This window comes from Panicum virgatum, chromosome 9N (genome assembly GCF_016808335.1).
Source record: "Panicum virgatum strain AP13 chromosome 9N, P.virgatum_v5, whole genome shotgun sequence".
Lineage (NCBI taxonomy): Eukaryota > Viridiplantae > Streptophyta > Magnoliopsida > Poales > Poaceae > Panicum > Panicum virgatum.
In genome coordinates, this window is record NC_053153.1 from 47,115,226 (window position 1) to 47,176,877 (window position 61,652).

General features: G+C 45.0%; 3 protein-coding genes and 4 long non-coding RNA genes across 8 annotated transcripts; 6 read left to right on the plus strand and 1 right to left on the minus strand.

Moving 5' to 3' along the window:
- The first annotated feature begins 15,396 nt into the window (after positions 1 to 15,396).
- LOC120693185 lies at positions 15,397 to 16,946 on the plus strand. The gene is made up of 3 exons (XR_005682915.1): positions 15,397 to 15,724; positions 15,820 to 15,985; positions 16,716 to 16,946. It is a non-coding gene; the product is annotated as an uncharacterized LOC120693185 (long non-coding RNA).
- Positions 16,947 to 26,612: 9,666 nt separating this feature from the next.
- LOC120689737 (pentatricopeptide repeat-containing protein At4g18520, chloroplastic-like) lies at positions 26,613 to 29,011 on the plus strand. The gene has a single exon (XM_039972135.1). The coding sequence runs from the start codon at positions 26,874 to 26,876 to the stop codon at positions 28,728 to 28,730; it is 1,857 nt and encodes a 618-aa protein (XP_039828069.1). The 5' UTR covers positions 26,613 to 26,873; the 3' UTR covers positions 28,731 to 29,011.
- A 615-nt stretch (positions 29,012 to 29,626) lies between these two features.
- LOC120689738 lies at positions 29,627 to 31,892 on the plus strand. The gene is made up of 3 exons (XR_005681423.1): positions 29,627 to 29,926; positions 30,051 to 30,123; positions 31,511 to 31,892. It is a non-coding gene; the product is annotated as an uncharacterized LOC120689738 (long non-coding RNA).
- Positions 31,893 to 32,241: 349 nt separating this feature from the next.
- Positions 32,242 to 33,216, plus strand: LOC120689739. Its single transcript, XR_005681424.1, has 2 exons — positions 32,242 to 32,494; positions 32,891 to 33,216. It is a non-coding gene; the product is annotated as an uncharacterized LOC120689739 (long non-coding RNA).
- Positions 33,217 to 39,235: 6,019 nt separating this feature from the next.
- On the plus strand, positions 39,236 to 40,440 carry LOC120689054. The gene is made up of 5 exons (XM_039971399.1): positions 39,236 to 39,544; positions 39,647 to 39,719; positions 39,800 to 39,879; positions 40,111 to 40,340; positions 40,416 to 40,440. The coding sequence occupies exons 1-5, from the start codon at positions 39,236 to 39,238 to the stop codon at positions 40,438 to 40,440; spliced, it is 717 nt and encodes a 238-aa protein (XP_039827333.1).
- Positions 40,441 to 43,548: 3,108 nt separating this feature from the next.
- Positions 43,549 to 50,930, minus strand: LOC120688504 (putative disease resistance protein RGA3). 2 transcript variants are annotated; one of them, XM_039970849.1, is made up of 3 exons: positions 50,480 to 50,930; positions 47,446 to 50,258; positions 43,549 to 44,318 (listed from the first exon to the last, which is right to left on the minus strand). In XM_039970849.1, exons 1-2 carry the CDS (start codon positions 50,795 to 50,797, stop codon positions 47,490 to 47,492), a joined length of 3,087 nt encoding a protein of 1,028 aa, XP_039826783.1. In that variant the 5' UTR covers positions 50,798 to 50,930; the 3' UTR covers positions 43,549 to 44,318; positions 47,446 to 47,489. The 2 variants fall into 2 exon arrangements, with proteins under 2 accessions (XP_039826783.1, XP_039826784.1); XM_039970850.1 differs by lacking the exon at positions 43,549 to 44,318 and having other exon boundaries at positions 47,574 to 48,384; positions 48,470 to 50,258; positions 50,480 to 50,919.
- Positions 50,931 to 51,514: 584 nt separating this feature from the next.
- LOC120692104 lies at positions 51,515 to 57,533 on the plus strand. Its single transcript, XR_005682485.1, has 2 exons — positions 51,515 to 54,567; positions 56,748 to 57,533. It is a non-coding gene; the product is annotated as an uncharacterized LOC120692104 (long non-coding RNA).
- Positions 57,534 to 61,652: the final 4,119 nt, after the last annotated feature.

A 61,652-nucleotide genomic window follows, 5' to 3' on the forward strand; every position in this document is an offset into this window, starting at 1 on the left:
GGGTCTGCGAGTGAGAGAGTGGCGCGTTGTCATGCCAAAGCTCAAAAAAGGAGGCCTGCCCTACAGAGTGCCCTGCCTGCTTACCCTGTTGCCCATTCCTTCGGCTTTTCTAGCGAACCTGCTTTTGCTAGCAGCAGTGGACATTCCTGCGAGCCTGACTTGTTTGGTCCATCCAGCCAGCCATATCTGGTGCGCTTAGGCCAGCCTTGTCGCCAGACTCCGGTTCCACCAAGAACAACAAATGAGTTGGTTTCACACACACATGATCCATTGAATTAGCTGCGAGCTTCAACAACGATCCTTTACTAAACAAAAATGATCAGGAAAATGATCCTTGATGGACTGTCCTGCAAACGTCGCTACGCAAAACCGCCGTTACCGAATCAGTAGGATGCGCTATAAGAGATGCTCTGCTAATGATCCTGCTGCCGCTTTGACAATTCCTCCTGATAAGGCCTCTGTGGACAAACTAAAAGGTCTTCCATCTATCCTTTTAGACCATCTTTTTATTCTTTTACCTGCTAACCATATGACCCTGATCCTACCTTCCGCTCATGTAGAGGCTTATCCAGGCAGATTGTACTACGGTGGCCCATCTGATGAGTGTCTGAAATGCGGTGTTGTATTTTGGTTTCAAGAACGAGTGAAGAGTGCGTCAAATATATCGAAAAGAAAAGTTGTGTACAACCTTTGCTGTAGAGCCGGAAAGATTGACCTAAAACCTTTCAAAAAGCCTCCTCCACCTCTAGCTAGCTTGCTCAGATTCGATGGTGATACGCATTCAAGACGGTTCCTTAGGCAGATAAGATCATACAATTCCCTGTTTGCATTCACTTCTTTAGGTGCGCGTGTTGATAAAACGATAAACAATGGTACTGCTCCTTATGTCTTTAAGATAAATGGGGTTGTCCACCACCGTATTGGCTCTTTGGTGCCCTCACGAGGTGCTGAGCCTAAATTTGCCCAGCTGTACGTATATGATGCTCAACATGAGGCACAGAACCGGCTATCCCTTTTCGAAGATGATGGTAGCTCGGCTAACCAGCCCGACCCAGCGATAGCGCTATCCCTTTTACAAATGTTGGACGAGCACAATAGCCTTGTGAAAGCCTTTAGATATGCTAGAGAACGATTAGAGGATGCAGGTGACCAGGCACTAACTCTAAGGTTGCTAGGATGTAATTCTAAACAAGATGTCCAGTACAATCTGCCGACCAGTGGTGAAATAGCAGCTATAATAGTCGGTGACTATTCGGCCCATGAATATACCTATGACATTCTTGTCAATACTAAAAACAATTATTTGAAACGGGTTTCCTGCCTGCACCCATGCTACATGTCCATTCAGTACCCACTTCTGTTTCCCTATGGCGAGCATGGGTTCCCCCTTGGCATTAGATACACAGATGCAGACGAGGAAGGCATTACACGTAAATACGTTACCATGCTCGAGTATGGTAGATTTCATATGCACTACAGGCTGAACGAACCAAATCCATATACCTACTATGGTAGACTGAGCGATCAGCTAATTGTTGACTTTTATTCGACTGTTGAGGGCTCCAGGCTAAAATGGATAGCTGGCCACCAAAAGGAACTGTGCTATGAGTCTGTTCAGGGAATAGCTGATGCGATTGACAAAGGTTTAACTTCCACGGACTCTGTTGGTGGTGTATCGGTTGTTCCTGCAACCTTCACTGGGGGTAGAAGGTACCATGTAATGAACTATCAGGACGCAATGGCCATATGCAGAGTCTTTGGACCTCCAGATCTTTTTGTGACTTTTACATGCAATACAAAATGGAGAGAAATAGTTGATGCCCTTCGTTATGAGCCAGGCCAATTACCATGCGATCGATCTGATTTAGTTGTGCGAGTTTTTCATATGAAAGTTGATGAGTTCATAGAAGATATAAGAGAGGGCAGGACCTTTGGCGCTGTCCGGGCAGGTAGGCGTCCATATGATCTACCACTTATTGCCAAATTTCTATGCTTCTTGTTAGCATGCCTAACCAGCGCTATTAATCCTGCAGTTCTATACACGGTAGAGTTCCAAAAACCTGGCCTTCCCCATATACATTGCCTTGTATGGCTGGCTGATTCAGATTCACACTTTAACGCTTCCACCATTGATAACTTTATCTGTGCAGAGATACCAGACATAGAGCTTGACCCACTTGGTTATGCATTAGTTGATGAATTCATGATACATGGCCCATGTGGCAATGTCAATAAAAAATGCCCGTGCATGAAGGATGATAAGTGCTCGAAAAATTTCCCTAAGGCTTTCCGAGAAGAAACTATAGTAGATGACTTTGGCTTCAGTATCTACCGACGTAGGGAAGACGGTAGACATGTGATCAAGAATGGTGTTAGACTCGATAATAGAAACATTGTACCATACAACATGAACCTTCTTAAGAAATACAATGCCCACATCAATGTTGAATGGTGCAATAAATCGAATATGATTAAGTACTTCTTCAAATATGTCACTAAGGGAAGCGATAGAGCAAAAATTTACTTCGAGGTTACTTCGAAAACAGCTAACGCCTCTCCTGGCCCTGGCTTGGCTCCACGCAATGAGATTCAAGAATACATAGATGCTAGATACCTATCTGTCTGCGAGGCCTTATGGCGTACCTTTGAATACGATATCCACTACAGAGTACCTCCAGTAGAGCGGATGTGTGTTCATCTTCCTGGAATGAACCATGTCCGTTATGAGCCAGGGGCTGATTTGCAAGCTTTGCTTTCTAGCCTAGTAGCAAAAAGCACGATGCTAACTGCGTGGTTTGATGCTAATGCAAAATACAGTGATGCTAGAAACCTGACCTATTGTGATTTCCCCAAAGAATGGACTTGGGTTGCTTCTGACCGTTACTGGCGGAAAAGGGCACCTTATGCCAAAATTGGGCGCATGTATTACGTGCATCCAACCGCTGGAGAGCTCTACTATTTGCGCATTCTCTTGATGATAGTTAAAGGTGTGACAAACTACGCTGATGTGCGAACCTTTGATGGTAGGGTGTACAACACATACCGAGAGGCATGCGAGGCAAGAGGGTTGCTAGAGAGTGACAATGAGTGGATCTTGTTGTTTGATGAGGCTATAGTCTCAGCATCAGCCAATCAGCTTAGGCATTTGTTTGTCACTGTTGTGCTTCACTGCTCTGTCGGCAATGTTCGTTCTTTATTTGATAAGTACTGGCTTTACCTTACCGATGACATACGCAAAGGACTGATAAATGCACTTGGCAACCCTGGATATGTTGTTCCACATGAGCAACTGATGAACATTCTTATACTAAAACTAATAGAAATGTTTGCAAACTGTGGGGGGAACATAGCCACATACGGTTTGCCAAGTTTGACAGTACAAACCTATGGTCTGTATGATAACCGACTAATTAACGATGAGCTCGATACCGAACCTTTGATGCTATCCATGCATGCTTCATCTTTACTGTCGCTGCTAAACTCTTACCAAAAAAACATTTTCGAACGGATCATGAATTGCGTTTTAAACGGGACAGCTGGTTTTTTCTTTGTGTGTGGTCATGGTGGGACTGGAAAAACATTTCTATGGAACGCTGTTATAGCGAAACTCCGGTCTGAAAAAAAAATTGTGCTCGCTGTTGCATCATCTGGCGTGGCTTCCTTGCTGTTACCTAGAGGACGCACTGCACACTCACGATTTAAAATACCATTTGACATAACTGAAACTGCAGTATGTGGCGTCAAAAGGGGTACTATGCTTGCCGAACTTATACAGGTAGCATCACTTGTTAAATGGGACGAGGCCCCAATGACCAACCGGCGCTGTTTCGAGGCATTGGATAGAACAATGAAAGACATCCTGTCCGAGCATAAACCCGACAATGCCATGCTTCCTTTTGGAGGCAAGCCTGTCGTTCTTGGCGGCGATTTTCGCCAAATCTTACCAGTGGTGCGAAAGGGTTCGCGTGCAGCTGTGGTTGGCACATCAATTACGAACTCTAGGCTATGGAAGCATGTGGTTCTTCTTAAACTGCATACCAACATGCGGCTGCGGGACCCTTCATTGCAAGGGGACCAGCGCGATGAGTTGCAGTGCTTTAGTGAATGGATCCTAGCCGTTGGTGACGGTACTGTCCATGCCGAGAGGAGAGGGGATGAACGCGAGCCCTCATGGGTTACTATTCCTGACGATCTACAAACTCACACCGAGGGTGACAAGATTGCTGCTCTTGTATCCGAGGTCTATCCTGATTTGCTAAGACGCTATCGTGATCCTACATATTTAGCTTCCTGAGCCATTGTGTGCCCAAATAACCAAACAGTTGATGAAATCAATACTACATTGTCTCCATGCTACCTGGCGATGCTATAACATATATAAGCTGCGACACCGTATCAATAACTTCCGAGCAGATTCCTGATTTTGACATCTTGTATCCCATTGAGTTTCTAAACTCTATTGAAGCAAATAATTTCCTTACACATAAACTTGTGCTTAAAAGAGGAACCATAGTGATGCTGTTGCGGAACTTAAATCAAAGTATGGGCCTTTGCAATGGGACTAGGCTCCTTGTTACTGAACCTGGTCAGCGCCTTTTACAGTGTGTGATGCTAACAGGGACGCATGTCGGAGATACCGTACTTATACCTAGGACAGCTCTTAACACAACTAATGTAAAATGGCCATTCACTTTGCAGCGCAGGCAGTTCCCTGTACGCGTGTGCTATGCGATGACAATTAATAAAAGCCAGGGCCAAACCCTATCAAGGGTAGGCCTTTATCTAAAAAAACCTGTATTTACGCACGGGCAGTTGTATGTTGCGATTTCAAGAGCCACGTCTAGAAGCGGACTTAGGATTTTGATCGATAATGGTGATGGAACGTGTGGATCGCAGACTTGGAATGTGGTGTATCGAGAGGTTCTTGCTGCCGCTGATGCGACAGCAGCCCAGACCTTCGCACTGCAATGTCTTTTGTTGTACATATATTTTGTGGGCTTATATGCTTCTATTTTGAGATGCCTGCTGTGCAAGAAACCCTTCTACCTTTTGCTGATTTATGCCTAATACCAATAGGCAATGGTTCTTTGCATTTTGCTAAGGTCCTGTTCTTGATTGGATGGTGTCCTTTGTATTTACTGCCCATGCTCTGTTCATGTTGCTTGCCTATGTTCACATACAACGAACTCTTTTCTTGTCTTTTGCAGATGGCAGACCTGCTTCTTCCAAACCATTTGGCTGGGAACTGCAGCGATCGCGTGTGCGTTCGCGTTTCCAGGTCCTGGAACTTCTATGACACTAATAACGAAACAAAGCTCCTTCACGCTGACATGGTTCTCATTGATGAGGAGGTATGCAGCTCTAATCTGCTCCTTAATATACCCTTTCAGTCCCTGTTATCTGTTGTTAACCAGTACTTATGGAACTCTTTTTTTTTCCCAACAGGGTAATAGCATCCAAGCCCAGGTCTACCCTCCAGCTGATGAATTGTTCAGGACCCGCGTCAAGGAAGGAGGTGTCTACACCTTCTCCTACTTTCGGGTCAGAGCCTCCAACATCTACTACAAGCCAGTAGAAAATGACCAGATGCTTGTGTTCACAAAATGGAACAAAGTGGAAGAAGTTCTTGCTGTTCCTCCTGCTTTCCCAATGTATGCCTACTCACTTGCCTCACCAGAACAGCTTCAAGCACGTATTGACACCAGGACGCAGTTCACAGGTAAACAAATCTCTTCCTGGTGTGTGTATTCATCTTACAGTATTGATACCGGTATATTCTTCCATACATGCCCTGTTTAACCGATGGATGTTTCTCCACATAGATGTTATTGGAGTCATAACTGCCATTTCAAATATTGGGACAACACAAACAAAGCTAAGGCAGGGCAACAGCACCAAGAGGACCGTCACTATACAGACACCAAGGTGATTTTATTGCTCAATATATACTTATTCACATTCTGTCATTTCAGCCTAATTTTGCTACTCTATCATAGCCTAGAGATCCTGTCACACCAATAGTTATAGGAACACGTTTAGATGGCTATCCCTAACTAAGCCTTTCATCGATGCTGTAGCAACATCCTCTTAGATGTCGTGCTTTGGTCAGAGCGTGCCATAGCTTTCCCAGCGGATGAAGTCCACAAAGATGGTCAGACTTCTCCACAGGTAGTGCTATTCGTTGGTACTCTTGTCAAAAGCTTTGGAGGTATGTCCCTATCCGGGAGTTCGCCTTGCAAGTGGTACATCAATCCTAACATTCCTGATACAAGGAAGCTTCTAGCAAGGTGCTATGCTCATATAGACAGTCACATTTTTAGATTCCCAGTATTTATTCAACAGCTTCTAATAGCATCTTACCTCCTCTTTCCTGACAGCGCGAAGCCAGGGTATAAGCCAAATTGTTTGGTCTAAGGGCTCAAGTGCTGCTGTCCAAAAAGAACCTGCTCAAGAAAAAAAAATCTCTAAGATTTTGGATCTCAATCCATTTGAGTATCAGGTACAAACTTCAAACCCTTCACGCATTCCATGCTACTTCCATACTATCCTTCTGCTATCAGGGTTTTATTAGAAGCTTTTAGGTGTACTCTCATTCAGGAATTTATTGTAAGCTTCATTCTCTTCTGACTCATGTTGCTATATGCAGAAAACTAAGTTTATAGTCACTGTGAGCGCAAGGAAGATCGGCAGCAACTGGTGGTACAATGCGTGCAAGAAATGCATGAAGACAACAAAGCGCCACGGTGATTCCTACAAGTGCACAGGTCCTAAGTGCAACTACATTGGGATGCCCAATCAAAGGTTAGTTATCTGCATATCAACTTATCATGCTTCTTGACCAGATACTTTCTGTTGCTTATTCTGATCTTATCAACAATAGGTTCAAGCTATCCATACTAGCTGGTGACAACACAGCTAATGTCGAGTTCATTCTGTTTGGGAGGCAAGCTCAGCGACTGACAAGGAAATCAGCTGACACCCTTGTGGCTGAAAACACAGCTGACTTCATTCCAGATGAGCTTACAAAGCTGCTTGAGAAGACGTTCACATGGATAGTAAGCTTTACTGATAGTACAACAGATTCTGGCACCATTACACTTCAGGTCAACACAGTGGTCAGAGAAGTCGGTCAAGAAGGCTCTATCATTCCAGTGATGCCAGCAACATCCCAGACATCTTCACTCATGCTGTCAGAAGGTGCCACCGCCAGCATGCATGGCACTTCTCACCAGGGCGCTTCTCAATAGAGCCAGGCTCTTCCTATGTCACCAATTGCTGCCTGCTCTGATGCTAGCCATGCCTCCAACGCCTCCCCGGTCAGGCCTGCCTTACCTGCCTCTGATGCACCGCAGACTCCACAAAGTGTGAAGAGCATGGCTAATTACAAGATACACGCTACTCAATTTGTTATAAACTACATGTTGCTGCTTACAGAACACACTGCTGACCGCCTTTGCATCTGTTGTCCTAGGACAAGTCTGAAAATCCTGCTATGAAGCCTTCTAAGAGTGCTCTGGTGCCACAGAAGCCCTTCACTAGGAAAAGGTTAGCCATCCTTACAAATTCTCACATAGACACAAGCCTCTCTACAAATGCTTATGATGCTGCTTAGAGGTCCCGTCCAACGAGCAAAGCAAACGTGGCCAAGAAGCTCCTGATTGATGATGAGGCCGAAGAAGACGACGGTGGCAGCAGCGGGGGTGCACCCTCTGCGGATCAGCAAAGGTGCCCTTTCTATGTCTCTCCTTTAAGTCAAAGGCTTAGCCTCTACACCCTGGCAAATATGCTAATGTTCCTTTCAAACCAGTCATGTAGTCAAGTCTTATATATTTGCTCACATACCTTTGCTCATGAACAAACTGAAAGCTGATCTGCGAAGCTTCCATGAGCCTTCCTGATTTATAGACCAAAAGATGGATATAGACATATGCATCCTGCATTTTTTTTCTTGCTGAGTTTATGAAACAGATGGTTTCTCTGCTCCTTCCCTATCAAATTAGCTGCTGCCTAATTTCTTAGAATACTTGGTTGGTATGTGAATGTTCAAGTGAATTAGACATGTCAGGTTAAATGTAAATTTGAAAATTGTAACCTAGGTGGCTGTACTTGCTATACTACTGCAAGACTGTGAGGGTCTTGGGGCTTTCATGGTAATTGTGATAGATGATAAATTGTTTTGGTACATAGCTTGTGTTGTTTATTCAGGATAAAGAGTCATGTTGCTTAGCGATGTGAATAAATATTAGTGATTTGGGCTTTCAGAGTTGTTTTGATGCATTCCCTGAAATCAGGTCCATCACTGCAAATTCTATGTTCCTAGGATACATGTGCTAAGCCTGGAATGAGATAGCTATTCTAGGTAGTCCAGGATATCTCCAGCATATTATAGCAGAATATGGCAAGTATCTTTATTTACACATTAGATGAGAACCCTACACCGTGTTTTGCATGCTTCTTTTACATCACCATGGTAGATACATGTTGGAAATTGAACTTCTGTCATTTTGCAGCCCTAGCAAGGAGGCATGAGCAGACAAGCTCATGCTCATTTTGCCGCTCTGCGTTGCAGTCCACTTTTAAGCGTCTTTCGTCTATGTCGACGCATCATCTTCGTCAGCCTGTGCCTGCAACATGTGTAGCATTTTGATTACGTTTCTCTTCCAATGACGATTCAGGTTAGTATCAAAAGCTATCGGGTAGGCTGCTTGGTAGCTATTGATACTGGTTATGCCATTTATGGTGATCGGATGTGCTGTAATTATGATGTTCTAGATGCCGGACAAACACCAAAAAATCGGTAGGATGGTTAGGTGATCGGATATGCTGTAATTTCATGTTTGAAATTGCCGGACAAACACCTCGGATCTTATGAGTACGGTAGCCAGGGTGGATGGATGTGCTATAATATTCATCATTTAAGTGCCGAACAAACACCTAGGCAAGGTGGATGGATGTGTTGTAATGTTAATCATCTAAATGCCAAACAAACACCTTCGATTATAAGTTGCTCGGATGTGCTGATTGCCTTTTATTTTCGTACACGCTTTTTGATTGTTTGTATGATAGGGCTAGGGCGCGCATCGCGCGCCAAAGGTTCTAGTACACTTAAAACCCATGGGTGAAAACTGAAAACATCTCAGGTGCATATAGGTCTAACAAGACCGAACTGCATTTCTAGTCCCATAACTCGAACAATTATAGTATTGCCCCCCTCCAAAAAAAACTTATATTCTGCTTCTACAAGTTTTCAAACTTGGCAACGGTTTGCTAACGGAAGTTCAGGTGCTTGTAGTTAAAGGTAAGAATGCAGTGCAGTGAGCTAGTTTTTTCTTTTTGAGTATCAGTGCGGAAAGCTAGTGGGCTGGCTGGGTCTGTCGCTTTTGATACCGTTTATTAGCAAAAATAATACTCCCTCCGCCCCAAATTATTAGTCATTTTGGCTTTTCTAGATTCATAAACTTTGTTGCGCATCTACATATATATTATGTCTAGGTACATAACAAAATGTATAAATCTATAAAAGCCAAAAAGACTAATAATTTGGGACGGAAGAAGTAGCAACCAGCTCACCAGTCGAGGACATGTCCCTGTTTCTTAAAAAGTGATCCCCCCTTTTCATTTCCTTTGGAACTCTTTTTTGAAAGAGGTTTCCTTCAAAAAAAATTTATTTATTTAATTTTATTGCGTGGAGTTATATCATCTTTAAGATGGACTTAGGAGAAGGCTGGATTGTTATGCCGAATGAATTATAATTTATACATGGTACAGTGTCAACGCAAAATTCTTGTTGCAGAAACGTTGGATTAAACTGTAAACTAATGCTTACGTGTCTTCATGTTGCAAACATCTGATCATGATAGGTACTATTGATTTGGTCCCAATGGGTGGGGGTGGGGGAAGCGATTTTTCGCAGATATCGCAGAAAGCAATTTCTGAGCAGGCCACACGCGAGTGAACTCATGGGCCTAAACTGGAGGCCCATTATGAGCAAAAGGATTGTGAATGCACTCTGATCGTATACGCATTTCCAATAGACCAACGAGCTTAGGGACAACGAAAATATAAATTCATTTAAAACAATGTTAAATAATTGCACCTAACTATTTAAAAAGGAAAAAGCTAAGGGACGACTCGTCGCGCCCCGCGGCGAGCGCGCGACCGCCCAGCCCAGTAGGCCGCGTCCAAACCGGCCCATCAACTCGCCCCGACATCCCCTTCCCCCCGTTCCAAATCCGGATCCAGGGTGGTTTCCTCATCCCGCAGCGCCCTGCTCCTACGGGCAAACCGCCGCCGCTCCGCGCGCCTCATCGGTCGTCCTGCGTGTGGGGGGTGGCTACGCGGAGGTGCTGCCCGCGGAGGTTGGCAGAGCGGCTGCAGACCGGCGGGAGGACCCGACGGGGGTTTGCAGAGGCCCCTGCTCGGGTAGATCTCGAGCGGGGAGCAGTGGCGGAGATGGCTGCGAGGAGTAGCGGCAGAGGCGGCATGGCAGGAACATCCGCCACATCCGCCAGCGGCGCTAGAGAGGAGGCCCCGCCGGGTGGTGCTGGCCGTGGCGGCACCGGCAGCTTGCATCAAGGGAGGAAGGCGCTCGCGATGCGGGGTCCCAGGCCGACTACCTCCTCCACCTCCGCGGACCCAGGATCCGATAACGACGCAGCGAATGAAGTCGCGGGTCGCCCGCGAACAAGGGCGTCGAGTCGTGGGGGAGGCGCCAACTCCCCGATGAGGGCAGCGCCCGGCACGGCACTACTCCCCCTGCTGGGAAATCACGGTGACTACTCTCTATTCTCCAATTTTTTTCTGCCTAGTTGTTTTGTTTATGGCAATTTTGTATCAAATTGCGTGGCAACTTTGTATCATTTTTGTGTTTTTTTTTTGGTTCAAGGAAAACATATAGCACCATGAGACACCAAGAGGTTGTCGGAGTAGGTTCCAGTAGACAAGCAAACCCGAAATATTTTACTGGAGCCAAAATTGATTGTTTAGTATTCATTAGAGGCCATAGGAGCAGAGTAGCTGGAGGTTGAGGCAGAACAACAACCACAGTTGCAGGGCAGTTAGAAGGGTTCTTGTATGCGGAGCTATAGGTCTGCCCATTTCCTTGAACAGCATAAGATGCAACAATACAATGACTGGGGTGTCTTGGTTGCGGACAGAGGCCCTGGCTGTGTGCCTGCAGCGTTTGTGGCTGCTGCTGCTGGATATTATGATCAGCCTCTGGAAGCAAAATCGTGTTTCCTTGACCATAAAACGAATGGGCGACTTCATGATGCTTCTGCTGCGGCGAAAATTGAAATCATGATTTTACTTGAAATTGATATGATGCTTCATGATGCTAGATTTATGAGGTTGTTTACTATTCATTAGAAACTGAAATCATGTTTTTACTGGAGCCAAAATTGATTGTTTAGTATTCATTAGAAATTGGAAATCCATAAATATCGGCTGTGATTTTCAGTGGATGAGCATTCATTGTGTGATCATTGGAATCATGTTTTTGTTGCATCAGCACCGATTCTAGCAGCAATATTGGATGACACAGACCTAGGCATTTATGTTAAATTAGTAATTAATGTGATGACAAACTAGCTTTTCTGGATTGACCCAATTTTTGCCATAGCCCTACTCTATATGATTCTTGAGAGTAGTCCCAGTTGTGATGCTATCTTGAATAAATTATTTTTGCTTAGTTCTATGATCACATAGCAACTTGATTTTTGTTTTCCAGCAACTTATTCATTCCCTATGCAGCAACTTATTCTGTTTATCATGGGGGGGTTATTATTCAACTGGGGGTTATTATTTTTAGAGGATGATTTCTTGACACTAGGACCCACTGAACTCTTTTTTTTTCTCTGAACCCACGTAGCAACTTGATTTCTTTTTCAGCAACTTATTCATCCCTTTCGCAACAATTTATTCTGTTTATCATGGGGGTTATTATTTTGTCTGACACATCTTCTTTATGCACTTTTTTTATAGCATGGCCCAGCAACGCAATATTGAAGCTACTAATACAACCCTGTCTCCAAAGAGAACAACTAGGGCTACTTCTAGAGCAGACAAGGGTACTTCTAGAGGCAGTGTAGTGAATGATGAAACGACAGAAGTTGATGAAGGAAGAAAGCACATAGAGCAGGTACCATTCAGAGCAGAAAAACTATGCTGCATGAATCTTTTTTTTTCTTATGGCTAACTTGTAGTATGTCCGCTCTAGCAGCTTATACATGAATTATGTGGTAGCTTGTATGAATCCTTTTTTTAAGCAGTTTGAATTCATGAATTGTGTGCAAACTCATTAAATGTTTCATTTCTTTTTTTAGGATATAAGGAAAAAAGGATCAGCGAAAAGACTGAGCAAGATCAATGAAAATCTCAAGGGTAATCAGAAACAGCGAATTGCAAGTGTTGGGTTTGAGGGACTCCTTGAAATCAAGTGCAACATTGTTCCTGAGAAGTTGTCAACTTGGCTAGTTAACAATTTCGACATCAACAAGTCCGAGTTGGTGATCCCATACAGGGGGACAATAAAGGTGGACGATAAAACTGTTAAACAAGTGCTCGGGGTTAGCAATGGGCCCGAACTCTGTCGTTTATGAGAAGAAGAGTTATTCAGATACATTCACTGAGTTCTATCAAGTTTTCGGCCATGAGTATGATCATAAGGCACCATCATTTGTAGAAGTTGAAAAATGGTTGTCTGGTGAGGGAAAGAATTCAATAGATGACAAATGGTTGAAGGTTTGGCTAATGTTTGCAATTAGCACCTTCTAGTGCCCAACATCAAGCCCAAAGTTGTGTGTGAGGGCTTTCCATTCCATTTCAATCACCAAAGAGATTAAAGGATACAACTGGTGCAAACTAGTAGTGGACAGACTCATTAAAGGAATTGCAAAGTTTAAGTCTGAGAAGCGAAAGTTTGTGTCCGGGTGCCTCTTCTTCCTTACCGTATGGATACTAGACTTGTAGCACCTTGTCTTTTCCATTTTTTAGTCTCCCTTTTTCTTTTTTTCTCAAGACCTGACTATCCTTTTCTTTTTTGGTGTTCAATATGCTCTTTTTGTGCATGCAAATATTGTATCTAGATTCACTTGATGTTGGTGATATCGTCAACAACGACTTGGAAGTAAGATCCGCTGCGTGGACGGGACAACTCGTCTCCAAAGTCTGCCTCATGGATAAGCTCTCCAAGACTCAGTTCGGCAAACTACAAGTAAGATTCATGCACGAATACCTTTTTTTCCTCCAACTTTCTGCATGTGTGGGAATTGGCAACCTGTAAATATCTTGTATGTGTAAGTAGCAAGTTATACATATGTTGGATACACATGTACAGAGTCACAGAGTTATACATGCAAAGTTATATGCTGTCTTTGTAAACCAGTAACCCTTTTTTATTCACTCATGCACACATTTTCTCCTTTTTTTGTACAGCTAAAGCCAGAACATTTAAGCACAATGATGATCGCACTAGAAAGGATCCAACAATTCATCGATTCAAACATGCCGGAATCTGTCATTGTTGTATGTTTCTGCCCTCCATCCTTTTTTTCTATCATCACGCATCATTTTTCTCCCGCATTTCTCTTATATAATCCAACCATCTTATGTTTTTCGTTGCTGCCTTATGTTTCTGCAATTTTTTTCTTTTTTGCAGAATCGGGAGGTCCTCAAAAGTGCACTGAGCAAGTTCAGCATTGCAATCAATCAAGCTTTTGTCAACCTAACACAAAAGTTGTGCCAGGGGTACAACAGCAAGAAGCACATGCAGAAGGAGGTCAAGCAGGCCCCAGTACCTCTAAAGGTACCCGGAAGGTTAGGAGTAAAAGAAAGAACGACATTCTGGAAGAATCACTCGGTGAGATTAGGAGTGATGAAGAAGACTCCAGCAGAGGTGATGATTATGCCAACTTTGACTCTTGCGACACAGAGGGGGACGAAGATGATGAGAACAACGATGGATTTGGAGATGATATCAATTCATCACAAATTGACCCAAGAGCTACTGAGAACGAAGGTAATGACTAGCAGCATCGCATATGTTTCTTTTAGTTTGTTTTTCTAACAGAAACATTTCTTTTTCTTTGATAGTGCAAAGCAAGAAGAAGGTTAGATTTGAAGATGTAGATAATGCAAAGAAGACCAACAAAGCCGAACCAGCCAGCAAACAATCAGGTATGCAACTTGTATTGAAGGCCTCCAACAACTTGTATTGGTTCAGTAGCATATTCTCTTTTTGGAGACAGCTGCAACTTATGTTTTATGTTTTTTTTAAAGTATCTGCTGAACCATCATCGCTCCAAGATCAGTCGGGTTATAAATCTAAAGGTGCACCATCCAAGGATGATGATAAAGGTGCAAAGGACGACGATAAAGCATCAAAAGATGACGACAAAGCATCAAAGGATAATGGCAGCATCAGAGATGATGGAAAACAAGGAAAATATACTTTTTTTATCAGTCCAGCAGCAATTTTTGTATTAGCATTTTTCGTTGAACCAGCAACTTGGATTGAATTATTCAGCAACTTATGATTTTGCTTAGCAGCAACTTATGTTTCGATCAGTAGCAACTTATGATTTTGCTTAGCAGCAACTTATGTTTCGATCAGTAGCAACTTACATTTGACCACATCATCTTTTTTTTGATAGATTTTGATGAAGCACCATCACCTAAAGACGAGGCTGGTGACAATTATCAAGGCACACCATGCAGTACGCAATCGGGCACACAATCCAGCTCTAAGTTTAGCGGATTGTCACCGATTACACCAGCAAATCGGTATGGGCTTCCGGGAGGCATGACACTATTGAACTTAATGGCTACATCGCCCAATAGGAAGCCTTTGATCTTTGAACCACCTGAGTTCCTCGATGTGCCGCTCGTGCCCAATGAGAAGGAAGTCTTCAATGATATTGTCACAAAAGAATTTAAAGGGGCGAAAGACACGGTCACAATGTCCGATGAGATGAATTCTGAACCGAAAGAGCAAGCAAAAAAGTTTGAGGACAAGCTTCTGGAAGATTTGTTGCAACCACTGCCTGTGGACAATCTTCCGGAAGAAGTGTCCAAACCCAAGAGAACAAAGAGAAAGGCGGAGCGGTCAGATGTACTGTCAAGAAAAAAGCTTGCTAGCACAAGAGGAAGAGGCTTGCCACCGGTGATGCCCAAATCCAATACTGCAAAGGAGCAAGATGAGGGAAAGGTAGAGCCGCTTCTTGGTGTAGCAGCGACCAAAGTGTATGCGAGGAAGTTTCCAGAAAAATCAGATACCATCCCAAAACAAGCTGAGGTAGCAACTCACGCATGCAAATATGCCCCCCCATCACATTTTTTGCTGCAAACCAGCAACTTGTGCTAATCCATTTTTTTTTCTCTTCATTTACACAGATTGCAACCCAAACACTTGGCGATGGGCGCACGGAAGCTATGCATAAAGCAGCAGTAGAAAAGATAATAGCAACTCATGTTTTCCTTTCTTCTCATTTTTTTCATTCCATTGTACAGCATGCAAGTGTTAATTTTTTTTGCACATGTCTGTGTTCTGATAGCAGCATGTCGACAACTTGAAGGACAGCAAAGGTTTCAAGGATGCACCCGATGCTCCAAGCTTCTCACTGGGATTTACAGATGATGAGGATTCTCAAAGAATGGACAAGGATCAACTTGCAACAGAAGATGAACTGTACAGAATCATATGCAGACACACTAGGCACGAAGATGGGTATGACAATATACCTTGATCTTATCCCCCCATCTTTTTTTTCTGCCCATCAGTCATGGAGAAATTTGTGGATAAAACCTTTTCTTGTTTGGCAGCACAATATTCTTTGAATCCAAAGAGATAACACTTACAGCACAAGAGGTAGCAGCGGGCATGGTTATGGGGAGATCGCTAGGCACCAACGCCTTGCATCTCGGGACTTACGTGCTGTCACAGGACCCTAGAAAGAAGAGGACAAAGATAATGTCCCCATGGGTGTTGGTAATATCATTTTTCCCCCTTTGACCCCTCTGACATTTTTGTGTATCTTATCGTTCTGAAAGTATGTCCCCCATGTGCATATCTGAGCATTTTTTGCCATACACTTTTTTTTGCTACAGATCCAAATGATGACAGGGCCCATGAACAGCAACATTGTCAAGAACGCTTTTGAGTTTCGCGAGTCAAACTATGAAATAGTAAAACCACATTTTTCTTTTTCTTGAAAACTTTGTACTGTCTGCCTAGTAACCTAGTTGCAAACTTGTGTTGTATGATTCTAGCAAATTTCAGCCCACAGAATCCATTGGTGATTGCAATATTATTAAGGAGTAGTTTCCCAATACCTTTGTTTTCTGATTGCAAATATTAAGAGTAATGAGTAGTTTTTGATTTGCAACATTAGAGTTAGGTAGCTTTCTGATAGCAATATTCAAAGTTAGATATTTGTCGAGGTCACAGACTCATAGGATACTGCTTCAATTGCTGAACATTGCATATCACTTCCCATTAACAGCACCATTTTTTTTCCCAATCTATTTTTAACCGAATGCAGAACAAAAATTGAATTGGATTAGTATATTTGCCCAGTTCAGTAGTATTTTTTCTATTTTTATCAGCAACTTGATTTTCTTTTCCAGCAACTTATTCATTCCCTTAGCAGCAACTTATCTCTGTTGTCATGTGAGTTATTCAACAGATTTTATACAAATACTATTTCCCGTGCACCAAGAGAATATAGCGCAGCCGGGCGGCGATGGCCACTGGTTCACATTTGCTGTAAATATGCCAGATAAGAAGTTTCAAATCATAGACTCTCTGAGAAATAGCGACAATGCTGAATTGAGATGGAAAGCAAATCAGGTGCGTGCAAAAGTGATCACCCTATAGAACAAGTACACATCTAAGGTTGCGGGGTGCAAGATCCCTACCATTTACAACTTCGAGACGTAGTTCATTGAGGGGTACAAGCAATTCGGAATGTAAGCACAAGTCATTCTTTTTTTTTATCCTAAACTGAATTCAGAACTGTAGATATTGTAACATTTTGTAAGTTCTACATTATCTAACATTTGCCTCTCATTTTTTTGTACCCTCAAACTCAGTCATGACTACGGTCTGTTCACCCTCAAGGCCATAGAGCACTGGGATGGACACAACCTCCCAAATATGATGGAGTTTGATGAAATAAAGTTGAGGAAGTGAGTTCTTCTTGAGTGGCTTCAAAGCCCTGCCAACAAGCTAGAGAACAAGACTGAACTATTCTCAAAGGGAAAGGGAAAGGGAAAGATGGCAAATCAGTAGGCTAGGAGCGGAGTGGGGAAGGGGAGGAGAGATGTGTGTGTGTTTTTCACATGATGCATATACTCTGTATATAGATGCTCCCATTTTATTTTAATATACTGGCAATTTGCGACCAGTTCAACAGACAACTTGTATGCAATTTGTGGCCAGTCCAACAGCAACTTGCGATTTTTTCATGATGCATGTACTCTGTATATAGATGTTCTCTGTGGTTTTAAACAATGCTCAGATATGCTGATCGTTTTTTTACCCCCCCCCCCCCTTTCCTGTGTGAGAAGCAACTTATGTAATATATGGAGGTATCCTATGTGATCAGCAACTTATGTAATATATGGAGTTATTTACACTGGCAACTTGAGACTAGCCCAACAGGCAACTTGTCTGAAGTCGAAACAGCAAATTGTGCACAAATATTTTTTTCAAATATCAACTTCTGTACATTAGATCTGCACTTTGTGTTTCTGTTAACTTAATTCAACATGCAAGCTGCAATTTTCTAATCTTTCTTTTTCATACGCCACCATACACAAAGCTTTATTAAAAGTATATTTATCCATATATATAGCAAGTTTGAAATATACAAAAGCATCAACTATTTATTATTACATCACCACACACCATGCTTTAATAAAAATCAATTCACTAATTGCAGTTTAATAAATTACAAGGAAGTGGAAAAAATGTTAGATGCACCCCCCTGCAACACATCTTGTTTTTTCACGCAGCAGCAACCTCATTTAGTGATTTATCCGAGAGTTTTTTTGTTTGCTTCCTTGCCAGCTTGGCGGGGCAAGTTGATGTGGTATGTTCTGTTGAACCACAGTAGCCACACGGTGATTTTTTTGGGGGAAGCAACCCTAACCCTGTCTTGTATCTCTTTGACCTTGGACGCCCTTGCTTCTTTGTTATTGGTGGGTTCCCAATCTCAGTACCAGCAACATACGAGCCTGAAAAGTCAAAACAATTTCAAGTTGCTAGGAGTAATACACACAAGTTGCTAGAACAAGGAGTAGAAGTTGCTAGGCTGAATGAGTAGAAGTTGCTAGGGGCAAGGAAGTACAAGTTGCTACGTTCAGTTAAGACAATACGCACCATTAGGCTGTTGTGACAGATGTGACACCCTAGGTGTTTGCACAGTAAAACTGCATTTATTTTAGGCATCATGTGCTTAAATTGCTTGAACAAGGGTCTTATTTTAAAAATATAAGGCTAATTGTGTAAATATGATTTGATGCAAGGTCCTTCCTATAATTTAATTTGAATAGGATGGGCAAATGTTGATTTTGTGGAGGGTTTCTTTGTAAAATTCAGTGTAATCATTACATGGAAGGAAATTTTACTTTTTAGCCTGAAATTAAGGTGAATTTGCTTTGGAAAAGATGAAAGTCCATTAAATTCAAAATCATTTCTATGTTTTCAAAATAACCTTTAAACCTTTGGTCAAATCAATTTTTGCACAACATCAAAGTTGTAGATCTCGAAAAGTTGAACAACTTTCATGTTGGGCACTTTTTCATTTGAGCCCTAGTTTAGGAGTTATTTTTGTTTTACAGTACGAGCCCTAAACTTTTTTGAAATTGCAAATAGGTCCAGCTGTCATCTTCCTCCTCTATCCCTCTTTGCTTCCTCTGCCGCCGGCGCAGAGCGGCGCCGCCGCTCAGGGAGGCTGGGAGGCCACCTCCTGCTGCCCACCGCCACACGCGGCACCCCCGCAACCCCCTGGCCCCACTCCCACCCGCGCTGGAGCCCTCCTTCCCTCGCCACGCTGCACCTCTACACCCCATTCCACCGCCGCAGCACGGCCGCCGGCGAGCTGTCCGAGCCGCCGCCACACCTCGGCATGGGAAACACCCCAGCCCTCACCAAACCCACCAATCGATGCGCCTTGACCTCCTCGTGCTCCCTAGCCACTTCTAGCTCGCCGCCGGTGAGTCCCCTGGCCGGAACACCGGCCGATTCCCCTCCCTGTCCTCTTCTCAGGCGAGCCAGGGGCCACATTGCAAGCTTCTTTTTCTTTCTAGGGACCTATCTGCAAGTTTTCAGTTCCTTTCCTTTTCTTTCTAGGCTGAACTTTGAAAATTCCTAGTAAATGCTAGAAAAATAAAAATCCAAATGTTTTGGAATCCTTGTTACAAAACCTACAAGTTTTGTTACACACACATTTTCAGTTTTGGTATGCATGTTAATCCAAGAAAAAGAATAGAATAAATAGGCTTTAATTGTTCTAGGAGTTGTACTCAGTAACTTCATGTGGTTTTTGGCTAGGATGTGTCTTGTAGTGTTACTAGTACCTGGTAAAAATTTGAACCCTTTTTGACATCTTTAACTAGGTCAAAGTTTCAAGATTCCTAGATCTACTAGTTTTGCTAATGTATTTATGCTGGTAGAAATATTAAAATTCTGTTTTTGAAACTTTTTCCATGCATGTGTGTCCCTAAAACCTTGCTGTTGCGCAAGTTTGAGAAATTTTAGATCTATTTAACTATATCTTTGATTTAATGCTTGTCAAGAAGGCTTTAATTATAATAAATAGTTTCCTTGATTAGAAAAATCTGAGAATATTTGTGGAACTCTATTTTGGTCATATGTTCATGTCTGTAATATTTAGGATCTAGAAACATTATAGAACTTGCTGTACTAATTAGTTTTACCATATGTGGTTTAATTTTGTCAAAATTATTACTTCTGTTTTAAGCCTAGATAAATTCTGAAAATTTTACAGTAGCTGTGTTAGCCCTGTATTGATATCCTGTTAAATTTATAGCCTCTGATTTGCTCTAGTTTAGTCTATAGAATTTAATCTTATTCCAGGTGCTGTCTGAGTAAATGTTTTCTTTTGAATAATTGGCTTATGAAATGGTATGAAATTTACAGGGTAGATTGCTCTCTGTACTTCCTGTTTGAAGTAATTTTACTGAATTTAAATGCTGGTTGTGTACTGAGTTACTCAATTCTTAGCAAACCATGATTTACATGCTATGTGAATTAACTAAAACTTACTTTGGAAAGATAATCAAGTTGTCTTGTGAGGTTAATCATGTTGTTTTGTGTAGTAAGACATGTTAAATAACTACTCTATAAACGATTGCCTATATGCTAAGTTATGTTTGCTAATTGTTAGACTGCCACTTTATCGCAAAGTGTGTATGTTGTAATACCATTTCTTGCATCACATATAGATACGACTGTTCTAGCGGACGGGACGTACGAGCTGATCCCGGAGTCCGAAGGAGGTGATCAAGAAGCCCAAGTGAACGCCGCTTTACTGACTGAAGACCCGGACCAAAGTCCGGAAGAGCCTAAGGCTGATCTAGCTAGTGACTACCGCGAAGGCAAGCCCCGGACATAAACCCAGTATTTCAAATTATGCACTTTATATACTACTTACTTCTGCATTTACAGTTCTTAGGATTTGAATTGAAACCCTAGATGCATGATCCTAGGAACCTATGTACTGAACACTAGACTTGAGTTCGAGTAATTGCTATGCTTATAGGACTAGTAAAAGTCGAGTGATTGGCTGTCACTCGCGAGCTTAATAGGAGTTGCTTGTTTTCTTTTATCTGCAATCACTATAAGGACGTCAGACGGGGTCATGTTCGATATCATGACCTTGGGTGAGACCCCGTCTGTGTTGATGAATTCTGCTAAGGTCGCGGTGTGTGGTAGCGGTGGTTAAGTGTTTGAACGTACTAGCCACATGCCGTAAATATGGTACGCAGTAAGCCTAGTAGCTGATCGGACCGGTGAGTGGATATACCTTTCACTCTCTCTTAGAGATAGGTTTTTATGTTTATGTTGCGCAACACCATGGGTGCAGGGAGGAAGTTGGTGCCCTATAGTCGGGGAGAGTGACCCTATCCATAAGCCGGAATGAAAGGACAACAGTTGTTTGGGAATGACCCGACTGTGTTCCAAACGTGTGTGTTTGGTTTACCTTGTAAGGTTGGAAATCCGATTCGAATCGTCCGTCTCTCGCGGATATTGAGACTATTTGATCCCTTTGCCACAGAGAGTAATAAGAGTAATATTATTATGATCAATCTTCATGTTTGACTAAAGTTCTACCATGATTGATTAGAATTAGTTGCTTACATAGAATGGTTAATCAACTAGAATATTGAAAGCTAAAATTTGAAATTAAGGACCTACTCTTTATTGCTTTTCAGCAAAAGGAAAACCAGAGCCTTACAGAACCCTGCATAGTCTAGCTAAGTGGACTAAGTATATCCGTTGACGGTTAAGTCTTGCTGAGTATTAGTATACTCAGCCTTGCTATTGAATCTTGTTTCAGGTATGAGTTTTGAGGACCAGACCGCTAGTCTAACTTGGCCCTGCTCTTTGCCCTCTGGCTGGTCCATAGAGTGGGATCCGTCTCCGGCCGTTAATGACCCCGACGAGTGATACCTTGCTTGAGCTAGCTTGGTATACTTTTGCGACGTGTTGTAGCCGTCGTGTTTTCTTTCCGCTGCTTAAACTCTGAACTTTAAACCTATGTTTTGTATAACGTTTTACTGAGTTTGGACCTGTAATAATACTTTGAACTTGTTGTAATAACTGCTATGCCTGTGTTGTAAAATATATGGTTGTAATATCTCTGGACTCGCCTTCGTGCGGGGTATGCTTGTTCGATCCGAGATCCGGTGGTTGTATCGGGACGTTACCCGACAGACCAAGAATTGTTCCGTTTGAAGTGCGTTTGAGTCGATGTTGCATTTATGGTGATGGCCAGCGCACTTGAGCCTGGATAATTCAGGTGGTTCTGCCACAACAGATTTGGATCCCCACCCCCTCCGGTTGATGAGCTTGTTTTTTTTTGCGCGATTTGTTCTGCGGCCTTGGCGCAGCGGGTTGTTCAATATCAACTTGTTCACACTCCACCCCCGGAAGAACACTTGACGCTCTCCTTTTTCTCAAAGCAACAAGCTTAGATTGCAGGGCACTCACTTGTTTTGAGAATATGCCATACCCCTCGTCATCAGCCATAAAAGGTCTCACAATCTTATTAAAGTTTGTGCACATCCTGCTGTAACGTATAACATTCTTCCCGTGGTCTGTAATCTGGGCTTCTTGAAGAGGCTCGTTAGCGGCAACTTCCACCCCACTATCAACCACTGGCTCAACTGACCATCGAGGGAGAATGTACCGATCAGGTACCTCGCGGACTACAAGGGCGTCAAAAACCTTCAATATGTGGCAGCAAAGCACTCCATCTCTCTCAAATTTGCAACAAGTGCAGCTATAAAAGCCCTCCACCCTGGACGACGTGACCCTGAATGTCCGTGTCCCATACAACAGATCGGGGCAATGCTTGTACGGAACAACATCTATCAAGTCATCCCCTTCAACACGAACAACATAGTAGCTCAAACTTAGCTGCAGCTCATGTTGAAACACATTGAATAACCTCCTTGTATACATTTTCTTCATCTGATGCTCCATATGGTGCCCCGTCAAGTAGCGTGGGACCTTCGTGGCTATGGCCGCCTCTTGCAAATCTTGCTTGCTGAAAATCCTTTGTTGTATCTTCTTATATTGCTGCACAAAGTTGAGTATCGAGTTCTTTGGGTTGACATAGCACTTCAGGACAGCATTGAAGCCTTCACTCCGTGCTGTTGTTTGGAGGAAGGGGAAGAAACAATGCATAAAATACGCAGGGATCCAACAATGTCTCATGTCATACAAATGTTGGAACCTCTCATCATTGTTGAGCTCATATTTATCCAGCAATACCTGTCACTTCTGCTCAAACTCTGCCGGCGTGAAGCTATTGTCAATACAATTCTTGAAGTCATCCGCCAACTCTTGCTTACCATTTCCCTTGCTATCCAAGAAAGCACCCATGGTCTTCCTAGCATTTTTCATAATGTGCCAACGGCAATTCCTATGAACTGAACTGACAAATACCTCTGTGATAACAGCCTTCATCGCAATATCTTGATCAGTTATTATATTTGCGGGATCCTTGCCGCCCATTGCTTTCTTGAATTCAGTAAACAGCCAGACAAAACCCTCAGTCTTCTCATTCCTCAGAAAGCCGCAACCCAGCTGGATTGTTATGCCATTCCTGTCAATCCCTGTTAACACAATAAAAATTATTAGTATTTTTTTATAGCTGAAGACTATCAACTGGTGCAGAATAAAGATGGCAACTTATGTGCAACTAGTGTGTCAACTTGTGCTTTCTCAAAGTAGCAACTTGTGTGACAACCGATATTTTTTTTCTGGAATCCAAAAAATAACAATCAACGAAAACCATCAATGGGCAAAACTAGTATTTTTTTTGCTGGACATGCATACCTATGAAAGGAGCACATGGCATGTTGTAGGCATTGGTCAAATAAGTAGTGTCAAAGGACAAACAATCACTATACAGCTCATAAGATCTCCTTGCTGCACCATCCACCCAAAACAGATTCTCAACCCTATCAAACTCATCAAGAGTGTAACTATAATAGAATTCCTGATCTTCCTTCTTCAATTTCTCAAAGTACTCAAGCGTCGCCTTCACATCTTTACCTCTATATTCAGCGCGGTACTCAACATGCAAATTTTTAGCATCACCTTCTGTGTATGGACAGTTTTCAATACCTCCATACAACTCAGCCATTATCTGGTAAGCACGAGTTGTCGTGATGCAGCATCCATGGAGCAACTTGATGAACTCTTTCTCTTCAGCTGGTATGTCTCTGTGGGACATCAAGTATTTTATGAGCGAGAATTTTCTTAAACGCTCATGGTTGTGCTCCCTTTCAAAGTTCACAACCTCCTAGTGTCCAGGGGATGTCTTCCTCACAATCATGCGAGCTGGGCAGTGCGTCCTATCTACATAATCCCTGCGCCTTTGCCTCACAATCTTTTTCTCAGTTATTGGCCCATCATTAGCAACCTTCTCTTTTTTGTTGACCCCAGCCTTCTGGCAAACATAGATATACTTTGTCTTTTCATTGGCCTTCTACGACTCACGGGATGTGTCGATCCTTATAGAGAAACCTGTATGATGGGCATAGGAATTGTAATAGTCTTTGGCAGCATCAGAAGTATTGAAAGACATGCCTACAAAAGATTCCTGCAGAGTGGATAAAATCTCAACACCATCCTCAATATCAACTCCATCTGCGGTTGTCTCAGCCGTGGGAACTGTCACACCACCAGATTCAGCCGGGAGCACCTTTGATGCTGAGTTGCTGAGTTGCCAGTTCAGGAGGAGCAGAGTTGCTTGGCAGATGAAGAGCTTCATTGGATATTACAGGGAGAATCAAGTTGCTGCAGGACACATGTGCACCTGCACCACCTGCAACACACATCGGTGGGAAAGCTGCACCAGAAACTTGCTGCAACTCAAGATTTGAAGGGGCTGCAAGGAAATCATGCTCTTGTAGTGGTGCAGAATTTAGATCAAAAACCCCACTACAAGTCATATTGCACCTACAAAAACACAAATATTAAGTATAAGTTGTCATGCAAGGAAACTCATAATGTATATAGGAAGGCACACAATTTGTTATATTAATGAACCTACAAAACAAAACTAATTAGCACAATACAAGTTTCTTTTGGTAGCCACAAAAAATGAACACAAATTGCCATACAAAAAAACTCAAAATGTAGATAAGCTGCAGTCTGAGGAAACACAAGTTGCCACAAAAAAATGAACACAAGTTGCCATCTCAGGACTGCAATCCATAAACCTATATGTTCAGAAGAGTCTTGCAAGGGGGCACCCATCTTGTTGATCTATTAGACGAAATTAAATCCTAATAGTTTATTTACTGATCATTAGTCAAGAGGCACCATCCAAAACTACTAGCAACTTGTGTGAATTGCAACAAATTTGCACTAATATATAGATGGACATGAAAAATTATCTACAATTCGAAGATCATAGGGAAGATTTGCGCAGATTTGGGGGATTAGATCGAGCAGATGAGAAGGAAAGAGCACGAAAAAGAGTTGCAAACCAGCAAGGAAGGAGTTGCAGATCGGGGAGGGAGCGAGGACGCAAGTCGCGAGGGTTCTACTGTGGCCGCGACTGCCCTCCCGTGCGTGTCGGCGAGATGCGGCGATGGGGGCTGGATGGATGGATGCGAGATGCGGCGAGTCGCGGTGGATGGTGCGATGGGGGGATGCGGCGCGCCGCGGCTGCTGCGGGCGCCTCCCTCCTTCCAGCGCGCGGGCCTGGGATTGCGGCGGCGGGACCAGAAAGGGAAAGGAAATGTCTGACCTGGGGGTTGCGCGCTGGTGGAAAGGAGCGGGCGCGGGGGGTCGCGCGGTCCCAAAGCGCGCGACAGGTCGCGCGATAACACACTCCTTTTAAAAATGTTTGGAACCCATTTCTGAAACATTTACAAATATTCTATAATATTTAAAAATTTATGTACCTTTTCAAAATGTTTTAAACATTTATATATGTTCCAAAGTATTAAAAAATAATTTGTACCACTTCAGAATTTCTGAAGAGAAATAAATGTTTGAAATATTTCAAAATGTCTGCAACATATAAATGTTGCAAACTATTTTAAAAATTTTGCTTAATGGGCCGACACAATAGAAAGAGGAAGATGAGGGCAACCAGGTTAGTATGAGCCACCTTGTTTAATGGACCTTGAAAAAGAAACAGACGAAACAGTGGGAGGGCACCAATCGTTTTGTGACAAAATCATATGGCACTGTGCGCGATGAATAGACTCGGCGGCAATAGGTGGCCTTTGTTCTTGACATCTTCATGTGAACTTGACATCTTCGTGTCAATTTTTATATCTGACTTTTGACTTTTGTGAGTTTGAATTCAATTTTGGATAGAAATACAAAACTGAAAGTGCTTAAAGTCTTTTCTAAACTATTTCCATCGTTTTTCATCTTTAAAATATAAGACTTTATTCGTTGATCTGTTCCCTAGGGTATTGGAAGGACTAATTCCTATACTTTGAGTTAATTCCCCCTACCTCCTTCAAAAACCCCCCACAATCCATGATTAACCGCAGGTCCACACAAGGCCTTATGGCGTCCTAAGTCTCGAGAGCCACTCTCAGCGCCTTTTTCGTCCATGATACCAAGTGATGCAAGTGCATGTTGCATCGAGTTATGGTCGGCTAATGTCAATTAAATTGGCTATTTGGTCAATGTCAGCTAGTTACTTGCTTAGCGTCAGCTACATTGGTTATTTAAATAAAAGCTGCCCATTTTGATTTTTTTCAATCCAGTTGTGGGCAAAGTATTACATGTGGGACCACATCCTGAATTTTAGCAAACATAATAAAGGGCGAAAACAATTTAAAATATGGCCTTAAACCCTGAACATGTGAAAGTGTGACCACTCACGGACTCACCCAAAAAAAAAATCCAGACTCTCCCCACAAAATCAAAACCAGCTCGCCCACTCAGCCTCTCGGCCTCTCCCATCCGCACTGCCTCGCCGGCAGCCGCCGCCGCCCACCTCCTCTCCCACCGTTGCCACCAGCACCCGCGCTGCGGCCGCCTCTTCCCCTCGGGTCTCCCCCTTTGCTGCCTCTGCCTCGGTCGCGCCTTCGTTCTGCTCCTGCCTCATCTGAGTCCAGGCGCGCCCCGGAACGGGGAAGGGACCCAGATGCTACTCTGCTGCTCTCCGTTTGCCCATCGAATCCAGACCTGTTCTCCGCCCCCGCCGCTTCTCCCGAGCAGCTTGCCTCTAAGCGTGCTCAGCCCCGGCGAGAAGGGGAGGAGCAAGAAGAGCAAGTTCCACAACGTCCGGGCGCAAGCTTTCAAGTCCAAGAGCCAATCTTTGCCCACCCAATCCCACCGGGCTGATGGCCACGGGGACCCTACGGATGAAGACCCGAGAGGGAATTTGCCAGGGTCTGCCGCGCCCTCGCTGCCGGACGCTGAGGCTGTCGCCTTCTGGCTGCGTTCCTCCCGGAGCGCAGCCGGTGTCCGGAGAGCGCACGCGGTTGCCCTGCGGTCGCTCGACAGCCTTGGGGTGTTCGTGTCCAACAATCTGATCAGTGCTTACTCGAGGTTCGATGAGGTTGCAGATGCGAGGATGGTGTTCGACCAAATGCCCGAGAGGAGCATCGTGTCGTGGACTGCCATGATGAACGGGTATCAGAAGCTTGGCCGCCACGGTGAGGTTGTGCGGCTGTTCTTGGGTATGCTGGCCACAGGAATGCAAGGTAACAGCTTGACTTTTGTTTGCCTGTTGAAATCTTGTGGGGAGAGGGGCGATGCTCAGCTGGGGCGACAGGTGCACTGTTGCGTTGCGAAGGGTGGGTGGAGCAATGTGATAGTGGACAGTGCGGTCGCTCACTTCTATGCTCAATGTGGAGATGTTGCCGCTGCTTCAACTGTGTTTGAGAGGATGGCCTCCCGCGATGTTGTCTCCTGGACAACGATGATCACGGCTTATGTGCAGCATGGGCATGGGGACAAAGCTCTTCAGATGTTCCCAACGATGGTGGCCGAGGGATTTCGCCCCAATGAGTTCACTGTGTGTAGCGTCCTCAAGGCTTGCGCAGAGGAGAAGGCTCTAAGATTTGGGAAGCAGTTGCATGGTGCTGTGGTGAAGAAGCAATACAAATATGATATCCATGTCGGGAGTGCTCTTGTCACTATGTATACCAGATGTGGTGATGTGTTTGATGCCCAAGCAGTGTTTGATAAGATGCCAAGAAGAAACACAATTACATGGACTTCAATGATCTCTGGATATGCGCAAAGTGGCTTTGGTGAAGAAGCTATCTTGTTGTTCCGAAAGATGAAGATGCGCAGAGTATTTGTTAACAACCTCACCATTGTCGGTCTCCTTAGTGCTTGTGGATCTATGAAGTCAATTTATCTTGGAAAGGAACTGCATGCGCAGATAATAAAGAACTGTATGGAAGATAATCTACAAATTGGGAGTACACTTGTTTGGTTCTACTCCAAATGTGGGGAGCACACTTATGCTGCAAGAATTCTAGAAGCAATGCCTGACCGCGATGCTGTCGCATGGACAGCTATGATTTCAGGCTACAACAATCTTGGCCATAATGTTGAAGCACTTAAATCATTAGATGAGATGTTATGGGATGGTGTGACACCAAATACTTACACTTATTCCTCAGCTTTGAAAGCTTGTGCCAGATTGGAGGCTCTCCGAGATGGAAGGAGGATCCATGGCGTTATTAACAAGACTCAAGCTTTCTCAAATGTTTTTGTGGGATGCTCGCTGATCGATATGTATATGCGGTGTGGTAAAGTTGATGAAGCTCAACGAGTCTTTGATGCCATGCCAGAGCACAACTTAGTAACATGGAAAGTGATGATTACAGGATTCACCCAAAATGGGCTCTGCGAAGAGGCTTTAAAATACATGTACCTAATGCAGCAAGAAGGGTATAATGTTGATGACTTTGTGCTTTCGACAGTTTTGACGTCATGTGGAGATCTTCAGTTGAAATCAGATGGCATCTCGTTTCTAGCTCAATAACTAAATTATTTCACTTTCACGAATTCTTAGGCTAGTTAGGGAATATCAGCAAAATGCTGGTGCAGCTGTACAAAGTCAGTTGTTGGTCTCAGGATGCCAAACTAGTTTCTTTGTCAGATTGTGCATTAGAAAACCCGATCAGAAACTGATCGTTCAAGGTGTGGGTATACATACGAATACTTCGCAGGAATCTCTACTAACCATTTCTCTTTTTTTTGCTGGTAACCATTTTCCTTGGCTTTTCTTGTGAAGCTGTGTATACCATAATCTAAGCATTGTTAGCTGGTTGTGACGAAGATTAATTATTACAGTTTAATTTATCCTGGGGTCAATGGGAATGTCCACTTCTGTAGAGGAAAACTTCATCATGACAATTTATTGGATGTCTGGATGGCCGAACATTGTAAAGGGGTGCTAGTGCTAATGGGAATGCCTAATTCTGTAGAGGAAATTTTCGTCATGACAATTTACTATAGCTCCTTCGAACGGGAGTGCTAACAACTTGCGCTAAACTTTAGCTAAGATTAAAAAAATTTAGCATGTGCATGAGTGCTAATATGTGTTAGTTTAGCACTCAACTTTAGCCCCTCCAAATAGACCCTAAATTTTAGTGGGATGCATCACCATAGCAATATCTAGACTACATGGAAGGCTCTTCATGAATACCACCTCTAATAAGGAAATGACACGCGCATGAACAGTAATGTTTCGAAGATCTGCAGGACAGCAGAGACAATTGGATTATTTCCTTTGACAAACAGCATTCGGATATGTTGTATAGATATCCAAACGGGCTTGATGTGCCTAGCTGGTGATATTACGCCATCTGTCACCCATCATTCTGATACTCTTAGGCTTAGTTTGGAAACTCTAAACCCCGCTGGGATCCCGGACTTTTCACCGGGCTGGAGGCCCCCGAGGAATCCCGCCCCGGGCTTAATTTCCGTTGCATTTGGAGACCCATCGAGCGGGGTAGCTCCGCCCGACCCCTGCGATTTCCACCGGGCAGCCCTTCCACTACCCTTGGGTCCGGGTGTCTCTTCCCCGAGGCGATAGAGAGCGCCGCTCTTCTGGTCGCCCAGCTCCTTCTCGCCCCACCGTGGATCTCCCCTTCCATCGTCAACTCGGCCGCAACCTCCTCGGCGCGTCCTCATCGCCTCGCTCAGCTGCGACCGCCTCCACCTGACCTTCCGCAGGTGAGCCCGCCTCCATCCGCACCCCTGCCCCAGCTAGTGTTTCCGCCATCACCTCGGCCGCCACCTCGGCGGCGTGTCCTCGTCGCCTCGCTCGGATGCAACCGCCTCACACAGTTTTTTGTAGTTCTTGGGGAAAAAGAGCTGGGTCAACCAGCAGGAGGAGCGGCCCTCCATTGAAACATCCAGAGCATTTTCGAGTAAGAACAAGCTGAAAGTTCATCCCCATTTGTACTCCACTCTCTGGCCTTCAGTTAGCGCTCATCCTCCTTCCTTATCCGATCTGCATAAATCTTGTTGAGGTGTCCAGTTTGTAGGTGATTAGTGGCTTAGTGCATTGTTGTTTATTGTTGCTCCTTAGGATTTACTGTTGCAGTAGTAGTTAAATTCTCAAATTTGCACAGTGCTGATGGTAGTTAAAGACACAAGCGCTAGCTAGTCTTTTTTAGTTAGAGTAGAGCATTATTATTATTAGTATGGTAGTTAAAGAAATGGAGCAGCATCTGGTCACTTAATTGGACGCACAATAATTGTTACCATTCTAGGGATCTGGCATGCGTTTACTTGACCAAATGCATGCAAATAGCTTGCAAGTTCAGCAAGGTAATAATGTCAGTGATCTGGAAGATGTACAAGGAAAACATTAGCAATCACTAGGAAACAGTTGACATATCAGAATCCCATTTCTTGCTCAATTTTTGTCAGACAAACCCACATGGCATCAAGATCGTCAGCATTGAACAGTGATTGTTTCTGTAATTGGTTTTTAATGACCCCCATAAGGCATAAGGCGAGAAATAAAATGCCAACAAAAATAAATCTTTCAAACAAAGAAATGGCATGTCTCCAAATCAAAAAGAATGGTCGAACATTACCTTCAGAAACCTGTACATGGCCAACATCTGAACTCTAGAGCTAATGGATCCTTTTTTAGGTTTCTGGATAAAAGCAGAACATCAGTTTAGTTTCCACAGCTACTGTGCTAGATTACAGAATCAACTGAGCTCAGAGAACCTGAAAAATAATGTTAGCTTCACTTAGCTCTTTGACACAATTTCAGTTTTGTTTCATTCCCTTGCAGCCGAATATTTAGATTTGCTGTTCAAAGAGTGCATAAACCATATGAAACATTCCTATAATGTGCATTACAAAATTCATACATATGAGACGGCAAATATGATTGGCTGCCTATGTTAACATCTACTATACCCTATTACTGGAATAAAAAAAATACTATACCTTATTACTTACCTCCTGAAGCAAACTTCTATCTTCTATGAAACTAGTCGGATCTTAAATATTCAGTTACCAGTAGGAATTGGTTAGTCATCGCATGCCATAGATTAGCTTGTCCATATTGCTTACTGTTGATCTAACTGCATATCTCAATGTGGCTCTCCGGCTTCATTCACTGCTGTTCTATTTATGCACAGAATGTGGCTCCACACATATGGGAGTCGGTTTTCATTCATTCATTTTTTACAATGCTCCATTATCCATAAAGATTTTGCTTTGCTTACTTGTTCTTTAACATGGTCAGATATGACTTGCAAGCTTTACCTGATCATTTTTCTATACCATTTTCAGCAGTGACTCCATTATTATTGATCTAATTGAAGATGTCTACAAACCAGAGGCTTCTTGAGGGACTCGACTAACTTTGTATCTATGTCTATCATCGTTAGAGTGTATAATATCTTAGCTGCCTTCTAAATTTGTAACGCACAGAAAACTGTCCTTTTTATGTCTCTTGCACCAGCTAAGTGAATGTTGTTCTACCAGTTGTATCGGCTGAAACTTGGTACTTTCTGTTAGATTGATTTGTCTAGATTTCTAAAAAATATCATGTATATATGTGATGGCCTGATGACTTGGTGATAGACTTTTCTAGTTTATCAGCATGTCATCCAGAATGTGCTGCTCACGAATACAGTGATGGCCTGCTTATGTAAAAAAGTGATGCTATTAACTTAGAATTACTAATATATAAAATATATACTTGGTATTTTTTTAAAGAGCATGCATGATGGTGGCACACTTGCCCTCACAGGGCTGCCCCGCGTCAGAACCAAATTAATCCCAGCGTCAGAACCATATAGTTGCCTCCAAATAGCGACGGGAGGGAGGGTAGCGCGGCCCTCCGGTGGAGGGGGATTTCCAAGTCCATATTTAATCCCCGTGGGTCAATTTTTCCCAGGGCTAGTCATCCACGAGCTGCCAAACTAGCCCTTAGGCTCAGTTTGGAAACTCCGAAGCCCGGCGGGATCCCGATATTTTCCCCGGGCTGGAGACCCACGCGGAATTCCTCCACGGGCTGCATTTCCCTTGCGTTTGGAAGCCCATCGAGCGGGGGAGCTCCACCCGACCCCTGCGATTTCCCCGGAGCCGCTCCTCCCCTACCCTTGGGTCCGGGCGTCTCTTCCCCGAGGCGACGCAGAGCGCCGCTCCTCACCTCGCTCGTCTTCTCGCCCCGTCGTTGCGGATCTCCCCTTCCGCCGTCACCTCGGCTACCACCTCCGCGGCGTGTCCTCGTCGCCTCGGCTGCGACGGCCTCCACCCGACTCTCTGCAGGTGAGCCCGCCTCCGTCCGCACCCCTTGCCCCCTCTAGGGTTTCTTGCCTTCCTCAGTGCTCCGCAACTAGCCCGGCTGCGCAGCCGGCCGGGCGTCGTCGCCACCGTTGGAGCCGAAAGCTCACGCCGCCCGTGCTCGTGCTCGTCGCATCAGTACTTAGGTTTCTTTGTTCTAGTATTTTGTGATGGGCGCTACCTGCTAGAGTTAATTTGTAGTTCCTATCAGCAGTAGACGATTTTCTCCTTGGTCCGTGGCTAGCAACTAGTCGAAAGATAGGGAGATATGCATGCAATTCACCAATTCTTCATGATATCAAATGTGTAATAAGCATGCGACATTCACACAGTTTTGCTGCATATTCTTGTAACTCACCATTTCTTTTGTATTTTTTGTAGAGGATTTGGCAGAAGCAACACATGATTAGAGAAAAGTGAAGTGGCCTTCGTCATTAGCATCTGAGAAATGTTCATGATCTTAGCTAGATTTTGTTGCTCTTGTCTGACAATTTTTATATACATGCTCTTACAGTTTGTCCATTTTTTATGCTACTGGCATCTATGTAATATATTGGTGTGTGAGCTGGAGGACTATAATTTAAATATTGGTGCAGATTTTAGCTTTCAGTAGGCAGATTACGTGTTTATTTGGAGGTTCAGAATATTAGTCATGTGCAATTTACAGCTTACAATGAGAAGCTTATAATCAATAGTAATATTAGGTACATCTAGGTACTTACGTCTTGCTTCCAAAACAACGAGGGGGACGGGGACAGGGGTCTTGCTTCCAAACAGCGAGGGGGAAGGGAACGGGGAACGGCTCCCGGGGATATGACCGGCCAATTACCCAGGGCAAATCTGGCCCTGGTTGCCAAACTAGGCCTTATGTTTCTTTAAAAACAGGGTGGAATGCATGGTACACTGCTAGCTACTCATACGACCAGGACGTACAATCCAATCGTACGACCAAAAAAGTCAGCCTCAATCCAATCGTAAGTCCAATGTGTATCATATGCTGGTTTGTATATCGACACATACACTGACCGCGAGTGACTCCTCATAGAACCAGATCATCCAACTGTGAGCAGATGATAAACCATATGATCTCCAGTAAACTTGCCCTGGACTATCAGCAGTGATATAGTAGTTTACGGGACTTCAAAAATTTTGTCGTAGAGACTTTTTTTTTTTTGAGGGCATAGAGACTAATGTTTCAGTAAGTGCAGGACGGCAGTGAATTCCGTTTGCTTTAGAAATAGAACAATATTTCCATATGAGGCATCAATAAACGTGCTTCATGCAGGGTTTCATTTACCGACCGGACCGGCCAAACCGCCGGGGTCCGGTACCGGTATACCGGTCCGGTACCGGTATACCGGTCCGGTTTGGCCAGAAACCGGTCGGTATCGGTGGAATTCAAATTTGAATTCAAAATACGCAGTTCAACCGGTTCGTACCGGTATACCGGCCGGTTTGGCCAGTATACTGGTGATTTGAACAAACATTCCGACTGTTAAAAAATACCGGTATACCGGCCGGTTTGTCCGGTATAACGGTGATTTAAAGAAATTTTCCAACGGTTACAAAATAGATCCTCGGTGTGAAATAAAAGGAAATTTCGGCATGAGCTATGCAAATATTAATATAAATGACCACATCAAAGCAACAATTTATAATTATGCATACAAATACAATAGTAATAAGTGTGCATACAAATACGAAGTCATACACTTATACAAATGAAATAAAAGTTCAACGTAGGAATGGGAAGACCCCCATTTGTGACGCGGTTTGGTATTCGGCGGTGGACATCAAAGCGATACCTCGCACTCTAAGCAGGTCAGTCTTATAGTGTTGCCAAGTTTGGCCCATCCACGCCGATGTTGTCTGCCATTCCTGAACTAACATACTGTAAAAATGGGGGTCTTCCCATTAGTACACCCATCTCGTCGGTGGCTGCATGCTGATGTCAGGAATGGGGTAGTGAAAAGAGTGCCTAGAATCGTTGTAGGAGAAAGAAGAGTACTGTGGAGTGTCGTTGTCCGTCGGTCCACATGTTCTCCTCTGCGATTGCGGTGCTCCATGGTCGGTGTCCTGAGTAGCATGTGTGAACTGAGTCTCCCCTGCAATCAACCATATATCATAATTAGTAATCAATACTCATAATCAGAAATATGTGTACATTTATATATGCAATGTATACCTATAAAACGAACACCACGAGCACCACCACTACCACTAGCAGCACCACTAGCACCAGTACCACTACCACTAGCACCACCACCAGCATCAGCACTGTCACTATCATTATCATCATCGGCCGAGCTGCTATCCTTGAACTCTTGATACGGAGGACTATGCTCACCTTCGCCATCATCAGTCTCGGTGTCGCTGCTCACTGGTTTTACTGTTCCTTTGCCTTTTGGACGCTTCGGGTGACCCTTCGTAGGCCCCTTATGTAACTTCTTTTTCCCTAGGTGAGTGTCACCCACATTTTTACGTGCCCAATCGCTGATGGAATCATCCCCCGTAGCCTCACGTAGATCTGACACGTTTATTTGATCTTTGACAATATGGGACGGGAGAGGGATATCGCCGTCATCATCATCCTCGTCCAGAACTGGAGCCCGGTTGGATCTACCATATTCCATCCATTCCCGCACCGGATTATTCTCATCATAGAAAGAAAGATGGGCCAGCTGGTCAATGAAATCACCTTCTTCACGCATCGGTGGGCCGGAGACCTCCTCAAGTCGGAGACGAAGGTTGTAGTTGACATAGACAAGCTTGTTAAGTTTCTTGTTGGACAACCGATTGCGAACCTTTGTATGCAGCAAGACAAAAATACTCCAATTCCGCTCGCATCCACTGGACGAACAACATTGTAAAACAAGCCTCATGGCAAGATACTGCAGCTTTGGAGTGCTTGATCCGAACATCATCCACCAGGACGCTGCATGTGCAACCGAATATGTAAGCAATATATTTGAATAGAGAAAAAAACAATGTCGTACGGAGTAACTCTTACATGGGGATGTCTTTGGGTCCATCGCCATCCGCATTGCCATTTCACTGCCATACTCGCCAACCTTCTGCCGAAACACGTCAAACTCCTGCAATGCCTGCACGGCGCTCTGGATATCCGTCATGCGCTGAAATGTATCATTGAGTCCACGAAACATTTGTTGAGTTGGATCCATCGTATATGCATACCTCGGATTTAGGATAGCAGCTGCAAAATTTAAATCACTTCAAATAAGCATCAGGTCAATAAAGTTTAAAAATAGATGACTCGTGTGTGCTTACCTGGACCCACATACGTGCCTATGAACACGTCACCTAACCTCTCGTCCACCACCTGAATATACTCCTTCAGTGTGGAAATATTTGTTCCAAAGAAAGTCCGCAGCTCCTGTTTCATAGTCTGGTAGGCCATCACGACTTCGCAAATGTTCGGCTTCTTGTCCTGATCAGTGAAGCGGAGAAACTTGTATATTGGTTGAACCGTGTCGATGATATATTTTAATGCATCCCACCACTCCATACTTGCAAAACTTGCATGAGTAAATCTACCATCTTCGGTATTCGCCCATTTGTTGTGTTGGAACTCAGTAGATGCCATTCACTGCATGAAACGATCACGTTTCCGAAAGATGCTCTCTAGGAACATGTAGTTGGTTCCAAATCGAGTGGCATTCCACTTGATCAACTCACCACCGATTGCGTCTCTCATCATTGTATTCAACTGATCATGATTATGTAACCAATTTGAGCTAACCATTTGTTCCTTTTTGAGCGTGTACTCGTTGCTTCCGCGTGTTGTTTGTTTGTGCTCTGAATGGCTTTGGCATTGCTCCTAGCTCTAGTAGTCCGCTAGTGGCTACATGGAGTTGGCATTCGCCTACTTTGAGGTGCGTTGGGTGTAATCGGGACATAGGCCTTTCGATTTTCGAAATCGGATTTGCGGCTCCTATTCACCTACCTTCTGGTCGCCCTTTCGGTCCTTCAATCGCCACGAATTCGGAGATCACGGCGCGGTACAAGGACCACTTGCCGAGCTCGTCGATGTCCACCAGCGGCGTAGCTCGTTAAACGGAGCTTTGGCTCATGGGCAGGGGCTTCGCTCTTTGTTGAAGGTTGCTCCGCTCAGGATGCTTCAGCACGCAGCTCCAACCTCCTGACGGAGAGCTTCAGGTGTCCAGGCCGCTTGACTGAGCTTCAGCGTAAAGTACAGGATACGAAGCTCCAGCCGCTTGGCGGGGAGCTCCGGCGTAAAGCTCCGCTCCATCGAGACTCGTGAGTTCATTGTGGGCTTCGTTTACAGACGATCGGGGCCCCAGCGAAGGTGCTTACGCGTTTGATTTTGCCACATATTAAATTAATTAATACGCATCCTCAACCCTGCAACGGGAAAAGCTATGAAGCTTCGTAGGCCCCCAAAAGCCATAGTAATTAAAAATCGTTTCACCATCTCATGGCTTCGACCCTCTTTGGCCGTGAGCCGAAGCAAAGCTGGAGCATAGCTCTGCTCTGTAGTCTTTGTTTATTCAGCGAAGCCATCTACAACGACATAACTAGATTCAGTATATTTCAGCCACAACCAGCTTAAAAGAAAAGAAAAAGAAGAAGGAGACAGAGAGCTCCGGACTCCGGTATGTGAAAAGAGACCATCGCTATACAGCGAAACTATTTTCAGCTTTTTAGGTCTCCCTCCATCCGGCCGCTTGGCTTCTCATCGAAGCCCACGTTAAGTCATACCGAAGCTAGAGTAGCACATATGTCGTAGCCACCTACGGTAACCGCAGCGAGGCATTAACGCCAAAGGCTCAAAAGTCAAGACAACTTACGACGGGTTGGCGCGCACGTTAAGAGGAAGGCTAACCAGCTTAATCGGGTAGAGAAACTTCTTGAACTCTGGCCCATGCCTGTGAGGGCCAAGTCTTGCGGCGAGCACAACGAGGGTTTTTTTTTCTCTCAGCAGTCTGAAATTTGCTTCTGATGAGATTCGAACTTAGAACCTGCTGACAGCGCGACCTTTCGCGAGTGGCTGCAACCACAACATGGCAAATCCTAGGCCTACTTTGGCAGCAGGGAAACCCAGAGGGATCCCTGAGTTTTCCCTGGGCCAAAATTCCAAAGGCCAATCTTCCCCGAAAAAATCCCTAACGCACTTTGGAAGCCCATCTCCCCGGCCTGGAAGCCCGCTTCCCCTCCTATTCCACGTGAAACGATTCCACATCTCCGGTGGTCGGGAATGTTTCCCCGACTCGTGCGTCGCGACGCGAAGCTGCCCCTCCGGCCTCCGCCGGGCACCGCGACTCGGCGCCGCCGCCGCCACCTCGCCATCCGGCCGCCGCCGCCCCGGCATCTGGACACCGCCGTCCCTCCATCGCCTTGGCATCCTGGCGCCCGCCAACGGTAAGCACACATCCACCGCCTCAGCATCTCCGGCGCCGTCGCCGCCTCCACCGCCGCCGTCTACCCCGACTGTGCGGCCCTCTCCGCTATGCTCTCGATTGGGACTCTCATACCCACGCGAGTGGCATACGCCCCGGCGAGGACGATGAGCTGCGACATTCTGTGTGCTAGGGTTTCGATTCTCATCTTTTCTCTTTCTTGTAGCTCAACGCTCGACTGGAGGCTGATCCACGCTGCGGCCATCTCGACGCCCGGCTGGAGACTGATCCAGACTGCCTGCGCCTGCCACCTGCCGACCGCCGACCGGACGGCGCGCGGCCCAATCTCCATTGCCCTGTGACTGCCCCGCTTGGCTCCCTTCCTCGTCCCAAGATCCAGTGAGTACTAGATGGGAGCATCTCGCGTGGTTCGTTCATTTCTGATCTGTTGTCTTTTTCTTTTTTCTTTTTTAACAAGTCTGGCGCCTTAGACCACGCACTCAGCCATCCTGACTTCCACATTTAAAGATGCAATCTGATCTAGGGGTGTAAATGGTATGTATATTTTCCGACTGTATTCGAATTTGATCCGGTCTGGAAGGATTTTTATCCGCCCGTATCCGGTTCCGAGTATTCAATATTCGTAGCCGATCCGTATCCGAATACTCAAAAGTTATATTTTTATGATGTCGACATCCATTGCAATCTTATCCGGCAAAAACTAGCACTATCCGTATTCGACTCCGTATTCGAACAAAAATATAAAAACAAATACGATATCAGTAATATCCGTCCGTATCCGATCCGTTTACATCCCTAATCTGATCTGTTGTCTAAGTTAGCGCTCGCCGCGTTGTGATCTTTCTGGTCATGCAAATCTCATGCTTCCCATTCCATATAATTATATTAATCCTATTTTGCTTCATGTTTTGATTAGCTTTCGTTGCTGCTCTATTTGATTAAGTGCTGAGGTTAGTCAGCTTGAATGGTAATTAGCCAAAAAGCAAGTCCTGGTGATGGTAGTATATATGGAATTCACACTACGGAGAAAAATTACTGAATCAAATACAGCTATTCAGCATCGTTAAGCTTTTCGAAAAATTGACATTAGCACCGTACCTTTTTTTCTCATCTTCTTGTTCATTGGCTAGTTCATTTTTGATCGGAGTTATACTTGGCTGGTGTGGATCTTCAGTTGCATACTTGCAATTACTCAGTTAGCCTACACCTGATAAAGATGACATGCGCCTTTAGCTAACCAACTCGCAGCTGCACATGCACGCTAGGTATTTTTCCTGCAGACTGTGTATTTTTCTCTTGAATGAATCTTTAATTATTTCTTGCAGAAATGTCGAGGGCCGCATGGAACTACAACTATGAGAAAGGGCTTGTTCACATTATGAGAGACCATGTGAACATCCCTATGTTCAGGGGTCAGAATGGATGGACTGTTGAGGGTTGGAGAAGTATCTTAGAGAAATTCAACCAGCAGTTTCCTTCAGCACACTTCACAAAGGGGCAACTACAAGAGAAGGAGAAGGAGCTAAAGGGAAGTTGGAAGGCAATACGAGATGCTAGAAAGGAAAGTGGTATTGGTTGGAATGACTTGCTGAGCATGATCATTGCTGAGCCGGAGAAATGGAAAAAACTAGTCAATGTAAGAATTTTCACTGAGCATGACCAATACTTACAAGGCACTTCTATCGCTGAGCATGATTGTTGCAAGAACTGACTATGTTGCTGTCTTTGTGGTTAATAGGATAATGCAAAATTGGCTAGGTTCCAGAAGAAGCCATTTCCTTTATATGATGATTGTACGTCCTTGTATGCAGGTATGTTAACAGTCAAGTATTCCATTGCATAAGGATCACTATTAACTATGTCTTATACTGCTTGCACTATTTTTTCATAGGAAGTGTTGCTACAGGAGAACTAAACTTCACATCAACCGGGCACTTGGCTCCTGCTGCTCAACTTCCTCCTGCTGCTAATGCTCTTGCTGCTGCTCCACAACCTCCTCCTGCTCCACTTCCTCCTGCTGCTGCACTCTCTGAGAGAAGTGCAAGAAGTGCCTCATTTACTTCATTGGATGGACCAGACATCACAAGTGCACATAATGAAGCTCAATCTGCACATTCCAATCAAGATTTTGTGGAAGGAGCAAGTGGAAGGAGGAAGCGCAAGCAAAGTCATATTGGTTCTGCTATTGAGGATTATGTGCAGTATAAGAAGAAGCAGACAGGCAAAACCATCGAAGCTCTCGAAGAAAGGAAGAAAAAAGAAGAAGCATTTTCGGTCCCCAAGTGTCTCGATGAAATGGACGCAATGGATGGACTTACTGATGTGGAGAAGTCATATGGTATGGATATCTTCAAATCTGAGATAGACAGGGAGGTATTCATGAACATGAAAAACAAAAATGTTCGACTTATTTGGCTCAAGCGCCAGATTAGGTAAATCTCTTCCTTGTAATATTACTTTACTTCGGTATGTCTCTACCTACTAATGCTCCTTGTCTTTACCTGCAGTGCTCTTGGTGGAGGCGATGTTTGAATTGAGATGAAAAATACAGGTACAGTCATTGTGGATAAGGTATGTGCAAGAGACAAGGTTTGGTGGTTGCCTTTTTCTGAATTACATTAGTTGTTGTGTAGCAATGATTCTGATAACTCATTCGTTATTTACATCTGTGCTGCTGTTGTGTATGGCCATATCATCTGGACACAACTGATGTACTCCCTCCCAGAAAGAATTCAATTCTATCAGTGTTATGTTTTAGTATTTTCTGCACTAGACCACTAGAAATACTACTATGTTCTTGTGAGTTATCCCAAGCATGCTCTTATATCGATGTCTAGAATGTCTGATTGAATCATGCCTATGGCCAGAGGTGTTAACTTTCAATATGCTCGGGCTATGATAGTTATGACTTAGCTATTGTTAGTTTAGTTAAGTGGTCTGAACTTAGCTGCTAATGTTTTTTCTTTTACTTGCAGGACTCTTGATGGAAGCAATGGTGGATATCTAGATGGAAGCAATGTTTTCCCTTTTTTTCTCGAACACTACCCACGAAAAGGAGTTAAACCATAATTTGTTTTTTGATTAGATGTCTTGGATAGATGAAGATTATTTATGATTTGGTGAAGAATGGATTAACTAAGTTGAATTTGCCACTCGAATTAAAATTTTCATGTATTGTACTATGTCAAATAATTATGGTCTTGTGATTTTCCATGTATCATGTCCATGAAAATGTTGTGGTTGTTGGCATTGATCTGTCCGGATTTTCCATGTATTATTTGTTCAAAAAAAATCAGATTTGTTGTTGGCATTGAAAATGTTGTGGTGGTGGTTTGCAAGACACGCAACAGGCAGCAAGCAGGAGGAACCCTCCCGTCTTGCCTGGCCAAACGGCAACGGGGAAACAACCCCCACGCGTGGTTTCTCCCCCCTAGGTACAGGCAGGAATGGAGGATCAGAAAAAATTCCCGGTGGAGGGTTCCTGGCACTAGGTATGCTTCCCTCCGCTGCCAAAGTAGGCCTTAATTTGGTCGTCCCGTCAGACATCAGACGTCCATGGATGATGCTGGGACGAGCTTCGGCCGCTGCTTTCTGAGGCCTGCAATAAAACTGCACACACGGTGACACGGAGGCTCCAACAGAGGTACCGCACGCGAAGTCGTGAAGGGCCTCGACGTACGTCTCCTCATCCTAAAAAAAAAGAGAGAAAAAAAAACTCTTGCTGGGATGCTCGTTCACGGATATCATGACGTAATGAACTGCCCCGCGATGGCCGATGGGTCTCGGGAAGCCCTTCGCTAGGCTGTCTAAGCGGAATATGCTTCGTATATAAAGGTCACTTGTTTGTTCAGTGAAGTGCAGTTGTCTTATTGACTACCCTTCACATTCAATATGGGCTTCATCGACAAGCCAACGCATGTGTGGATTAATCCCACAAAAAATACATCTCCTATCGACAGTACACTTCGCCTAAAAGAATCGAAGCGGTGATATTTATGTGTTACACGGCTTTATTAAAATAATAATAAATAGAATGACGAAGAAAAATTAGCTTAGCATTAAGCGAAGCGTTACATTTAACATTGCATATGGAGATATAACATGTAAATATCATTTCATTCTCTAGTCCCTTGCTCCGGACGTCTCACTTTGTAAAATGTCATTACTAACCCTTTTATTTCGAAGCTTGCACTAATCATATGCAGGTTTACATCTTTCAAACAAGCAGGCATAAAAAATTATGCCTTGCCTTAAAATATATGTTGCCTTACTATAGTGATGAGCTTCGGCTACAATAACTACAATTGCTTCGACGCTGTCTCGGCCAAGCTTCGACCTGAGGGGCTTGCCGGGCTTTTTCGCCATCTACGCGACGCCAACTTCGTCGACTACCTTTGGCAAGAGGGGCTACGGCAACTACATCACCTACTGCTCCCTCGCAGAACACCTTCGGCTACAGGGGCTGAACTACATCGACACCGTCTGCAACGACTACTTCGACTACATACGAAGCACCTTCGTCAACCTCGCGACGAACACCGACCAAGAGGGGCTGCGTAGGGACCCCAGAGAACTCATTCAGCCCGGGATTCAAGTCTTGCCTGGCGAATGCGAGCGAAGATCCGAAGCTATGAATGCCTTCAGCAAGATAAAGATGAACGGCTACGCCAAGCACGAAGCTGCGAGAAGCGAAGCTACGGAAAATGAAGCTTTAACGAAGCTAAAACGACGAACAAAAAGCGAAGCGAAGACCAAGATGGATAGAGGACATCCTTCGGCTCGCTCGAAATATGTAAGGTCTGCTGCACAGACCAAGTTGGGGGGCCATTCCTCCTGGCCGAAGTCTTAGTCATGGGCTAGGCCACATTCTATATATGGAGCTACTCTACCTTGTTGAACCAGCCAAGCTAGACTAGCTGAGGGGCTGATGTTGGGAATATGGCCCAGCCCATATAAAAGAGGGGGAATGGGGAGATAAAATAGATAGATAGTCTCCCTCTCATAGGCTAAGACAACCTCCCATTCAGCCTATGAGGCCTTTCAGGCCCAAGAGCCTTGATGCATTTTCCATCACCACCAAAGGGACTGGGGGTAAATGTGTTTTCCCACATCTATATAAAGGACTCAAGAGGTCAAGAGAAGGGGAGATCCCCCTCATTCTCTCCCTCATCTTCTCTCTCCTACTCGTGTTGGAGCTATGCCCGAAGCATAGTCCCCAACACATCCGCCACACCAGACACGCATGAAGAGTTTTTTCATCGGGGTGTTTGATGGTATTATATTTGTCTCCGCCTCGTTAAAAACATCACCCCTTCGCATGCGAAGGGTTCCCCGGTGAGGAAAAGAGTGCGGGACTTTTGTGATTGCGCGAATTTAAAATTGCTGAAAAGTAAATCTACAAAGCGACGCTTATAAATATGCGCCACCTCGGTATAGCGTTAGACCGAAGGGAGCTGATGCCTGTTCCCAACAGTACTGCACGGTTGCAGCCAACAAAGCTCCCCTTCTTGTGATTGATACTGTTTCATGAAAACACAACAAGGGAAACTTGGTGCAGCATGGTTAATGTTAGTGCAGCCCTCTAAATGACCATCGTGGTCCAGCACAAAAGGCGATTTAAAGTTTGAAGATATATAAACATGATGAACCAAATAGTCTCCTTTGCTATCAAAATTGTCAATTGCATAGAATGAACAATGATCAAAACATGGCAATCTGGAAATCTGAAACAACTGCTCTAAACAACTCAGATCGTAGAGAACATCAAACTCAATGCAACCCAAAATATTGAAAGATGGTATGAGTTTCAGCTGCTCGTGCTCAGTGCTAATGCAACAAACAAATTGAATTTCATCCTGTGATTCTTCAGAAACAGAATGAACAATATTTCCATTATATTTATGTTGTATCTTAGATATATAAGATGCATTGTCACCCAAATTTTTAGTACCAGTAGTGATTGCAGCACCTCGTGTTTCTCTTGTATCATGCTCGTCTGAAGTTGTCGATGTTGAACAATCGTTCTCCCCAAACACCGTCAATGGGCATAGTTGCACATATAGCTCAATGCTTTCCACAGAATTTTTCCAATCCTCCTGCAAACTGTTCGGCACAGAAAGAGCAACAAAAGAATTTTTGCTCTCTAGTTGTGGCGTTGTGATAAGTGAATCATGATCACAGAACTCTTCTTCATCACAAGGTGGAGCAGGCAAATCACCAAGTGACAAAGTGATAGGACTAGAGTGCCCGATCTTTCGGTGAGAGGGATAACTATCGATTTGCTGGAGTCGACCCTCACGATCTGACTACAAACGAACAAACCGTGTGCGCCTTAGCAATCGCTGAACCAACTCCAAATGGTTATTGACCTCGTTGGACAGCCAGATCAACCTGAACACGAAGTTCAATTCCTGCAAGCAATCGAAGAACAAGCAAAAACAAGATTAAGAGACCAATCTGAAATCACTCGAATGGGGTTCTGCAACGGCTGTCTTGACAGGTGGTCGTTGGACACAACTGAAGATCAGATACAAGTTGCACAATGGCTAAACTTACACAAAACAAAACCCACCTCACATGAGAGACTTTGGCTAGACTAAATAAGGTGAGTGAGAGGGAATTTCGTCCAGCCCCATGAAGGCAGGGAAGAAATCACCTCCAAACCTTCCAAAACAGCCTAGATGGCGTATTTATTACAAGGGCCCAATAATAGGTGGCGCAGCACCATTTATTCATTTCCATCTTCTAGGGCTTCATTCCTTAAAAGATATTAGCGTGGTTGTACCAGTGACAATGATGTCCTCATCAGGGACTGGATTGGGTCCGTCCCTGGCGAAAAATTCAACTTCAAGTCGATTGGCACAAAAGTGGGCCCGAACATGCCACTGGGGCCCTTTTCGCGCCAGTGCTCCGACCGAACCGGACTCGGCCGAAAACCCACTGGCATGAGTTTTGGGTCCTAGGGAGTGGAATGGGTCGGTCCGCGGCGAAAAATTCAACTGCAAGTCGGTCGGCGCAAAAATGGGCCCGAACAGGGCCCCCGGGGCCTGTTTTTCGCGCCGGTGCTCCGACCGAACCGGAATCGGCCGAAAACCCACTGGCATGAGTTTTGGGTCCTAGGGAGTGGATTGGGTCCGTCCGTCGCGAAAAATTCAACTATAAGTCGGTCGGCGCAAAAGTTGGCCCGAACAGGCCCCCGGGACCCCTTTTTCGCGCCAGTGCTCAGACCGAACCGGAATAACTCGAAAACCCACTGGCATGAGTTTGGGGTCCAACGGAGTGGATTGGGTCCGTCCGTGGTGAAAAATCCAATAGCATGTCGGTCGGCACAAAAGTGGGCCCGAATAGGCCCCCAGGACCGTTTGTCGCGCCGGTGCTCCGACCGAACATGAATCGCCCGAACACCCACCGACATGAGTTTGGGGTCCAACGGAGTGGATTGGGTCCGTCCGTCGCGAAAAATTCAACTATAAGTCGGTCGGCGCAAAAGTTGGCCCAAACAGGCCCCCGGGACCCCTTTTTCGCGCCAGTGCTCAGACCAAACCGGAATCACTCGAAAACCCACCGGCATGAGTTTGGGGTCCAACGGAGTGGATTGGGTCCGTCCATGGTGAAAAATCCAATAGCATGTCGGTCGGCACAAAAGTGGGCCCGAATAGGCCCCCGAGTACCGTTTGTCGCACCAATGCTCCGACCGAACAGGAATCGCCCGAACACACACCAACATGAGCTTGGGGTCCAATGGAGTGGATTGGGTCCGTCCGTGGCGAAAATTCAACAGCAAGTTGGTCGGCGCAAAAGTGGGCCCGGAAAGGCCCCGTGGCCCATTTTTCGCGCCGGTGCTCCGACCTAACCGGAATCGGCCGAAAACCCACCGACATGAGTTTTGGGTCCTAGGAAGTGGATTGGATCCATCTATGGCGAAAACTTCAACTGCAAGTCAGTTGGTACAAAAGTGGGTCTGAACAGGCCCATGGGGGGCCCGGTTTTTGCGCCGGTGCTCCGACGGAACCGGAATCTGCCGAAAACGCACCGGCATGAGCTTTCGGTCCTAGGGAGTGGATTGGCGACAAATTCAACTGCAAATTGGTCGGCGCAAAAATAGGCCCGAACAGGCCCCCGGTGCCCGTTTCCGCGTCGGTGCTCCGATCGAACCGGAATCGGCCGAAAACCAAACGGCATGAATTTTGGGTCATAGGGAGTGGATTGGGTCTGTCCGTCGTGAAAAAATTCAACTGCAAGTCGGTCGGCAAAAAAGTTGGCCCGAATAGGCCCCGTGGCCCGTTTTTTGCGTCGGTGTTCGGACTGAGCCGGAATCACTCGAAAACCCACAGCCATGAGTTTGGGGTCAAACGGAGTGGATTGGGTCCGTCCGTGGCGAAAAATTCAATAGCAAGTCGGTCGGCGCAAAAGTGGGCCCGAACAGGCCCCCGGGGCCCTTTTTTCGCGCGGATGCTCCGACCGAACCGGAATCGACCGTAAACCTACCAGCATGAGTTTTGGATTCTAGGGAGTGGATTGGGTCTGTCCGTGGCGAAAAATTCAACTTCAAGTCGTTCGGCGCAAAAATGGGCCCGAACAGGCCCCCGGGACCCGTTTTTCGCGCCGGTGCTCTGACTGAACCAGAATCGGCCGAAAACCCACTAGCAAGAGTTTTGGGTCATAGGGAGTGGATTGGGTGCGTCTGTCGTGAAAAATTTAACTGCAAGTCGGTCGGCGTAAAGTTAGCCCGAACAGGCCCTCGGGAGCCCTTTTTTGCGCCGGTGGTCCGACCGAACCACTGGCATGAGTTTGGGCTCCAACGGAGTGGATTGGGTCTGTCCGTGGCGAAAAATTCAACAGCAAGTCGGTCGGCACAAAAGTGGGCCCGAACAGGCCCCCGGGGCCCTTTTTCGTGCCGGTGCTCCGACCGAACCGGAATCGGCCGAAAACCCACTGGCATGAATTTGGGGTCCAACAGAGTGGATTGGGTCCGTCCGTGGCAAAAAATTCAACAAGAAGTCGGTTGGCGAAAAAGGGAATGTCTGAATGACATGTACCTAGTCAGGGATGTGGCTTTAAATAGTTGATCAATTTTCATTTGCGGAAGTTACAACTAAGATTGTGATGACGAAGATCTGTTTGTTAATCATAATTCAAAAAGGCAATGTAGACTGATGAAAATGCTTATTTTTCAGTTGATCACATGCTGATTGCTTATCCTACGTGAAGAGGGCATTAGTGCAACAAAATTTCTTCAATTTCTTACTTCATCTCAAAATTTAAGGCACATACATATTTTAAGATTCAAACTTCATAATTTTGACCAACAATTGGTCTAACAATATAAAAAGTTTGTGCTACAAAAGTAGTCACATTGGATTTGTATTTAGAAATAGTTCCCAATGGTCAAACTTTTGTTGCCACAAACAGTATATACTAAGAGAAATTAGAGGTCAAAGTGTGATCTTAAAGACTATGCCAAGTCAAACGACGTCTTATATTTTAGGACAGAGGGAGTAACTTACAAGAGGTAGCTTGCAAGAAAGCAATACTTACAGTTTGTGAAATGGTCCTTCATCAAACACCAGAGTTAAGTGATGCTATATGCTTATTCTCTGGAAAGGTCTTTCAAAATCTGGAGAATATGGAAAACAAGGGCACTCTTTAATCTCACAGAACGTCAGTTGTTCAAGGGACTGCAAACCATCTATAGAAGCTAGCACCACACAGTCTTTGATGCTCAGTTTTGTCAATGCCTTGCAGGAAAGAAGACTCAGTGATGTTAACATTGGACATTTACATATTTCAATATCAGCAAGGGCAAAATCATCCAAATCTGACATATCCTCCTCAAAGGAACTAGAACCTCTGCTTGCACTTGCATAATCGGAATCAAATTTGATCTCATTCAGTGAAGACATACCAACCAAGGATAGTTTCTCCAGAAATGGCAATTGAATGAATGGTGGTAGGGTCTCCATTCCTGTACAATCATGAAGATATAGACTTTCTAAATTTTTGAGGGTGATGTTTTCTCCCAACCAGGATGGAGTGACACCTATGTAATTCATGATATGGAGGTGCTCCAGACGATCATGTGGTTCAAGACCCTCCAGTGCTTCCTTTGGAAAATTAACACTTGTTCTTCCCCATGATAGTGACAATGTCCTGAGATGCCTTTTATCTTTGATTCTTGCATAAGTGGTCTCATCCTTTTCTATGACATTATCAAGATTAAATATTCTAAGTGATCCTCTGATCTCATTCAAGTACTCCAGCTGTGAAATCCCAAATCCACTCTCTGGTTTAACATGGAATTCTTTCAATTCCTGTAGAAATTTAAGTTCGCCAACTCTTACTATCTTTGAGTGCAAGTGCAATGTCCCCGACTCCGGAACAAGGAGATAGCGCAGATTTACAAGATTGCACAGGTCTCTTGGCAAATCATTAAGACCGCAACAATGCCTTACATCCAGTACCTGAAGATGGTAAAGTCTACATAGAGACGTAGGCAAACATTTCAGGGTGTCCTCTGTGGATCTCAATTCTAGATAGCGAAGATGGATAAAATTTGCAATACCTGACGGCAAGATGTCAGCGCTAAAGAACAATGCTGATAGCCGGAGTACTCGGACATACTTTAGTTGCCTGAGAATCTTTGCAAATGATAGAGAGGATGTCCTGTCATAAGAACCAATTAGCACTAAACTGTCTAAGCTTCTCAAAATATCCTCATCTTGAATGGCAGTTAGCCCTTTGTCAAAGGTTTCATTATGCTCTATTTTGCCATTTTGTTTCTTCTTGTATGCTGCATCAGTCCAGATGCTTATATGACTAACATACTGGGAGACAGTTACAGGACCTGAGCCATCTAATGTGAGACATTCATCGACTGAGACGCTCTGTGCAAGGTCATGAATTAAATCATGCATGAGATAATATGAATCTTCCCACGGCTCCTCAATTTTTTCAAAAAAGCTTCGGTCTACCAGATCATCAAAATAGTCACTAGCAGTATCCTCTGGTCTCTTTCTTGCGTCAGTTATAAAGCCAAGAGCAATCCAAATATGTACCAACTGTTCCTTGTTAAACTTGTAGCCCTTTGGAAATAAAGCACAGTAGGAGAACAATCTCTGAAGGTGGTAAGCAAGGTGATTGTAACTTAGCATGAGTGCTGGCATGATGTCGTCGTCGTCTCCCTGTAATTTCCATTCATCACCGTCAGAAATTCTCTGCCAGTAACCCTCTTCAAGTCTTCGTTTCAAAAGTGTGCTTACACTTTTTGCTGCCAGCGGGTTCCCTCTTAACCTAGTGGCAATTTCCTTTCCAATTTTCTGTAACTTCCTTCGGCCTTGATAGTTTTCATCACCAAATATACATCTTTTGAAGAAAAGCCAAAACACATCTTCCTTTAAACCACCCAAGTTGATATGCTGCTCCGCTATGCTTGCTATTTTCGCAACTGATTTTATTCGAGTAGTCACCAAAACCACATTGCCTGTGATTTCTGTACATCTAAGTGGAGCCAACAGCTTTTCCCAGCGTCTCTCATTCTCTTCCCACACATCATCCAAAACAAGTAGGAATCTTTTGTGCAAATATTTCTTGATACCATCTTGTAACATACTCAAATTCTTGGTCACGCTTTTATGCGTGCCTTCAGAAATACATTGTAAAATCTCTTCCATAAGCTTGACTTCATCAAAGCTAGCGGAAACATAGATCCATATCCCGACATCAAATTTTGCTTTTACTTCTGGGTCGTTGTACACCAACCGAGCAAATGTTGTCTTCCCAACACCTCCATTACCAATAATTGGAAGAACTGCAAGCTTTTGATTGCTTGCTGAGCCATTGGTGATTAATTTTACAATCTCATTCTTCTCGTCTTCTCGTGCAAAAACTTTGGTTTCAGTGTAGCAGGCTCCTTCCTCTCGTGAGTCTGTGCTTGTGCTGTTCGTTAATCGAGTAATTTCATCGATTTTGTCTTGCTTGAGAGCTTTACGAACGTCCTCACAGATCTCGTGTAGCTGGTCAACAATAATGGTTATCCTCTGAGATATGTCATCCTTACAGAGATTCCTTTCTGGAGTTCCATCTGAGACTGCCTCCCCTTCAAGCTCTCTCTCTGGAATGGTTTGGCCAGCTGAATCAGTAAGCTTCATTCTTTTTATCCCATTCATGATATCATGACGCTCAAACCTTCTTTTGGACGTCGAAGGATAGTCCTCCTTGTTATGCATAGCAGGAATTTTTACTGCAGACGATATATATTTACTCGTCTGATTGGCAAAACCATATGCAAATCGAATAATAGATTGCGCCTTTGATGAACTTGGGCTGCAGCGATTGTGCACCTTATCTTTGATCTGTTTGATATAAATTGGAAACATTAGAGTACAATCGCACATGTTCCCACCACCAATTGTCGGTAGCAACGGCTAATTAATAGCATATGAAATCGTAAAATTAGCCCCTTTGGGGGAGATGGGGTGGGCCTCTGGGACTCGCCGCCGTCCAGCGGTTACAAAAGCTTGGGAATGCGAGAGCTGCAGACGCGGGGGCGGTAGGCAAGGACGCGGCAGCTTACCTCGTCGTGGATCTCGAGGTAGTCGAGCTCGTCGAGGAGGTTGCGCGCGTCGGCGGCCAGCCGGCGCACGGCGGCGATGGGCTCCGCGAGCTGCTCGTTCCCGATCCTTCTCCCGCCCGCGGCCCCCGCGCGCGCGGCGCCGAGCACGAGGTTGGCGCGCCGCAGCTCGGCCCTGAGGCGCGCGACCTCCTCCTGCGCGACGCCGTGGCGGGCGGCCCACGCCGCAGCGCGGTCGCCGATGAGCCGCTCGGCCACCACACCAACCAGCCACGTCGCCGCGCCGACGGCCTGGCCGACGGTGTCGAACGGGAGCGGCATAGGCTGGGGAGCGGGATGAAGACGCTGCACTGCTCCAGTCGGCGCGGACCGGGGAGAGTGTTGGGTACCGGACCGGACGAAGACCCTGTGCTGTTGACAGCTCACGCCACTCGCTACCGAAGACACCTTTCGGAAGTTGCAAGGAAGGGCAGTCTGGTTGCTGGGCAAAGCTAGTCAGGAAACAAGGACCTTGCTAGCTCAGGCAAACCATTTTGGCTTCCTCATGAAAGCAAGGAAAATCTTGTCTTGTCTACATTGGCCCTGAGGTGGCCTTAGGACAATCTCAACGGAGGCCATGTTTAGTTAGGGGTGAAATCTTTTGACCACTAATTAGTGATATTAAATGAGGGTTAATTATAAAATAATCTCCACAATTATGGTACTATAGCATGTGCTGTAGTTAATAAGGTCTTTGTGGTTACTGTAGCATCATTGTAGCCAATCATAGTGGAACTTGGCTCATTAGATTCGTCTCGAAAAATTATACTCATCCATGAAAAAATTTTACAAATAAATTTCGTTTAGTAATCTATGCATGTATTCGTATTTTTTGAAAAACTTTGAGGGAGCTAACCAAACACGACCGGAGGAGACTGTAGATGTGCGCGCCCTGCCGCGCGGAGTACATCAAAGGTTTCCGTGGGGATGGTATTTTTTTTCATTTTATTTCCCTTCTTCTTTTTATATTTCCTTTCCTTTTTGTTTTTTGTCTTTTGTCCCTTCTTTTTCTATTCTCTTGATTTTCCTTTACCCCTCCTACCTTATCCAGCGGCCCACCAGCACTCATCCTCTCCGCCTTCCTCCTCTGCATCTGCATCTCACCCCTCACGGCACCGTACCCAGTACCCAGCACCCAGCGGCGCTTCGCCGCGGTCCGGCGCCGCCCACCGCCTAGCGCTGTGGCCCGCCGCCGCCCAGCCTCTGCGTGCGAGAGCGGGGCCTCCTCCATGGCATCCGCCTCCACGCCGAGAGGAGAAGCAGTCCGCTTCCCTGCACCTGCGTGGTTCACCGCTGGACGCGGCATGTGCGGGGGCGCATGTGCTTTTCCCCGGCACCTCCGCCTCGAATCTCGCGGCGACGGCGCCGCGAGCGGCCTCCCCGGATTCCAGCCGGACTACAACCACACGGAGGTGGGGGCCATCAGGCTGCAGGTCGTCACGACGGAGGATGGGCGGGCAACGTCCTATTGTGCGACTTTGGCAGATGTGCGGGCGTCACGGGGCATCACTGTCGACGACCTTGCTGCTGCCCTGCTAGTGGATGCCGTTCCCTCAGGAGTCAGGACTGGTGGATTCAGCTCTGACAAGTGCACCTGAGGTGTGCTCCGACTTGAAATCGAGTTCTTGCTTCTTGATGGAGCAACATCAACGTGCTTCTTGGTGTTTACTCTAGCAGCAATTTTTGGTTCTTCCTCTGTCCTATCTTCTTGCCTCTCTGTTTTCATCTTCTTTGCTGCATTGGCCGGATCCGGGATAGTGAGTTCCGGGATGAGGGTGGTCGTAACATGCAGGGGAAGAGATGGCCGCAGCGGCTGCGTTGCGCTGCGATTTGGCTATCGTGGTGGCAGGCGGCATGGTGAGGGTGGCAGAGAACATGCGGCGGCGGTGTGGGGTGGGTGCGGGTGGAGGAAGGAGGGCTAGTGCAGGCCATGGCTGTTTTGTGGGCGAATACAACGCAGAGCTGGGATGGCCCTCTCCATCGCCGGTCGCCGCCTCCATGCTGGGCGACTGTACGTGTACAGCATATCATTGCTCCATCCCTAGCTTTTGCGCCTTCACCCGGCTTTGGTGCCTGCCTATGTGAGTACAGCCCGGACAAACCGACCTGAGGGAGGACGGGCCGGACGGCTGAGAAAGGCGCTAGGACGGCGGCCAGTTCCTGCGCAGGGGCAGTGTGGTCGGCGGGCCGGAGGAGCGAGAGGGCAGTGAAAAACTCTTTGCCAATGGGGGAGGCCTACTAGCTCCAACGCGAAGGCGGCCCAAGCAATGGCGTTACCCACACACCGAGCCGGCCGCAGGATAGCACCGCCCCAGTAAGGCGTGGACACACGTCGCGCATGGGAAGGCCGCGGAGGGGAGGAGCGCTCCAAGGGGCGGTCGGCCGCTGCGCTATAGAACTATAGTATTAGAGAGTTTTTTGGTGGAAAAAATTAGGGAGCTTCTTGAGCATTAAAAAGGCTGTCAAATGCCTAATTAGCTGAGGTGGCAGGTGGGCCTTCACCCGTCCCGAGGCTGCAGGGAACAATGGGGGTGCATTGGGAGGCTCTGCCTCGTTCCTATTGTGTGGTACATGCAAAGAGTCAATTAATTAGTTATGCCTATATAAACTACTGTAGAAACATTGCATTGGGGAAGGTAGTTTCCTATTTCTTAATTACAGCTATGGAAATCATATTTAGGAAACCTTTATTGGGACTGCCCTTATCCAACATCCAAACACTCTGCTTGCTCTGATATGCTTGCTTGGTGAGGCAGTATAGTGATGGGCAAGGGAACCAAACAGTCCAGCTCGGTGACGGAGAATGCCATAGCTGCAGCCTGCAGAGGAATAAATACGTCACACTTACCCTTGCAAGCTGTTTTAGAGGAGTCCAAAAATATTTCCAATGTTCATGGGGCTATAGCAACTCTAATAATGATCCTACTAAAACCCGCATACCTATTTTAATGTGCTTGGACCAAAAAAATCAACTCTTCTAGCCCCTTACGATCTACTGGATCCACGATCTCTGCCGGAAGGTAGTCCCGCATATCACATAATCCCTCTAGTTCCCTAAAACTTATCGTTTTCAGTCTATCCTAAATCAAATATTTTAAACTTTGACTACAAATAAATTTTATTGTATTAAGTTTGAAAATGTGAAAGTGATATTAATAAATTCATCTTGAAATATAGTTTCATAAAAATATACTCCCTCCGTCCCAGAAAATATGTGATTGTGTGGTTCAAATTGTGTCCCAAAATAAATGTAAACACATGAATAGATCAGCTTTATGGTGGGACCCACTAATAAAAAAACCTGCGAACGACCCTATCCATCCATCCTGATGCCCCACGGAGCCTCCAGCGACCATGATAAAAAAAAAAGCCAAGCCACCAGCCACCCACCTCCTTCATCGGAAAAAAAACAATGGATCTGAAGAATCGGGAGAGGCGCTCCACCCCCTGCCTCCTCCCATCCAGGATTCCAATCCAATCATCCAAGTCCCCAATCCACTCCCCAGCACCCTAGCCTCTATTTGTCTACATCTTCTTCCCCATCTCGCTCGTGCAAATCCATGGCTGGTGGCGGTAGACCCCTAACCCGTTGCTGCAAGATGCGATGCCGCATCAGTGGGAGGAAGGGAGGCACGAATCTGTGCAAAGAAGTCGATGTGGTTAAGCGTCCCATCCGACGCGGAGGCCTGCGCATCAACGTCCATGGCGACCTCTACGCCCCAGACTCGGAAGAAGAAGAGTTGGACATGGAGGCGGATGCCTCTCCCTGCAAGATCCGGAGTGCGGACGCCCGACCCTGCAAGATCCGACGTGGTGGCCTGCACATGGACGTCCACGGCGCCCTGTACGTCCCGGACTCAGAGGAAGAAGACTCGGACATGGAGGTAGCCGCTAACGGGTCTCTAGGCGTTGTTCAGGCGGCCGCCAAAAAAGCTGCCGAAATAGTTGCCACTATGAAGCTGACCCCAGAGGTTCAAGAACGCCTACAGGCAGTGCTTGCCAACATGGATCCACTCTTCCACGGCGAATTTGTCAGCATGTACAAGATCCTGGTACCTATCTTTTTCAAACCTTAGTGTATATGTTGTTGCTATATGTATGTTGATCAAATGCTTTAGATGTGGGATAGTGCTTTTAATGTAGCATAATGCACCCCTGTTATATGGGATTGGAACTGCTGATGTTGTTAGGTGGGATGTGAACTACTGATGTTGTGTGCTCTTGACTTCGACAGGCATAAATATATTTAGTACTGCTAATTAAATTGTCCATGTGATCCTGGAGGCGGTCTTAGATGAGTACAAATGAAATCATTATAAAGAAGGCCTAAAATTGTAGGCGCGTGCCAAAATCATGTCTACTAAATTATCTAAGTCTCGTAGTCAGTAACACATTTCAGTACAAATATCATAGTAGCAGTATACAACTACAACACCTAAGCAAATTACAACCATTACATAGCTCATAACTGGACTACATAATCCTAAAGCAACTAGGTACCCAGGGACTCCATCACACTCTCATATAGTTGACGATCACAATTTAGGGATCTGGGAAGGAGGCCTAGGGCCTCTAGCCTTTCTTTGTTCATGTGAGGTATCTTGTATTTATTCCCTCCACCAGCTTTCATCACCTCAATCAAACATCCTTGTAATGTGAGGAAGACATTTCTCAAATCATTTACATCCTACTTTTGAAATTCCTTCTCGACATTTGCAATCAATTCATCCAGATTTCTAGAGGTCGTTGTGTCTGTCTTTGACTGAAGAGAAGCAAAAAAGCCTAGGTCTAAGACATTCATATCGAGGGAATTAGGAGGTTGGTTGATGAGGCAAATGTCAAACCCAGCTTGGGCTGCTGCTCTTGCAAAGTCTTGATCATCAACCGGGACATGAGTTCTAGCATTATCCTGTTGAATCCAAATTGTTCTCACTGCATCTTCTGCAGGCCAATGAGTTTTGATGGCCCTTAGGACTTTACCAATCAGGTACGATCTCATAGTATCCCTGTAAACTGTCATTATCTTGGTGATGAGTGTCCCCCTTGGTTTGTTACCACTTCTCCTTTTAGCAGGTTCCTGCGCATCGTAGCACACAAGTTACCTTTGTGAACACATAACATAACCAAATTCATTGAAGCATGTAGGTTAGCCTACCTTCCTTATAAAAGCCCATATGCCTATCTTGCCATCGAATGTGCAATTACCTTCATTGTCGTATCGAGGTTTAGCAACTGCATTTAAGAACATCACCTTTCCAACTCCATTCTTGTTGCGTACAGTCCATTGGGGCTCATCCTCATCTGGATGCAAGTAATAGGTCATATTCTTTTTTGTGGCATTGTACCACTTCTCATCCATATGGATGATGTTGTCCATTTCAATAAACTTTGGTTCAGTGTGCAATGTACTTGGATCTAGCATTGAAATACACCACCACAATCTTTGCCTTTTGTTCTCTTCCGTTAAATATGGCTTTATAGTGTTGGAGTGTCGTCTTAAGAGTCCTTGCTTGAACAACCTATGTAATGTGCTTTTGTTTGAACCTATAGCTTCAGCTAGAGATCTTAAAGTCGACCTTCTGCGCAGCGGAATATTTTTAACTTGTGATAGGTCAACTTGAACCTTTTTCCGGCCAGAATTGTTGGGCTTTCTTGAACTGATATCAACTGGAAGTCCATTATCACGGCATTGCTTTGCACGCTTCCAAACCCGCCACACTGCTGATCGATGGACATTGAACAATTCAGCAACCTTAGTTGTACTGTTTTTCCTTAGTTTTCCGTTCACACTTCTTGCAAGCAAAGCTTCATATATTTCTTGTCTTTGAGTTGGAGTAAGATCTTTTGACCTGCTATAAACATTTGCATTTGCATGTCCATCTCGTGATCCTTGTATGACCTCTTGCATATCCGCTTCATCCATGTCCATGTCGTCATCCATGGTCACAAAGAAGGAATCGTTGACTGCAAAGCAAATCCCAAGGATAATTGTTTAGTGCATATTGGCAAATCACATAATCTGTGATGTTGATACTCTATTTTTTTATCATGCATGCATTTGTAAAGTGAAATTATTGTAATCTCATTAATATACTAATGTAAGTTCTTTTTTGTCACATGTGACCTCTAGTTAATCGCAGCAAATCAAAACTCTTGTACATAATTATGAAAAGCGTAGAAGAATAGCATAGGTTGGTGATCATACTCTCTTGCATTTCTTCATATTGGGCAGGAGCTTGTGAACTGAGATCAAAATAATCTTGTTCACCAAGAACAACAAAGGTGACTTCTCCATCTGCCTAGCAGTCATCATCAGCGGGTGGCGCATTGAGGTCTGGTAGGGCTTGCCCACCCACATTTGGTTGATGATCTTCATCACCAGCATGCAAGGAAGAAAGGTCAACTCTTTTGCATATGTCTTGCACTGATACTACTTGTGGAGATGATGTTATGAGACATCTAACCTGGATTATTTACTTGTTGCCCTCCTGCAATCTGGGTTTGCTGTGCTTCATCATTGTACGTGTGCTCTTCCTCATGTTGTGGTTCCTCATTCAATTCCAGTAAGGCACCATAAATTTGGAAGGAACCTCTGTCTGGTGGCTTATTCAAGTCTATAAATGCCTCTTCTAGACCTAGTGGTTCTGCGTTCAAATCAAAACCCATAGTTGCCACTCTGGAAGATGAAAAGATTGCACCGTGAGCAGGAAATAGAAGCAGGGAAGGCATGGTGAGGGAGGAGAAAATAGAAGCAGGAGGAAATGGAAGCAACTAGAGCAACCAGTGATCTGGTGTGTAAGTGTAACACTGGTTTATATACGCTGTTGGATGGGCTGTTGGATGGGCAGGAAACTAAAATTTGTAATGTGTGGACAATATTCTTCCACCGAACTGGGACTCTCTATTTTTAAATATTTTTGTGTGGTTGGTATTGGTTCACCACAATCCGTGTGAATCCCTGAACTGCCGAAGAATACTCTAGAGGATGATAACATTTGAATTCTGACATGGTTTAGGAGGGGTAAATGTGTAATTTTACACTTCTGCTAAATTTACCTTGAAAAGTGAGATTCACATGTTTATGGGACAGAGGGAGTACTTTGACTATATTTTATAAATATTTTATAGCAAAAAGTAATAGTCAAAATAATTTCCGTGTCGATGTCCATAACGTCAAGTTTTAGGGACTTGGAGGGAGTACCTCCAACTACATCCGCTTGGATGAGGTCTAGCCGAGAACGACCCCAATGTCACCGTCTGGTGTCGGATTTGTGCCATCTAACCCTCTCTTCTCCTATGGCGGGACCTGATCCACGCCTTTGCCCACCTCCGATTGGCTTTTGTGCCACCAGAGGTTGCCCCCAACCGCTATTGATAAGGCCTCCTCCAACAAGCAGCGATATCGCTAGTATCTGATGATATGGCGGAGAGAGAAATAAAAAGTGCTGCGCTAGCTGTAATCTCGCCGCTAGCGTATAGCTAGTTTGGCAGAGCAATAACAGAGAGGGCACGAAGTTTAAGGAGTGCTGGAACAGCTTTTGTTTTTTTATTCACGGTGATCTCCACCTCAGCCGGTGATTTCGCCAAGGCTGTTGGAGGAGGCCTAATGCCTCTCTAACTCCATCCCCCAAGCGTCCAGATGTCGGGGATGGAGTAGAGCACCAGTCGGCCACCGCGACGGGCTCACATCATCCCCCCCCCCCCCCCCCCCCGAGCTCCTCTGTTGGGCATCAGGCACAAATAAGAAGGGAAAAAAGAATGGACGTTGGTACGTGAGACCCATGTATCCTTGTGTGTTTACTAGAAAATTGGGGGGTGGGGGTTAGGAAATATAAGCTGTTGTTGGAGTTGGAGCAACAATTTAAAGCATCTCTAGCAGGGCCCTTGAATACATCCCCTATACCTATTTTGGGAGCCTAAGCCAAAAAAATGAGATTCAGCAGGGTCCCTACTTAAGCTCCCAAAATGAGTAGGCCACTACTACAGAACCACCAATCCCTACCAGTTGGGAAGGGGCATCCCTACTGGAATTGCAGCCGGTAGTAAGAAATCGGTAGTGAAGGGTCCCCCCTTCGCTACTGGTCGCAGAACTAGTAGGGATGGCTGTCTTCCGTATCGGTTCTTTTACAAAACTGGTAGCGAGGGGGGGGGGGTGCATCCCTACCGGTTTGAACCAATTCAAACCGGTAGGGATGTCATTTTCCAGGACCATATGAAATAATTAATAATTTTTTAAAATTACTTATACTATATATATATATATATACGCATTTCGACGCATTTTCATAAGATCGTTTTACGCTGGTGTAGTTGTTATAGTGGAGAACATCTAGCATCTTATTTTTTAATTACATGAACAAAATATGTATTCACAAACATCTAACATCGTATTCACAAACAAGATTAATAAAGTATCACAAACAAGATTAATAGAGTATCAATAAGTTTTCCGCGACTTCCTTTATCCGTCTATCTCCTGCGGGTACAAATAAGTTTTTCACCTAAAAATCTATCTCCTGCGGCTCCGTTTACCCGACTTCTCTTGCAATTTGTTTGAAGTTTCCGTGTCGGTCTTTGTCCCAGAGTGGGATCCTTTGATTTCGGGAGCCGTAGTAGCCGGAGCCGGTACTTGAGGAGGAGCTGTCCATTTTGTAAAGATGTTAGCTCCAGTAACACACATGTAGATTCATGCATTAGAACATACACACGATAATTACTAACCTATCGGTGTCTTTTTATGAAAGTTGATGTCAAAGTCCGTAGGCACATGAAATTGGCCAGCTGGATTTATCACGAATTCTCGTAAGAAAAAAAACGAATTGCTCTTGCACGCCCACTAGTTGGCACTCTAGTAGCTCGCTGGACTCCGTTTTAAATTCCGTGTTTGAATGATAGCAAACAAGATATTAGTGTCACTTTTAACATATATAAACATTAAGAACTACTCTGATCCAGATAAACGCATTACATCGAAGGTCTGAAGATTGACATCCTGCAGACAGAACCCTCTGATCCAGTTACATACGTAATATCTACAGAGATTGGTTCCAAATGGCTGCCTATTGCACCTACGAAATACAAAATAATCGCACGATTAGTATAACACTGATGTTATCTTGTTTTACGTAATATAATATACATGTTCTTCACTTACCCACAGGAACGCGTCGACCCTGAGCTGATCTTTGCACTAGGGAGCGTAGACTCTACCTTTCTTCGTGTACCGCTTGAAAGCCCTAAGAAGTGTAAATAGTGAGATTGAATGTAATAATTATTGACCCCCGCCCATTGAAATAAAATGTATGAATCATTGCACCTGCTAAGCAAATCTGTACATGGCTTGTACTCATCCACGTCATGCCTGGCAGAGTCGAAGATTGTGATTCTACTTTTGTCAAGGTTGATCCAATGGAAGCTACAATGCAGTAGATAAGACATTGTTAGTAGCAGTGCACACATTGTCATATGTTTAGAGAATGTTTCCGCGTACCCGATTTTGTATGGCAGCAGAATGTACGGATTTTGGTCCCATTCTTTGAAACAGCTTGTCACGTAATCCTCCATGCCGCTCGGATTTTCTGCGACACGGTTGTAGCGTGGCACATTGAAGGATCCAGAAATCGAACTCCAGTAGTAGTAAACTTCAGCTCGGCCATCTCCATTCTGAGAACAGGGAACAATGTAAGGAATGTGGCAATCTATTTGTTTAAGATAGAATAAACAGTGTGGGGTACTTACAAGCACCATGGTTTCATGAAGTATTGGTCCACGACATCTCGGTTGAACACGTCATAAAGAAATTTGAACTCCAGGTAAAAAGTCTCAAACTTCTCCCCCCCTTCTTGTCGTCATTGAACAACCCCATGTCATACCGGATGCCGATCATATGTGGTAGTATACTTTGGTTGGATCTACCCATGTACCAGTCATGCAGCCATTTCATTTGCGTCTTCAAACCCAACCACGTGGCTTCATCCACAAGTGGCTTCCCCGGTTCAAATTTGGGTCTAGTAGAAACTTCCGCCATGGGGTATTCCTTGTCCGAACTATAGATTATTCCAGGATTATCAGCCGCAGGAGCTAGAATCCCTGACTTTCGCGATTCTTTCATCACCTTCAAATGTCCACGCTTGAATTCACTGATCGGCTCTTTCTGCACCGGCGGTGGATTCTTCTTGGCAGCTAGAAATTCTAAGGACTTCTTTTTCTTCTCTTCTGAGATAAATGGCTCCACGGGTGGCTTCTTCTTCAAGAATGTCGTGATCGAGGCACTCATAGTTTCCTTTCCTTGCTGTACTTCCTCAGATGTTGCCTGCCCATGTGCCGTGCGCTTGGCTACTGGTGGTGGAGGAGGACGAGGCGCTGTTGCACTCTGTGATTTGTGCTTGGATGAAGGCAGGGGACTCTGCTGTTTGCGCTGGGGTGAAGGAATACGAGGTGGTGGCGAGGGACTGTGTGCCGGCGATTGTGATGGGCTCATTCCAGGACTATCTGTAGGCCCGGCAGCATCATGCGATGGGCCAGAGAACTGGACATCATCATCTTCGTCGATTTGAACATCACGTTTTCGCCATAATATGAAGGCATGAATCGCCTGGCCCAACAACCTGGCTCCATCTCCCCCTTCATAATCTAATATTCTAATTCATAGTCTTCAAAGCCCTCGTCGACTTCGTCCACAGACACCCTGCAGTACCCTTGTGGTATGGTTACGTGGTGGAGTACCTCATTGAGTTCAGGTGGATATACCATTCCAATAGCGCACTTCAACCGGAGGGATTTCAAACGGACATAAAGCTCGCATTTGACCCGGTGTGTGATGCGGTCCACTGTGAAAGGTCCTTCCTCGGAGCAGGATGCAACGCTGCTCTTCCTTGTTACGACCTCTGGGCTTGTGCGGGCAGGTGGTTCAATCGCAGCGTCGCCCTGCTCCAAGGCCGGCCTCTAGCTCTCCTCCATCTCCCTCCTAACCTCCGCCCTTGCCTCCTCCATAGCTATCTGCCGTACCCTAGCGTCCATGGCATCCTGCTCCTGCCTCCTCCTATCGCGGCTCCGATACGATCCCTCGTCGTTTGGGAACCCTTTTATCCAAGCTGCACCCCAACTCCTCGGGTTCGACCGGGGTGCTCACGGTTTC

What these genes read in the sequence shown, in the direction of transcription:
- LOC120689737 (XM_039972135.1), top strand. Translation starts at nt 26,874, where the DNA reads ATGCTACTCTGCTGCTCTCCGTTTGCCCATCGAATCCAGACCTGTTCT.
- LOC120689054 (XM_039971399.1), top strand. Translation starts at nt 39,236, where the DNA reads ATGTCGAGGGCCGCATGGAACTACAACTATGAGAAAGGGCTTGTTCAC. An exon ending in AATGGAAAAAACTAGTCAAT is followed by an intron (nt 39,545 to 39,646) that starts GTAAGAATTTTC and finishes TGTGGTTAATAG; the next exon opens with GATAATGCAAAATTGGCTAG. An exon ending in AACTTCCTCCTGCTGCTAAT is followed by an intron (nt 39,880 to 40,110) that starts GCTCTTGCTGCT and finishes GATTATGTGCAG; the next exon opens with TATAAGAAGAAGCAGACAGG.
- LOC120688504 (XM_039970849.1), bottom strand. Translation starts at nt 50,797, where the DNA reads ATGCCGCTCCCGTTCGACACCGTCGGCCAGGCCGTCGGCGCGGCGACG. An exon ending in ACCTCGAGATCCACGACGAG is followed by an intron (nt 50,259 to 50,479) that starts GTAAGCTGCCGC and finishes TATATCAAACAG; the next exon opens with ATCAAAGATAAGGTGCACAA.